Source organism: Bufo gargarizans, chromosome 6, assembly GCF_014858855.1.
Source record: "Bufo gargarizans isolate SCDJY-AF-19 chromosome 6, ASM1485885v1, whole genome shotgun sequence".
Classification (NCBI taxonomy): Eukaryota; Metazoa; Chordata; class Amphibia; order Anura; family Bufonidae; genus Bufo; species Bufo gargarizans.
The window spans coordinates 18,472,835-18,544,923 of NC_058085.1; the positions used below are offsets into that span (position 1 = coordinate 18,472,835).

General features: G+C 47.2%; 1 protein-coding gene across 1 annotated transcript; it reads left to right on the forward strand.

The window, feature by feature from the left end:
• The first annotated feature begins 11,177 nt into the window (after window positions 1-11,177).
• Window positions 11,178-40,572, forward strand: LOC122940406 (oocyte zinc finger protein XlCOF6-like). Its single transcript, XM_044297072.1, has 7 exons — window positions 11,178-11,227; window positions 11,311-11,460; window positions 11,544-11,693; window positions 11,777-11,926; window positions 12,010-12,104; window positions 34,065-34,167; window positions 38,191-40,572. Exons 1-7 carry the CDS (start codon window positions 11,194-11,196, stop codon window positions 40,041-40,043), a joined length of 2,535 nt encoding a protein of 844 aa, XP_044153007.1. The 5' UTR covers window positions 11,178-11,193; the 3' UTR covers window positions 40,044-40,572.
• Window positions 40,573-72,089: the final 31,517 nt, after the last annotated feature.

Below are 72,089 nucleotides of genomic sequence, written 5' to 3' on the forward strand. Positions count from 1 at the left end.
AAGCGCCGTGATCGGCGAGGAGCACCATGATCCCCATATCTTCTCAAACTTTTGAGGGCATTTCCTATTGCCATACATTATTCTTTGAAAAGGTAGTATCTGATTAACCAACACCTTCCACTGACCTATGGTCGGCTGCCTGTCCGCCATCCAACGAAGTGCTATTGCCTTTCTGGCCAGGAATAAGGTCTCTCTCAGAAAGGTGCATACATACAGTGTGCGGTTATCACTTTCCACTATACCCAAAAGACATAACTTGGGACAACAGGATATCACCTCTGCAGCCAAAGAAGACAAGATATGCACTACCCCCTTCCAAAAGGACTGTACATACTGACAATCCCACAGAAGATGCCAGAAATCCGCATTGATTTGAGCGCATCTGTGGCATCTAGTGTAATCTATTCTTCCCATCTTGTACAACCTGGTGGGTGTTAAGTAACTCCTGTGAAGTATAAAAAGCTGAATCAGCCTATTATTAAGGGAGGGCGAAACGTTAGACGGTGCACTCAGAGCATCTGACCACTCCTCATCAGTGAGTTGCGTTATCCGCTCCTTCCACCTGGTTTCCACTAACTGGGGCTTGGAACGTATTTTAAGATCAAGGAGGTGTGTGTATATAAGGTCTAAATCGTACCTTTCGGCCCTTGGGTCTTGAGTACACCAATCAAAGGGTATTTGGAGATGGCTCGTGTGTCTTTATGAAATTGCACATGTAGGGCATGACGCAACTGTAGAAATCTGTAAAAATGAGAACGTATATCCCCTACCTCTCCTGAAGCTGAGTGAAAGAGAATGGGATACCTTTCTCATATAGCTCCCCCAGGGTGAGTATACCTTAGTTTTCCCAAACAACTCTACCCTCACAATGTACCAAGTGTGGGAACATAGGGTTATCCCATAGTACACCATCATCAGGGAGGTCATGGAATTGGAGTTTTGCAGCCCTCCAAACCTGATGAGCCAGTCTGTGTATAGGCAGCGTTCGTCCGCTGATAGCCTGTACATTTTCCTGGACCGGCCACAGGGTGGAGAGTCTCAAATGGTGTCTCAAATAGAATTCGGAATTTGGGAGAGGTGATTGTGAGACCCAAGTGGTCAGAAATCTCAGCTGACCTGCTAAAAAGTATAAGAATAGATCGGGCAGAGCTGCCCCTCCCTGCTGCCAACCTCTCTGTAAATTAGCCAAAGCCAGCTTCCTCCTTTCTTTTCCCCACACAAAATTTGCAATTGTAGAGTGCAGGCGCTCAAAAAATATCTCGGAACTGGGGCACAGGTGTGTTCTAATAAGTATAATGCCTTGTGTAGGAGGACCATTTCGACAAGATTCAATCTGCCCATTATGAATAAAGGCAAGATAGTCCAAGTTTTAAATTTGTCTACAGCATACGATTTAATTGGAATAATGTTAAGCTGGTGGGACATTGCAGGGTCTTTGGTGATAATGAGACCCAAATACTTAAAGTGATCCTCCACCATAAGATTGTGATATACAGGGGGCCAACTCGGGGACCATAAGGACATGAGGGCTGATTTGGACCAATTAATGCGCAGGTCCGAGAAATTACCAAAGAGATTAATGAGTTCAATTGCCCTCGGTAGAGATGTCTCCACTGCATCCATAAACAAAATTAGGTCGTCCGCATACAGCCCCAATCTGTCCTCTCTATCTCCCAAGGATATCCCCTTTAAGATGGCATCTTGGCGTACCTTAATGGCTGGATGTTCTATTGCCACTGCAAATAACGGGGGATAGAGGACACCCCTGCCGGGTTCCCTGGTTTAATGGGAAGGTAGAAGATAGAGAGCCATTGATCAAAATATTAGCTGTGGGCTGACGGTATAATACATTCTAGGACCTGCAACAAGAATGGCCATTCAACTGAATCAAATGCCTTGGCCGTATCCAGTGCAGGCAAGGCCCATTGACTGCCAGCCACGCAGCCCACCTGTGCAATTACCTGGGTCCTCCTGATGTTACTACTGTGGAGCGACCCGGTATGAAGCCGTATTGGTCCTCGTGTGCAATGGAGGTGATCACCTTGTTCAACCTGTTTGCTACAATCTTGGTTAGTATTTTATAGTCAAGGTTTAATAGGGCGGTAAGATCCACATTCTAAGTTTTTTTTATTTATCAGGCTTCAAAAGTATCACAATAGAAGCGTCATACAATGAATCAGGGAGATGACCTCTTTCCAGGGAGGCAGCATACATCTCGAGCAATTGAGGTCCCAGGACACCCTCATATTTAGAATATACTTCAAGAGGTATGCCGTCTGGGCCTGGGGACTTCCCCAAATTCAGACCTTTGATGGCTGCAGTTACCTCTTCCATCGTAATCTCTTCATCAAGAAGCCCCCTGTCTAAGGGGGATAATTGAGGATGAGACACCTCCCCAAGATATGTTCGGAGTTCAAATGGGGTGTATTGGGACCGCGAGGTGTACAGTTTTCTGTAAAATTCTTTAAATCTATTCAAAATCCCACTAGGGTCCTCAACTACAACACCCCCTGCATCCTGTATGCGGATAATGGGGGGACCATAGTATTACGTCTTACAACCTGGGCCAGGACCCTTCCAGTTTTGTTACCATGCTCAAATGCCTGTTGTCTGAGGAAAAAGAGATTACGGTCACTTTTTTCCTGTAAACATTTTGTCTACCTTTTAGCATCTAATCTGTTCTCCTCAGTGGGATGAGAAACATATTTTTATGCTCGGCTGTCTTACAAAGTACGCACAACTCCTCCTCTTTAAGCCTTTCAGCTTTTTTTATGTAGGAGATAGAGGATTTTATGCAGCCTTGTTAAAAAAGCTTTCAAGGTATCCCACAGGTTGAGGGCATTACTATCCCCTTCTTTGTTCAGGTCCAGAAACATTTGCAATTGATCCGCTATGCGGTCATTCATGGTCATCAGGGAGAGCGAGAACGGGTGTATGCAAAGGCTGTGGCCTCGCGTCCCCCCGCTGGGCGGGGTCAACGTCCCCACAATAGGCGCATGATCAGACTGTTCCTGAGGCTCATACTTTACATCAGAGATCATGGAATAGGCCTGCGCATCACATAGCAAATAATCAATGCGGGACAACGCCCCCCTGGAAGGCGTGAAGCAAGAGAACTCCCTACTGGAAGGATTCCTCTCCCTCCACACGTCTAACCACCCCAGCTCCGAGATAAAGCACCTAAGCCGCGAATCACTCGTGCGAATAGTGTCTTCACAGGGAGTGGCCTGGAACCTATCCATTACCTCATTCACCACTAAATTAAAGTCCCCTTAAATACCTTAGATAACGGAAATTGAGCTGCAAAACTCGCCGCAGCTTGTAGGACAGAGGTTGGCAGGAGGAGGTATATATAAGTTGAGTATAACATAGGGAATACCATTCAAATGTGCAAACACAAAAATGTATTTGCCCTTAGGCTCAATCATTTCCTCATGTAACTCCCACCTAACCGAGCGGTGAACCAGCATAGACACCCCTCTTGAATAAGAATTACCATATGCACCACTGCACCCACTGTTTATGTAGTCTACTCTCCGTTTCAGCTGTGAGATGGGTTTTCTGGAGACATAGTATATGCGAATTATGTATGCGGACTTGTGCGAACACTGCCATACGCTTCCTGGGACCTCCCAGACCGCGTACATTCCAGGACATAATTGTTATAGACGTCATGAGTACTGGAGGGATATAAATGAAAGGAAGGGTCCAGGAAACCCATAATCACATAATTGAAAACTACCACAGCAATATATACCACATGCAATAAGTGATGCACCAATTAACATAAACCCAGTTAGACAGGTAACTCAACATGAAAGCCCAGCATACTGGGTAGTAAACATATTTAGAACACGTAACTTCAGTGGCCATGAGGATGGAAGACCTGCACAGTGTAGAGGTGGATCAAACTAGTGCAGGTGAGAGAACTGGCTCCCTAGATAAGTAAGCAACAAGGCCAGTAACCTATTTCGGCTGAGACAGTACCTGAAATATGGTCCAGTGAAATCCACGGGCCTCTCACACCCGCTGGTTGACAGGTATATCATACACATGCAAGTCCAGTATAACACCCATAGCCCTTAATGGAGATAACAAGAGGTAGGCATGACCGGTCCCAGACAACAAGATATAGCTTCCCTTGGATAGATATCACCTCATCTCTGGGGTGAATTCCGGGGTCTCACCAAGAGCCAGTCCTCGGCCTCCCTAGGATTACTGAAGAAGTGCGACTTCCCTCCATCTAGGACCCTCAAACGGGCAGGGTAGGCCATAGAATATTGCAAGTCGAGGTCTCGCAGGCGCTTCTTAATAGATGTAAATGTGGCTCTCTTCTGTAACTCCACTGAAAAACCTGGGTACAGGGATATGTTAGCAGATCCAAGGGTGATGGTTTGCTTCACTCTCGCCTTAGACAGAATGAGGTTGTGATCCCACTAATTGAGCATGCGGGTGAGAAGCGGTCTTGAAGGTGCACCAGGTGGGGGCATCCAAGCAGAAACATGGTGAGCCCTCTCCACTGCGAAGGCCGCGGAGAAGGACGCATTTGGGAACGTTGGTTTGAACCATCCTTCCAGAAATGTAGATGCCAAGTATGCTAATATTGTTTCTCCTCGAACGGTTTTCGAGGTCATCGCATTTCTGGCGCCACATCTCAACCTCACCTTCTACAGCAGATATTCTAGCTGTTCGAGGTCTGGTCGAGTCCTCCAGCTCAGACACTCTTTCCTCGGTAAGCTGGACCCGCTCCCGTAGCTGATGAACATCATGGTGCAGGAGGCCTAGGTCTACTCTGACCTCCTCTATCTTGCCTGTGAGAGACGACTGGCATCCCATGATAGCGGACATTAACTGGCTGTGGGAGGATTGCAAGGTTAGTTCCGTCTCAGTCGATGGGAGTTGCACGGATTGCCCTCTGGTTTGTGGCACACGGGGGAAAGCGGTGGTGGCGCCGCCATGTTGTGCCTCCTGACCCATAATCAGAATGTTCGGCCTCTTGGGGCTCCTGGGCACTGGTTCTCAGTGAAATATCTGGGTTACAAGCAACAAGATTAGTCAGGATCAATGTTGGGAGCCGGAGCAGCTCTCGGACACGTCCGGCCATGTCGGCAGTTGGCCATGCCCGCACCTGGCCGAGTTTGACCTGAAAAGCTGTCCTGCCCGGCCAGTAGTGTGGCATCAGAGCAGTTGTTAAGTGCAGTGGGGGCCATAGTTACCCCAAGAAGAACTTGCCTGTCCACCCAAAATGTGGAGAGACTGACCTTTGTCAAAATGAATCCGGTGAAGATCAGCCTGGATTTCCACCCACCAGTGTCTGATGCATCAGATTAGATCATCCATGCCTCCTCACCCAAACCTTGACAAAAGAGACCAGTTTCTTCTGGCTATCTGCCTCATCTTCTATTCTGATGCTGCCAACCGCCTGATGCCACACATCTGATGCCAAGTGCTCCTTCTTACACCTACCTTCATCAGCGGGAACTGGTAGTGCCACCCACCTGCCCACTCTGTCACAGGGTCACTCTGTGGTCTCTTCATGCTGCTGACATCTCCACACTATGTCACCTTGCGACTCTATGGTCTCCACTCTTCTATTTCTATTAAACGCTTGTATAAGCGTTTAATAGAACTGGTTCTGTAGACCTCTATGTGGAATCAGCTGACTACTGTGTAGAAAGAGTGCGCTTCTTCTAGACACTAACATTGACCTGTAAGGCTGAGTTCACACTTGAGTTATTTGGTCAGTTTTAGCGCTGTAAGGCCTTGTTCACACGAACGTGTCTGATCCGTGGCCGTATTCCGGCCCGCAAATTGCGGGCCACAATACACTGCCACAGTTCCGTATGCATTCCGCATCACGGATGCGGACCGATTCACTTCAATGGGTCCGCAAATCCGGAATTGCAGAACGGCCGCACGGAACGGGGACCCTCGGAAACCCTACGGAGTGCTTACATGGGGTTGCGTCCCGTACTAAAGTTAAGCAAAAAGATAGAACATGTCCTATCTTTTTGCGGAACGGGCGGATCTCGGACCCATGTTCTACGGCCGGCGATTGTGCATTGCGAAGTGTGCAGTGATTCTAGGAGCGACGCCTGCCATCTGCCTGTCATACTGACTGACAGTATTATTTCACTACCACAGCAGACTCCCTGTGTGTTACTGCACGGCACAGTGTTCTACACCACTATACAGGACAATTCACTCATCTCTACCCAGAATATGACCGGGCCAGGCGGAATTCCACTGTCTCTGATGTTGGCAGTGCAAGATCACTGGCCCCAATTCATTTAACCCCTTAAAACATCTGTTACTTATTCAAATCAGTGGAAACTGATGAGGCTGAAGTCGTTGTTTTTTATTCGTCAGTTTCTTATTTGCATCTTTTGTATTTTTGTTGTTTTTTTAATGAGGAGAATTTATCACCAGTAATAATGTTGCAGTGAGCGCCTCGAGGGAAAATCAGGTAAAAGCGGCATTAAAATACAAAAGACGGACACAAAATGGGCAGAAAAGTCTGATTTAAAGACTGAAATGAATTTGGGCACTGATCTCACACAGGTTCTGGACACAAGAACTGGCAGCAAACTGGACAGACGGACACTGTCGCTGATTTCAATAAGTAACAGATTTTTTTAAAGGGTTAAATGAATTTGGGCCAGTGATTAGCTCAAATTATGTGGGGCATCACCCTCTGTATGTTGGCAGTGTGAGATCAGGGGGCCGAAATAATTTAAATATGACACGGTTATGGGAGCGCTGTGGATGTCATGGTTATGGGGGCGCTGTGGATGTCATGGCTATGGGGGCGCTGTGGATGTCATGGCTATGGGGGCGCTGTGGATGTCATGGTTATGGGAGTGCTGTGGATGACACGGTTATGGGGGGCGCTGTGGATGTCATAGCTATGGGGGCGCTGTGGATGTCACGGCTATGGGGGCGCTGTGGATGTCACAGCTATGGGGGCGCTGTGGATGTCATGGCTATGGGGGCGCTGTGGACGTCACTGTTATGGGGGGGCGCTGTGGATGTCACGGTTATGGATGGCCGGTATGAATCCGGGTAATTCTGCTCGTAGATGATAAATATATCAATAGGCTCCAAAAAGATATAGAAATAATAATGGAGAAGAAGTGCGCAGGTCTCCGGTGTGAGGCGCTGACGAGACAGAAATCATAGAACAGCGGAAGGAAATTCACAAGTAAAGTGACTGAAATAAACAATAGTAAAATCACCAACCGATATGCCAGACATCTGTAGGGGATGTGTCCTCTCCGACGCGCGTTTCAGCTGCTGCCTTCATCTTGGGGTTGGTGCTGCTGTGTGTGAGAAGCCTTTTATATAAGTGTATAATATAATACTCACCACTTATTTATTTGGCGCATGCGCGTACAGGAAGGAAGGAAACCCGGTTCCCAATGCCAAGAGAATACACAGGAGGCAAGTGGGACAGGAAGCGGGACAGGAAGCGGGACAGGAAGCGGTGGTCTCGTGCTCACCACGCCAGCACAGGGGAGGAGGAGCCAAGCAGAGTGCAGCGCGTACGCACATAATGAGGAGTATTAATGGGCCATATTGGAGAAGGGCAGAATGACCCGGGGAAACAGGGAGAGATTCTGGAATTCCTTGGATTTCTTCATTCAATCCCTCCGGTGTCAGAGTCTGCATCCTGACCCTCCAGAAGTCCAGAAACATAGAATGTGTCGGCAGATAAGAACCATTTGGCCCATCTAGTCTGCCCAATATACTGAATACTATGAATAGCCCCTGGCCCTATCTTATATGAAGGTTGGCTTTTGCCTGTCCCATGCATGCTTAAACTCCTTGACTGTATTTGCAGCTACCACTTCTGCAGGAAGGCTATTCCATGCATCCACTACTCTCAGTAAGGTAATACTTCCTGATATTACTTTTAAACCTTTGCCCCTCTAATTTAAAACCATGTCCTCTTGTAGCAGTTTTTCTTCTTTTAAATATTCTCTCCTCTTTTACCTTGTTGATTCCCTTTATGTATTTAGCAGTTTCTATCATATCCCCTCTGTCTCGTCTTTCTTCCAAGCTATACATGTTAAGGTCCTTTAATCTTTCCTGGTAAGTTTTATCCTGCAATCCATGTACCAGTTTAGTAGCTCTTCTCTGAACTCTCTCCAAAGTATCACTATCCTTCTGGAGATATGGTCTCCAGTACTGCGCACAATACTCCAAATGAGGTCTCACTAGTGCTCTGTAGAGCAGCATGAACGCTGGGTGTATCCCATAAGGCCCCTGTGACTCATTTGTATTATTTTAGACAGCTGACTTAGAACCTCTTCCTCTGTAAAGACACATGCATCAAAAGATTTATTAGTCTTCCTTTTCTAACTGAGGTCCTTTTCCTTAATTTTCCTTTGTAAAAACTGAACAGAAGTATTCATTGAGGCAGTCAGCTAGTTCTTAGTTTTAATTTGGTAATTCCTTGTTTTAGTTTCCTTTGTTCATTTATGTATCTGAAGAATGTCTTATCGCCTTTTTTCACTGACTGAGCCAATTTCTCATCTGCCTGTGCTTTAGACGCTCTTATAACTTGTTTGGCCTCTCTCTGCCTAATCTTATAAATTTGCCTGTCATCCTCGTTTTTTTTAAAAATAATTACTAAATGCTATCTTTTTGTTTTTAATGATTTTGGTCACTTCTGCTGAGTACCACATAGGTCATCCGTATCGGATTGGCGGGGATTCGATATCTGGCACCCCCACAGGTCAGCTGTATGAGGAGAAGGCGCGCGCCATCTCCTGTCCTGCTCGCTGCTGTCATGTCTATGGCAAGCAGGAAGAGAGACGGCAGGTGCGCACAGCGTGTACCTTTTCTTCATACAGCTGATTGACTGGGGGTGCCAGATATCAGATCCCCCCGATCTGATATTGATGACCTCCGCTCGCCTATGATCTCGATGCTCTGCTGGATCCTATAGTTCTCTCGTGTGCCGGCACACTTACTTGCGTGTGTAGTAGGGATACGGGAACGCCAATTTCTGCTGTTTTAGTGTCCAGAATGGTATAAAGGATAAGTTTATTCCTCTCAAGAGGTTGGTGATGCAGTTGCACTCGATAGAAAAATACCGCAGTTACACCAGACGCATTTCCAAACTGTACGTTTTTGTTCCTCGGTGGTTGCAATATTACAAAAATGAGGGACCAATCGCTCCTTATCCGGAACCTCATTATCAGAACCTGGGCCGGACCGTGTCAGGCTGTTTTTGTAGTATTCCAGTCATTCACAATGCACACCCTGCGTTTTTTTCAGTTGTTCTATATACCAACAAATGAAACCTACAAATGATGTAGATTATAAAATCCAATATATAGAAAATACTAAACATCCAAATTGATCAACAAGTCATAAAACTGGGAATAAAAAAAATCTAGAATAAAATAGACACATGTAGTGTAATAGGGCTAATGTGGTCTTCATTCCGGGGTGTTACTTCGCTCTGCAGGTCTATCTTCTTTTTATTCTATATTATTATTTTTTTTATTCCCAGTTTTATGACTTGTTGATCAACTTATGTTTTGTATTTTAAATATATATTGGATTTTATGACATATCATGAAACTGCCTTGACCTCACACATGTTTCGATCCATATAAAAAGAGAGAACACAACATCTACACTTTATTATCTCCTCTGATGTCTCCTCTTATCTCCAGTTATTGTATTTTACATGAGATTTTGTAGGATTTCACATCGTCTCATCTTCTTTCCATTCAGGTTCCTACAATATAGGATCCGCTCAGTGGAGATCTTCTATATAAGATCCTTCTCCTGATTGACCCATCAAGGATGGACAAGGTCAAGATGGCGGAGAGTATAATAAATCTCACCCTAGAGATCCTCTTCCGGCTTACTGGAGAGGTGAGAGATTCTGATGATGTCACATTACATCATCTTCTCTATGTTACTATCAGATGGACATGACTGGAGAGGTGAGGGACTCTGGAGATGTATGGAGTTATAGTTATTACTGTGCCAGAGGGAGAAAAACAGAACTGGATCGCACATTTACAATGCTATGCTTTGATCTACTCTCTTATCAGCGCCATTTAGAAGTGTACAGCCCCCCATACTGCATGCTGTACAGGAGGCATTAGTGTATATTTTGATCAAAAGGCAGAAGCCCACTCACCACGCCAAGGTCGCCTCTTTGAGTGGGACCTACTCTGACAAAAAGGCGCAGCACAATGTGGTGACAAAGCGGCACTGCCCTAGTAGGCGGCGGGACCCAGGAGTCAAACAGCAACCCTGCTGTCGGACAATGCCACCCATGGCACTGGGTCCCACCCACCCACCAGCACAGCACCACAAAAACAAAGGCCACCACGCAGAACTGCACCATGTGAACATTTTTCTAACACAACATGTCCATTGCTATCAGGAGCTACAGGTCAATGACCACTATATGCAGACTTCTGCGATTAAAACCACCTGTGCCGAATGGGAGGAGTGCTGATACCAGTAGTAAAGACCAGTGCCATGGGTGGCATTGTCAGACAGCAGGGTTGCTGTTTGACTCCTGGGTGTTGCCGCCTACTAGGACAGTGCCGCTTTGTCACCGCATTGCGCTGCACTTTTTTGTCAGAGTAGGTCCCACTCAAAGAGGCGACCTTGGCGTGGTCAGTGGGCTTATGCCTTTTGATCAAAATGTACACTAATGCCTCTTGTACAGCATGCAGTATTGGGGGCTGTACACTTCAACATGGCGCTGCTAAGCGAGTTTGATTAGATCAAAGCATAGCATTGTGGATGTGCAATTTAGTTCTGTTTTTTCCCCTGGCATATTTATTACTGTGTCTCTCCATAACCAGGACTATACAGTAGTGAAGAAGACCTCTAGTGAGCGCTGTCAGGACCCTGTGTCTGGAGGATGGGGAAGAACCCTGAGCCCAATCATGAGGCCTCCACCTAACCCCCTGATACATGAGGAAATCAATAGAGCTAAGATCCTAGAACTCACCAACAAGATGATTGAGCTGCTGACTGGAGAGGTGACACTGCTGGGAATGCTGGGACATTATACAGGAACGCTATGAAGGGATCTGGGTGATGACTGTATCATTGTGTTGTCAGGTTCCTATAAGGTGTCAGGATGTCACCATCTATTTCTCCATGGAGGAGTGGGAGTATTTAGAAGGACACAAAGATCTGTACAAGGACGTCATGATGGAGGATCACCGGCCCCTCATATTACCAGGTAATAGACATGACTAAATACACACGTCCTCTCATTATCTGTATGTAAGGGATGGATTCAGTCACTGGATGTGTTTCCTACAGTAAAGGAAGAGATAAGAACACCGGAGAGATGTCCCAGTCCTCTTTTTCCACAGGATAATTCAGAAGAACATCACTATGTCCTACAGTATGGTCAGGTAGTTGGAGATAAGGTCATCAAGATGGAGGATCACCGGCCTTGTACATCACCAGGTAATAGACATGACTAAATACACACGTCCTCTCATTATCTGTATGTAAGGGATGGATTCAGTCACTGGATGTGTTTCCTACAGTAATGGAAGAGATAAGAACACCGGAGAGATGTCCCAGTCCTCTTCTTCCACAGGATAATTCAGAAGAACATGTCCATGTCCTACAGTATGGTCAGGTAGTTGGAGATAAGGTCATCAAGATTGAGGATCACCGGCCTTGTACATCACCAGGTAATAGACATGACTAAATACACACGTCCTCTCATTATCTGTATGTAAGGGATGGATTCAGTCACTGGATGTGTTTCCTACAGTAAAGGAAGAGATAAGAACACCGGAGAGATGTCCCAGTCCTCTTCTTCCACAGGATAATTCAGAAGAACATCACTATGTCCTACAGTATGGTCAGGTAGTTGGAGATAAGGTCATCAAGATGGAGGATCACCGGCCTTGTACATCACCAGGTAATAGACATGACTAAATACACACGTCCTCTCATTATCTGTATGTAAGGGATGGATTCAGTCACTGGATGTGTTTCCTACAGTAAAGGAAGAGATAACAACACCGGAGAGATGTCCCAGTCCTCTTCTTCTACAGGATGGTTCAGAAGAACTTTACAATGTCCCACAGGATGGTCAGGTAGATGGAGATAAGGTCTCATGAAATGTAGAAGGCTGTGAAGATCTTGTGTTCAGTCTTGTTTTATCCACCAGTATTATATGATTTATCCTTGTATAATGAGAAAGATGGAGATGGCAGGATTACAGCTGACCATAGACATTACATGGAAGAGAATGTAAACAGCGACTCTACCTATCGACCGAATGGATCAGTGTGCACACCTCTCGGTCCACCCAGACCGTATGAACAAAATAGAAAAAACTATCGATAATGAGGGACACTCCACGTTTGGGAAAAAAAAGCAGCAAGTGTTCAGTGAATATGTTAATAATACATATTTATTACATATTAATAAAGGGAGCCAATACATAAAACAATAAAAACATCCATAAATAAAACCATATAAACAATAATCGCCAGAAAATATACTTCATAAAAATCGTATTCACGAATATATAGCGATTCCCACAGTGTTCGTTTTAGCGATTCCATTTGTGAATAGTCGCAGGAGATACTTTAAAGACTTGAAATATCAGTTCCTATCTCCAGCCTAATGAAAGGCTCCAAATGATTCGCATGGAAGATCTTAGTATGTGAGGTAGTGTCACACCACACGCAGTCCAGATTAGATCCTCTAGCTTATTCGGATAATCCGATATAATAATACTCGTGAGGAAGATCTCTTACCATGTGTCGTCACCAGCTCGATAATTCAATCTAATCGAAAATTCTGCCGATCTTGCCATACGCGGCGTCCCACGTGGTATGGAGTCTCAAACGTGACATCTCACGTGACTCCTCGGCTTTGCAGCTGTAGAGTATCGGACCCTTCTCACGATCCTGCCTCTAATTCGAGACACTGGCAATAGTCCATACGAGCAAATCCACAGGACTGTATCCTTCTTCTGTCAATAAATCCTGGTTATTAGGGAACGGCTCACTGTCCCAACAGACCCAGACGCGTTTCAGGATATACACCCCTTCCTCAGTGGTGGTGACAGTGAGCACTTCACAACCTTTTATACTTCCCCAAAAGACCAGCTGTGGGTGGGACTGATCTAATTGGGACATCATGGGAATCCGGTCTGGAATCCTATTACCATTTATATCTCTGTAAGAACAATATTGATCTCCAGTCCTTGGATCAAATTCTCTTACAATAACGGATTCCATCATATATCTATTGTAAATTCAGTGTAAAATAACTAATAATAAGAACTTCATAAAATATGCTTAAAAATGTATGGCAAACACATCATTCCATATAAAAACATATAAGAACATATTGGATATAAAAGATACAAAAAACGCACATGCGGTTGCATACGTTTTTGGTGCGTTTTTCGCAAAAAAGCTATATATTGCATCTGGAAGGTCCTGACATCAAACAGGGGACAATGCCTCATCACAATTCTATACGGAACTTTTTTAAGACATAGGGCTTTTTTCAAAGTCGCATATAAGGCCTATAGAGAGTGTTAAGGGAAGGAGAGCCGGACAGGGAGGAAGGAACAGAGTGCTGATAGACAGCCAGACTCTGGACCTGTATCACCATCCGGCTCGCCCCCCATCCCTCAAAGAAATCCAAATAATTCCCATTCTGCATTGAGACCCTTAGGGATTAGGGACTCAAATTCGAAGATGCGACGGGATTCCTGTCTGGACATAGCGGCTATATGATTACCACCTCTCCAAGGTTTCTTTACCTCCAATGCAAGGAATGACAGGGAGGAGGGACCACAGTTGTGCACATCTTTAAAATGCTTAGAAAGAGAGTGTAGCACATAGCCCTTCTTAATATTGGCCACGTGCTCTGCCACCCTCTTCTTTAGTGTCCTCTTTGTCCTCCCTATATATTGTTTTCGATATCCACATTGCAATTAGATACATGACGTCGGTTGAGTCACAGGTCAGACATTCATTAATGTCCAGCCTGAACGCATTCTGAGTCGAGGTGATGCTAGTTGTTTTCCTTGCAAAATTAGTAACCTCGCAATTCCCACACCGTCCACATCTATGGAAGCCTCCAGTCGCTAACCAATTCTGACCTTTGGATGGAACCCTCCTATCCACTTTCAAGGTGGGTGCTACTTTTGCTGCCAGATTGATTGCTCTTGTATAGGTGATCCTAGGGTCTTTGGTAAGAGAGGACCCTATGATCTTATCATCCAGAAGGAGATACCAGTATTTCCTGATGATTTTCTCTACCTGTCTATAGTGTGAATGGTAGGGTAGGATCACCCTTATCACCTCATCCTGTGGGGGGTGCATTTTTGAATGAAAAAATCCTCCCTAATCATGTCTCTAAATTTTTCTAAGGCTTTCTCAACAGTCTGCACTGGACAGTGGCGTTGCGAGAGGGGTGCGGGCCGCACCAGGTGACACCAGTCTGATGGGGCGTCACCCGCCGGCCGCCGGAGTTCTCCTTGACTGATCCGATCCGTTTTGAAACAGCTCAGCTCAGTCACAGACAATGCAGAGCCGCTCACCTCACGCTGGCAGCAGGGAGGAGCCTGAGGGAGGGACGGGGAGGAGCGTAATATGATCCTAGAGTGGATGCTGCTTCTGCCAGCCCCTCCCCTCCCCGCCCACCAGCCAATCAGAGCTGAGGGGGCAAGGCAAGCACACTAGCAGAGTCACACAAGTGCAGGGAGTCAGAATAGAAATGAATCGAAAGATCCGACTTAGTTTGTGACTCATTTGATTCATTGAGTTAAGAGAGCCGTGAGTCAGAGGGTAGATTACACTGAGGCTGAGGCTGTCTGGCTGCTTTTGTTGCAGCAGTGATATGATGACAGAGTTTAGATTCCAGGTTGAATTAACCCTTTAGGTTCAAATTGGCTGTCAAAAGAGATGTCACAGTTCATGTGGGAGACCGAGTGTGTTATATCTTTTATCTTACTCTATATTGAGCCCGTGAGCCATGTGCATGAGGATGAGGGATGGCTACTGCTCGTCCCCCTACAGAATCATGGTTTCTGGGCAGCAGATGACTGTGAAGACCACGCAATCTGTTGCTCAGAAACCATGAGATTGTAAGGCTACTTTCACACTTGCGGCAGGACGGATCCGTCAGACTGTTCACCCTGTCAGATCCGTCCTGCCGTTATTTCGCCAGACCACCGTTCTGTCCCCATTGACTATAATGGGGATGGGGGTGGAGCTGATACTAGTCCTGACGTTACTGGGCCAGCGGTAAACAGTGAGAAGGCCATAGCGCTGCTGGAGCGCCGCTGCCTTAGCTGATTGGCGGGGGTCCCGGGTGTCGGACCCCTGCTGATCAGATGCTGATGATCTATCCAGAGGATAGATCATCAGTTAAAACAAAGTGCAGAACCCCTTTAATGTGGGGCAGTGTGGGGGGGGGGCATATTACTTAATGTGGGGCAGTGTGGGGGGGCATATTACTTAATGTGGGGCAGTGTGGGGGGCATATTACTTAATGTGGGGCAGTGTGGGGGGGCATATTACTTAATGTGGGGCAGTGTGGGGGGCATATTACTTAATGTGGGGCAGTGTAGGGGGGCATATTACTCAATGTGGGGCAGTGTAGGGGGCATATTACTTAATGTGGGGCAGTGTAGGGGAGCATATTACTTAATGTTGGGCAGTGTAGGGGGGCATATTACTTAATGTGGGGCAATGTGGGGGGCATATTACTTAATGTGGGGCAGTGTAAGGGGGCATATTACTTAATGTGGGGGGGGGCATATTACTTAATGTGGGGCAGTGTAGGGGGGCATATTACTTAATGTGGGGGGGGCATATTACTTAATGTGGGGCAGTGTAGGGGGGCATATTACTTAATGTGGGGCAATGTGGGGGGGGCATATTACTTAATGTGGGGCAGTGTAGGGGGGCATATTACTTAATGTGGGGGGCATATTACTTAATGTGGGGCAGTGTAGGGGGCAGTATTACTAATTATGGCACTCTAGAAGGGAATTACTAATGGTGGGATTATGAGGAGCACCATTACAATGGGGGATATATATGGCGTATGTGTCGTGGCGCCCTGCGTCCGCCGTTGAGTAGGGAACCTGTTCTCAATTTTTTTTATCAGATCCCCAGTGCATTGGGGACCACAAATTGCACGGAACGGTCATGTGCATGAGACCTTAATCGTTATATGTTAATGTCAAAGCACCACAGTGCTGAATACTGAAAAATGACCGGGACAAGAAGGGGGAACACCCCGGCCAGTAAGTGGTTAAGATTTATTTTTCTTTCAAAATGTCTGCTGGGAGGGGATGAGTGACTAAATCCTACCTGGGCACCAGTTTGTATTATAACAATATGTGTGATGCACCAGTCCCCCTGCCCTTTCATAACCTCTCTACATACAGCACATTGCATTCACTCTATTGAGATAAAGTCTGTACTATATACATAGGAGGCTATTGACTAAACTGTAAGAAGGGTGAGGGATAAATATTACACCACTGGAACACACTATATACTAGCACTTAGGGAGATGGAATCACTAGACTGAACTGGGAGCAGGGCAGAGAATAATATATACATTAGGGAGACTGAGTGCACAGCCCATGCTGCATGGTGACTGGAGGGAAGCCATCTTACAGGACTGTGTGCACAGCTCATGCTGTATGGTGACTGGAGGGGAGCCATCTTACAGGACTGTGTGCACAGCTCATGGTGACTGGAGGGAAGCCATCTTACAGGACTGTGTGCACAGCTCATGCTGTATGGTGACTGGAGGGAAGCCATCTTACAGGATTGTGTGCACAGCTCATGCTGTATGGTGACTGAAGGAAAGCCATCTTACAGGACTGTGTGCACAGCTCATGCTGCATGGTGACTGAAGGGAAGCCATCTTACAGGACTGTGTGCACAGCTCATGCTGTATGGTGACTGAAGGAAAGCCATCTTACAGGACTGTGTGCACAGCCCATGCTGCATGGTGACTGGAGGGAAGCCATCTTACAGGACTGTGTGCACAGCTCATGCTGCATGGTGACTGAAGGGAAGCCATCTTACAGGACTGTGTGCACAGCCCATGCTGCATGGTGACTGGAGGGAAGCCATCTTATAGGACTGTGTGCACAGCTCATGCTGCATGGTGACTGGAGGGAAGCCATCTTACAGGACTGTGTGCACAGCTCATGGTGACTGGAGGGAAGCCATCTTACAGGACTGTGTGCACAGCTCATGCTGCATGGTGACTGGAGGGAAGCCATCTTACAGGACTGTGTGCACAGCTCATGCTGTATGGTGACTGGAGGGAAGCCATCTTACAGGACTGTGTGCACAGCTCATGCTGCATGGTGACTGGAGGGAAGCCATCTTACAGGACTGTGTGCACAGCTCATGCTGTATGGTGACTGGAGGGAAGCCATCTTATAGGACTGTGTGCACAGCTCATGCTGTATGGTGACTGAAGGGAAGCCACCTTACAGGACTGTGTGCACAGCTCATGCTGCATGGTGACTGAAGGAAAGCCATCTTACAGGACTGTGTGCACAGCTCATGCTGCATGGTGACTGAAGGGAAGCCATCTTACAGGACTGTGTGCACAGCCCATGCTGCATGGTGACTGGAGGGAAGCCATCTTACAGGACTGTGTGCACAGCTCATGCTGCATGGTGACTGGAGGGAAGCCATCTTACAGGACTGTGTGCACAGCTCATGGTGACTGGAGGGAAGCCATCTTACAGGACTGTGTGCACAGCTCATGCTGCATGGTGACTGGAGGGAAGCCATTTTACAGGACTGTGTGCACAGCTCATGCTGTATGGTGACTGAAGGGAAGCCATCTTACAGGACTGTGTGCACAGCTCATGCTGCATGGTGACTGGAGGGAAGCCATCTTACAGGACTGTGTGCACAGCTCATGCTGTATGGTGACTGAAGGGAAGCCATCTTACAGGACTGTGTGCACAGCTCATGCTGTATGGTGACTGGAGGGAAGCCATCTTACAGGACTGTGTGCACAGCTCATGTTGTATGGTGACTGGAGGGAAGCCATCTTACAGGACTGTGTGCACAGCTCATGCTGTATGGTGACTGTAGGGAAGCCATCTTACAGGACTGTGTGCACAGCTCATGCTGTATGGTGACTGGACGGAAGCCATCTTACAGGACTGTGTGCACAGCTCATGCTGTATGGTGACTGGAGGGAAGCCATCTTACAGGACTGTGTGCACAGCCCATGCTGTATGGTGACTGGACGGAAGCCATCTTACAGGACTGTGTGCACAGCTCATGCTGTATGGTGACTGGAGGGAAGCCATCTTACAGGACTGTGTGCACAGCTGATGGTGACTGGAGGGAAGCCGTCTTACAGGACTGTGTGCACAGCTCATGCTGCATGGTGACTGGAGGGAAGCCATTTTACAGGACTGTGTGCACAGCTCATGCTGTATGGTGACTGGAGGGAAGCCATTTTACAGGACTGTGTGCACAGCTCATGCTGTATGGTGACTGGAGGGAAGCCATCTTACAGGACTGTGTGCACAGCTCATGCTGTATGGTGACTGGAGGGAAGCCATCTTACAGGACTGTGTGCACAGCTCATGCTGTATGGTGACTGAAGGGAAGCCATCTTACAGGACTGTGCACAGCTCATGCTGTATGGTGACTGAAGGGAAGCCATCTTACAGGACTGTGTGCACAGCTCATGCTGCATGGAGACTGTAGGGAAGCCATCTTACAGGACTGTGTGCACAGCTCATGCTGTATGGTGACTGGAGGGAAGCCATCTTACAGGACTGTGTGCACAGCTGATGGTGACTGGAGGGAAGCCGTCTTACAGGACTGTGTGCACAGCTCATGCTGCATGGTGACTGGAGGGAAGCCATTTTACAGGACTGTGTGCACAGCTCATGCTGTATGGTGACTGGAGGGAAGCCATTTTACAGGACTGTGTGCACAGCTCATGCTGTATGGTGACTGGAGGGAAGCCATCTTACAGGACTGTGTGCACAGCTCATGCTGCATGGTGACTGGAGGGAAGCCATTTTACAGGACTGTGTGCACAGCTCATGCTGCATGGTGACTGAAGGGAAGCCATCTTACAGGACTGTGTGCACAGCTCATGCTGCATGGTGACTGGAGGGAAGCCATCTTACAGGACTGTGTGCACAGCTCATGCTGCATGGAGACTGTAGGGAAGCCATCTTACAGGACTGTGTGCACAGCTCATGCTGTATGGTGACTGGAGGGAAGCCATCTTACAGGACTGTGTGCACAGCTCATGCTGCATGGTGACTGGAGGGAAGCCATCTTACAGGACTGAGTGCACAGCTCATGCTGTATGGTGACTGTAGGGAAGCCATCTTACAGGACTGTGTGCACAGCTCATGCTGTATGGTGACTGGAGGTAAGCCATCTTACAGGACTGTGCACAGCTCATGCTGTATGGTGACTGAAGGGAAGCCATCTTACAGGACTGTGTGCACAGCTCATGCTGTATGGTGACTGGAGGGAAGCCATCTTACAGGACTGTGTGCACAGCTCATGCTATATGGTGACTGAAGGGAAGCCATCTTACAGGACTGTGTGCACAGCTCATGCTGTATGGTGACTGAAGGGAAGCCATCTTACAGGACTGTGTGCACAGCTCATGCTGTATGGTGACTGGAGGGAAGCCATCTTACAGGACTGTGTGCACAGCTCATGCTGTATGGTGACTGGAGGGAAGCCATCTTACAGGACTGTGTTCACAGCTCATGCTGTATGGTGACTGGAGGGAAGCCACCTTATAGGACTGTGTGCACAGCTCATGCTGTATGGTGACTGGAGGGAAGCCATCTTACAGGACTGTGTGCACAGCTCATGCTGTATGGTGACTGGAGGGAAGCCATCTTACAGGACTGAGTGCACAGCTCATGCTGTATAGTGACTGGAGGGAAGCCATCTTACAGGACTGTGTGCACAGCTCATGCTGTATGGTGACTGGAGGGAAGCCATCTTACAGGACTGTGTGCACAGCTCATGCTTTATGGTGACTGGAGGGAAGCCATCTTACAGGACTGTGTGCACAGCTCATGCTGCATGGTGACTGGAGGGAAGCCATCTTACAGGACTGTGTGCACAGCTCATGCTTTATGGTGACTGGAGGGAAGCCATCTTACAGGACTGTGTGCACAGCTCATGCTGTATGGTGACTGAAGGAAAGCCATCTTACAGGACTGTGTGCACAGCTCATGCTGTATGGTGACTGGAGGGAAGCCATCTTACAGGACTGTGTGCACACCTCATGCTGCACGGTGACTGGAGGGAAGCCATTTTACAGGACTGTGTGCACAGCTCATGCTGTATGGTGACTGGAGGAAAGCCATCTTACAGGACTGTGTGCACAGCTCATGCTGTATGGTGACTGGAGGAAAGCCATCTTACAGGACTGTGTGCACAGCTCATGCTGTATGGTGACTGGAGGGAAGCCATCTTATAGGACTGTGTGCACAGCTCATGCTGTATGGTGACTGGAGGGAAGCCATCTTACAGGACTGTGTGCACAGCTCATGCTGTATGGTGACTGAAGGAAAGCCATCTTACAGGACTGTGTGCACAGCTCATGCTGTATGGTGACTGGAGGGAAGCCATCTTACAGGACTGTGTGCACAGCTCATGCTGTATGGTGACTGGAGGGAAGCCATCTTACAGGACTGTGTGCACAGCTCATGCTGCATGGTGACTGGAGGGAAGCCATCTTACAGGACTGTGTGCACAGCTCATGCTTTATGGTGACTGGAGGGAAGCCATCTTACAGGACTGTGTGCACAGCTCATGCTGTATGGTGACTGAAGGAAAGCCATCTTACAGGACTGTGTGCACACCTCATGCTGCACGGTGACTGGAGGGAAGCCATCTTACAGGACTGTGTGCACAGCTCATGCTGTATGGTGACTGTAGGAAAGCCATCTTACAGGACTGTGTGCACAGCTCATGCTGTATGGTGACTGGAGGGAAGCCATCTTACAGGACTGTGTGCACAGCTCATGCTGTATGGTGACTGGAGGGAAGCCATCTTACAGGACTGTGTGCACAGCTCATGCTGCATGGTGACTGGAGGGAAGCCATCTTACAGGACTGTGTGCACACCTCATGCTTTATGGTGAATGGAGGGAAGCCATCTTACAGGACTGTGTGCACAGCTCATGCTGTATGGTGACTGAAGGAAAGCCATCTTACAGGACTGTGTGCACACCTCATGCTGCACGGTGACTGGAAGGAAGCCATCTTACAGGACTGTGTGCACAGCTCATGCTGTATGGTGACTGGAGGGAAGCCATCTTACAGGACTGTGTGCACAGCTCATGCTGTATGGTGACTGGAGGGAAGCCATCTTACAGGACTGTGTTCACAGCTCATGCTGTATGGTGACTGGAGGGAAGCCATCTTATAGGACTGTGTGCACAGCTCATGCTGTATGGTGACTGGAGGGAAGCCATCTTACAGGACTGTGTGCACAGCTCATGCTGTATGGTGACTGGAGGGAAGCCATCTTACAGGACTGAGTGCACAGCTCATGCTGTATAGTGACTGGAGGGAAGCCATCTTACAGGACTGTGTGCACAGCTCATGCTGTATGGTGACTGGAGGGAAGCCATCTTACAGGACTGTGTGCGCAGCTCATGCTTTATGGTGACTGGAGGGAAGCCATCTTACAGGACTGTGTGCACAGCTCATGCTGCATGGTGACTGGAGGGAAGCCATCTTACAGGACTGTGTGCACAGCTCATGCTGTATGGTGACTGGAGGGAAGCCATCTTACAGGACTGTGTGCACACCTCATGCTGCACGGTGACTGGAGGGAAGCCATTTTACAGGACTGTGTGCACAGCTCATGCTGTATGGTGACTGGAGGAAAGCCATCTTACAGGACTGTGTGCACAGCTCATGCTTTATGGTGACTGGAGGGAAGCCATCTTACAGGACTGTGTGCACAGCTCATGCTGTATGGTGACTGAAGGAAAGCCATCTTACAGGACTGTGTGCACACCTCATGCTGCACGGTGACTGGAGGGAAGCCATCTTACAGGACTGTGTGCACAGCTCATGCTGTATGGTGACTGAAGGAAAGCCATCTTACAGGACTGTGTGCACAGCTCATGCTGTATGGTGACTGGAGGGAAGCCATCTTACAGGACTGTGTGCACAGCTCATGCTGTATGGTGACTGGAGGGAAGCCATCTTACAGGACTGTGTGCACAGCTCATGCTGCATGGTGACTGGAGGGAAGCCATCTTACAGGACTGTGTGCACACCTCATGCTTTATGGTGAATGGAGGGAAGCCATCTTACAGGACTGTGTGCACAGCTCATGCTGTATGGTGACTGAAGGAAAGCCATCTTACAGGACTGTGTGCACACCTCATGCTGCACGGTGACTGGAAGGAAGCCATCTTACAGGACTGTGTGCACAGCTCATGCTGTATGGTGACTGGAGGGAAGCCATCTTACAGGACTGTGTGCACAGCTCATGCTGTATGGTGACTGGAGGGAAGCCATCTTACAGGACTGTGTTCACAGCTCATGCTGTATGGTGACTGGAGGGAAGCCATCTTATAGGACTGTGTGCACAGCTCATGCTGTATGGTGACTGGAGGGAAGCCATCTTACAGGACTGTGTGCACAGCTCATGCTGTATGGTGACTGGAGGGAAGCCATCTTACAGGACTGAGTGCACAGCTCATGCTGTATAGTGACTGGAGGGAAGCCATCTTACAGGACTGTGTGCACAGCTCATGCTGTATGGTGACTGGAGGGAAGCCATCTTACAGGACTGTGTGCGCAGCTCATGCTTTATGGTGACTGGAGGGAAGCCATCTTACAGGACTGTGTGCACAGCTCATGCTGCATGGTGACTGGAGGGAAGCCATCTTACAGGACTGTGTGCACAGCTCATGCTGTATGGTGACTGGAGGGAAGCCATCTTACAGGACTGTGTGCACACCTCATGCTGCACGGTGACTGGAGGGAAGCCATTTTACAGGACTGTGTGCACAGCTCATGCTGTATGGTGACTGGAGGAAAGCCATCTTACAGGACTGTGTGCACAGCTCATGCTGTATGGTGACTGGAGGGAAGCCATCTTACAGAACTGTGTGCACAGCTCATGCTGTTGGTGACTGGAGGGAAGCCATAATACAGGACTGTGCACACCTCATGCTGCATGGTGACTGGAGGGAAGCCATCTTATAGGACTGTGTGCACAGTTCATGCTGTATGGTGACTGGAGGGAAGCCATCTTACAGGACTGTGTGCACAGCTCATGCTGTATGGTGACTGGAGGGAAGCCATCTTACAGGACTGTGTGCACAGCTCATGCTGTATGGTGACTGGAGGGAAGCCATCTTACAGGACTGTGTGCACAGCTCATGCTGTATGGTGACTGAAGGAAAGCCATCTTACAGGACTGTGTGCACAGCTCATGCTGTATGGTGACTGGAGGGAAGCCATCTTACAGGACTGTGTGCACAGCTCATGCTGTATGGTGACTGGAGGGAAGCCATCTTACAGGACTGTGTGCACAGCTCATGCTGTATGGTGACTGAAGGAAAGCCATCTTACAGGACTGTGTGCACAGCTCATGCTGTATGGTGACTGGAGGGAAGCCATCTTACAGGACTGTGTGCACAGCTCATGCTGTATGGTGACTGGAGGGAAGCCATCTTACAGGACTGTGTGCACAGCTCATGCTGCATGGTGACTGGAGGGAAGCCATCTTACAGGACTGTGTGCACACCTCATGCTTTATGGTGACTGGAGGGAAGCCATCTTACAGGACTGTGTGCACAGCTCATGCTGTATGGTGACTGAAGGAAAGCCATCTTACAGGACTGTGTGCACACCTCATGCTGCACGGTGACTGGAAGGAAGCCATCTTAAAGGACTGTGTGCACAGCTCATGCTGTATGGTGACTGGAGGAAAGCCATCTTACAGGACTGTGTGCACAGCTCATGCTGTATGGTGACTGGAGGGAAGCCATCTTACAGGACTGTGTGCACAGCTCATGCTGCATGGTGACTGGAGGGAAGCCATCTTACAGGACTGTGTGCACAGCTCATGCTGTATGGTGACTGGAGGGAAGCCATCTTACAGGACTGTGTGCACAGCTCATGCTGTATGGTGACTGGAGGGAAGCCATCTTACAGGACTGTGTGCACAGCTCATGTTGTATGGTGACTGGAGGGAAGCCATCTTACAGGACTGAGTGCACAGCTCATGCTGTATGGTGACTGAAGGAAAGCCATCTTACAGGACTGTGTGCACAGCTCATGCTGTATGGTGACTGGAGGGAAGCCATCTTACAGGACTGTGTGCACAGCTCATGCTGTATGGTGACTGGAGGGAAGCCATCTTACAGGACTGTGTTCACAGCTCATGCTGTATGGTGACTGGAGGGAAGCCATCTTATAGGACTGTGTGCACAGCTCATGCTGTATGGTGACTGGAGGGAAGCCATCTTACAGGACTGTGTGCACAGCTCATGCTGTATGGTGACTGGAGGGAAGCCATCTTACAGGACTGAGTGCACAGCTCATGCTGTATAGTGACTGGAGGGAAGCCATCTTACAGGACTGTGTGCACAGCTCATGCTGTATGGTGACTGGAGGGAAGCCATCTTACAGGACTGTGTGCGCAGCTCATGCTTTATGGTGACTGGAGGGAAGCCATCTTACAGGACTGTGTGCACAGCTCATGCTGCATGGTGACTGGAGGGAAGCCATCTTACAGGACTGTGTGCACAGCTCATGCTGTATGGTGACTGGAGGGAAGCCATCTTACAGGACTGTGTGCACACCTCATGCTGCACGGTGACTGGAGGGAAGCCATTTTACAGGACTGTGTGCACAGCTCATGCTGTATGGTGACTGGAGGAAAGCCATCTTACAGGACTGTGTGCACAGCTCATGCTTTATGGTGACTGGAGGGAAGCCATCTTACAGGACTGTGTGCACAGCTCATGCTGTATGGTGACTGAAGGAAAGCCATCTTACAGGACTGTGTGCACACCTCATGCTGCACGGTGACTGGAGGGAAGCCATCTTACAGGACTGTGTGCACAGCTCATGCTGTATGGTGACTGAAGGAAAGCCATCTTACAGGACTGTGTGCACAGCTCATGCTGTATGGTGACTGGAGGGAAGCCATCTTACAGGACTGTGTGCACAGCTCATGCTGTATGGTGACTGGAGGGAAGCCATCTTACAGGACTGTGTGCACAGCTCATGCTGCATGGTGACTGGAGGGAAGCCATCTTACAGGACTGTGTGCACACCTCATGCTTTATGGTGAATGGAGGGAAGCCATCTTACAGGACTGTGTGCACAGCTCATGCTGTATGGTGACTGAAGGAAAGCCATCTTACAGGACTGTGTGCACACCTCATGCTGCACGGTGACTGGAAGGAAGCCATCTTACAGGACTGTGTGCACAGCTCATGCTGTATGGTGACTGGAGGGAAGCCATCTTACAGGACTGTGTGCACAGCTCATGCTGTATGGTGACTGGAGGGAAGCCATCTTACAGGACTGTGTTCACAGCTCATGCTGTATGGTGACTGGAGGGAAGCCATCTTATAGGACTGTGTGCACAGCTCATGCTGTATGGTGACTGGAGGGAAGCCATCTTACAGGACTGTGTGCACAGCTCATGCTGTATGGTGACTGGAGGGAAGCCATCTTACAGGACTGAGTGCACAGCTCATGCTGTATAGTGACTGGAGGGAAGCCATCTTACAGGACTGTGTGCACAGCTCATGCTGTATGGTGACTGGAGGGAAGCCATCTTACAGGACTGTGTGCGCAGCTCATGCTTTATGGTGACTGGAGGGAAGCCATCTTACAGGACTGTGTGCACAGCTCATGCTGCATGGTGACTGGAGGGAAGCCATCTTACAGGACTGTGTGCACAGCTCATGCTGTATGGTGACTGGAGGGAAGCCATCTTACAGGACTGTGTGCACACCTCATGCTGCACGGTGACTGGAGGGAAGCCATTTTACAGGACTGTGTGCACAGCTCATGCTGTATGGTGACTGGAGGAAAGCCATCTTACAGGACTGTGTGCACAGCTCATGCTGTATGGTGACTGGAGGGAAGCCATCTTACAGAACTGTGTGCACAGCTCATGCTGTTGGTGACTGGAGGGAAGCCATAATACAGGACTGTGCACACCTCATGCTGCATGGTGACTGGAGGGAAGCCATCTTATAGGACTGTGTGCACAGTTCATGCTGTATGGTGACTGGAGGGAAGCCATCTTACAGGACTGTGTGCACAGCTCATGCTGTATGGTGACTGGAGGGAAGCCATCTTACAGGACTGTGTGCACAGCTCATGCTGTATGGTGACTGGAGGGAAGCCATCTTACAGGACTGTGTGCACAGCTCATGCTGTATGGTGACTGAAGGAAAGCCATCTTACAGGACTGTGTGCACAGCTCATGCTGTATGGTGACTGGAGGGAAGCCATCTTACAGGACTGTGTGCACAGCTCATGCTGTATGGTGACCGGAGGGAAGCCATCTTACAGGACTGTGTGCACAGCTCATGCTGTATGGTGACTGAAGGAAAGCCATCTTACAGGACTGTGTGCACAGCTCATGCTGTATGGTGACTGGAGGGAAGCCATCTTACAGGACTGTGTGCACAGCTCATGCTGTATGGTGACTGGAGGGAAGCCATCTTACAGGACTGTGTGCACAGCTCATGCTGCATGGTGACTGGAGGGAAGCCATCTTACAGGACTGTGTGCACACCTCATGCTTTATGGTGACTGGAGGGAAGCCATCTTACAGGACTGTGTGCACAGCTCATGCTGTATGGTGACTGAAGGAAAGCCATCTTACAGGACTGTGTGCACACCTCATGCTGCACGGTGACTGGAAGGAAGCCATCTTAAAGGACTGTGTGCACAGCTCATGCTGTATGGTGACTGGAGGAAAGCCATCTTACAGGACTGTGTGCACAGCTCATGCTGTATGGTGACTGGAGGGAAGCCATCTTACAGGACTGTGTGCACAGCTCATGCTGCATGGTGACTGGAGGGAAGCCATCTTACAGGACTGTGTGCACAGCTCATGCTGTATGGTGACTGGAGGGAAGCCATCTTACAGGACTGTGTGCACAGCTCATGCTGTATGGTGACTGGAGGGAAGCCATCTTACAGGACTGTGTGCACAGCTCATGTTGTATGGTGACTGGAGGGAAGCCATCTTACAGGACTGAGTGCACAGCTCATGCTGTATGGTGACTGAAGGAAAGCCATCTTACAGGACTGTGTGCACAGCTCATGCTGTATGGTGACTGGAGGGAAGCCATCTTACAGGACTGTGTGCACAGCTCATGCTGTATGGTGACTGGAGGGAAGCCATCTTACAGGACTGTGTGCACAGCTCATGCTGTATGGTGACTGGAGGGAAGCCATCTTACAGGACTGTGTGCACAGCTCATGCTGCATGGTGACTGGAGGGAAGCCATCTTACAGGACTGTGTGCACAGCTCAGGCTTTATGGTGACTGGAGGGAAGCCATCTTACAGGACTGTGTGCACAGCTCATGCTGTATGGTGACTGAAGGAAAGCCATCTTACAGGACTGTGTGCACACCTCATGCTGCACGGTGACTGGAAGGAAGCCATCTTACAGGACTGTGTGCACAGCTCATGCTGTATGGTGACTGGAGGGAAGCCATCTTACAGGACTGTGTGCACAGCTCATGCTGTATGGTGACTAGAGGGAAGCCATCTTACAGGACTGTGTTCACAGCTCATGATGTATGGTGACTGGAGGGAAGCCATCTTATAGGACTGTGTGCACAGCTCATGCTGTATGGTGACTGGAGGGAAGCCATCTTACAGGACTGTGTGCACAGCTCATGCTGTATGGTTACTGGAGGGAAGCCATCTTACAGGACTGAGTGCACAGCTCATGCTGTATAGTGACTGGAGGGAAGCCATCTTACAGGACTGTGTGCACAGCTCATGCTGTATGGTGACTGGAGGGAAGCCATCTTACAGAACTGTGTGCACAGCTCATGCTGTTGGTGACTGGAGGGAAGCCATAATACAGGACTGTGCACACCTCATGCTGCATGGTGACTGGAGGGAAGCCATCTTATAGGACTGTGTGCACAGTTCATGCTGTATGGTGACTGGAGGGAAGCCATCTTACAGGACTGTGTGCACAGCTCATGCTGTATGGTGACTGGAGGGAAGCCATCTTACAGGACTGTGTGCACAGCTCATGCTGTATGGTGACTGGAGGGAAGCCATCTTACAGGACTGTGTGCACAGCTCATGCTGTATGGTGACTGAAGGAAAGCCATCTTACAGGACTGTGTGCACAGCTCATGCTGTATGGTGACTGGAGGGAAGCCATCTTACAGGACTGTGTGCACAGCTCATGCTGTATGGTGACTGGAGGGATGCCATCTTACAGGACTGTGCATAGCTCATGCTGTATGGTGACTGAAGGAAAGCCATCTTACAGGACTGTGTGCACAGCTCATGCTGTATGGTGACTGAAGGAAAGCCATCTTACAGGACTGTGTGCACACCTCATGCTGTATGGTGACTGGAGGGAAGCCATCTTACAGGACTGTGTGCACAGCTCATGCTGTATGGTGACTGGAGGGAAGCCATCTTACAGGACTGTGTGCACAGCTCATGCTGCATGGTGACTGGAGGGAAGCCATCTTACAGGACTGTGTGCACACCTCATGCTTTATGGTGACTGGAGGGAAGCCATCTTACAGGACTGTGTGCACAGCTCATGCTGTATGGTGACTGAAGGAAAGCCATCTTACAGGACTGTGTGCACAGCTCATGCTGTATGGTGACTGGAGGGAAGCCATCTTACAGGACTGTGTGCACACCTCATGCTGCACGGTGACTGGAAGGAAGCCATCTTACAGGACTGTGTGCACAGCTCATGCTGTATGGTGACTGGAGGAAAGCCATCTTACAGGACTGTGTACACAGCTCATGCTGCATGGTGACTGGAGGGAAGCCATCTTACAGGACTGTGTGCACAGCTCATGCTGTATGGTGACTGGAGGGAAGCCATCTTACAGGACTGTGCACAGCTCATGCTGCATGGTGACTGGTGGGAAGCCATCTTACAGGACTGTGTGCACAGCTCATGGTGACTGGAGGGAAGCCATCTTACAGGACTGTGTGCACAGCTCATGGTGACTGGAGGGAAGCCATCTTACAGGACTGTGTGCACAGCTCATGCTGCATGGTGACTGGAGGGAAGCCATCTTACAGGACTGTGCACAGCTCATGCTGCATGGTGACTGGAGGGAAGCCATCTTACAGGACTGTGTGCACAGCTTATGGTGACTGGAGGGAAGCCATCTTACAGGACTGTGTGCACAGCTCATGCTGCATGGTGACTGGAGGGAAGCCATCTTATAGGACTGTGTGCACAGCTCATGCTGTATGGTGACTGGAGGGAAGCCATCTTACAGGACTGTGCACAGCTCATGCTGCATGGTGACTGGAGGGAAGCCATCTTACAGGACTGTGTGCACAGCTCATGCTGCATGGTGACTGGAGGGAAGCCATCTTACAGGACTGTGTGCACAGCTCATGGTGACTGGAGGGAAGCCATCTTACAGGACTGTGTGCACAGCTCATGGTGACTGGAGGGAAGCCATCTTACAGGACTGTGTGCACAGCTCATGCTGCATGGTGACTGGAGGGAAGCCATCTTACAGGACTGTGTGCACAGCTCATGGTGACTGGAGGGAAGCCATCTTACAGGACTGTGTGCACAGCTCATGCTGCATGGTGACTGGAGGAAAGCCATCTTACAGGACTGTGTGCACAGCTCATGCTGCATGGTGACTGGAGGGAAGCCATCTTACAGGACTGTGTGCACAGCTCATGGTGACTGGAGGGAAGCCATCTTACAGGACTGTGTGCACAGCTCATGCTGTATGGTGACTGGAGGGAAGCCATCTTACAGGACTGTGTGCACAGCTCATGCTGTATGGTGACTGGAGGGAAGCCATCTTACAGGACTGTGTGCACACCTCATGCTGCACGGTGACTGGAGGGAAGCCATCTTACAGGACTGTGTGCACAGCTCATGGTGCGCCGCTATACACAGCCAGCCGACAGCAGAATGAAGAGGATCGCGATGGTGACCAGGAGCAGGAGAGGTAAGTGTTTATTTTATTTTATTTGCACTGGGGGCTTATGGCTGACCTGGGGGACATTGGGCAGACATGAGGGGCTTATGGCTGACATGAGGGGCTAATGGGGACTTATGGCTGACATGAGGGGCTAATGGGGGGCTTATGGCTGACATCAGGGGCTAATGGGGGGCTTATGGCTGACATGAGGGTCTAATGGGGGGCTTATGGCTGACATGAGGATCTAATGGGGGGCTTATGGCTGACATGAGGGTCTAATGGGGGGCTTATGGCTGACATGAGGGGCTAATGGGGGGCTTATGGCTGACATCAGGGGCTAATGGGGGGCTTATGGCTGACATGAGGGTCTAATGGGGGGCTTATGGCTGACATGAGGATCTAATGGGGGGCTTATGGCTGACATGAGGGTCTAATGGGGGGCTTATGGCTGACATGAGGGGCTAATTGGGGGCTTGTGGCTGACATGAGGTGCTAATGGGGGGCTTATGGCTGACATGAGGGGGTAATAAGGGGCTTATGGCTGACATGAGGGTCTAATGGGGGGCTTATGGCTGACATGAGGTGCTAATGGGGGGCTTATGGCTGACGAGGGGGTAATAAGGGGCTTATGGCTGACATGAGGGGCTAATGGGGGGCTTATGGCTGACATGAGGGCCTAATGGGGGGCTTATGGCTGACATGAGGGCCTAATGGGGGGCTTATGGCTGACATGAGGGGCTAATTGGGGGCTTATGGCTGACATGAGGGGCTAATTGGGGGCTTATGGCTGACATGAGGGGCTAATGGGGGGCTTATGGCTGACATGAGGGGCTAATGGGGGGCTTATGGCTGACATGAGGTGCTAATGGGGGGCTTATGGCTGACATGAGGTGCTAATGGGGGGCTTATGGCTGACATGAGGGGGTAATAAGGGGCTTATGGCTGACATGAGGGGCTAATATATTATCTATCTATCTCTGTCTCTCTTCTCTCTCTCTCTCTCTCTCTATATATATATATATATATATATATATATATAAAAAAAAAAAAATATATATATATATATATATATATATATATACAGAAAATCACAGGGCAGCACTCCTAGCTTCAAGCAGTTCAGGTGCCAGCATTATCCCCTTGGTCCTGGGGTCCAAACACAATACAAATAAATATAACGCATCACTCCTTGGATAAAAAAGTGAACAAATTTGATATTTATTCAACACATGTATAAATATATATATAAAAAGCCGAGTGTATGTATGTGTGTATGTCCGCTAAAGGAATCTGCACGTCACATTTACAATCATGTATCCATTTTGCGATCCATATTTTTTTTGCAGTCCCATTGAGTTCTATGGATTTGAGGTCCTCATTTTGAGGACCAGAATAGGACATGTTCTGTTTTTACTGGAATTGACACACGGATGTAGAAAACACACTGAGGACGTCCCTGTGCTTTCTACATCCGTATGTCAGTTCTGCAAAAGATAAAACATGTCCTATTCTGGTCCTCATAATGCAGATTGAAAACCCCTAGAACTCAATGGGGCTGCAAAAAAAATGTGAATCGCACATGGACAGTAACCTCATTTAGTGGATCCGCGACTTGCGAACCGCAAAACAGATACGGTTCTGTGCACAAGCCCTATCACTTATACTGAGCGTCCATAACAGTGACTTCCACAGTGCCCCCAGAACAGTGATGTTCACTGTGCCCCCATAACAGTAACGTCCACAGATCCCCCATAAGTAACATTCACCGATCCCCCATAACAGTGACATCCACAGATCCCCAATAACAGTGACATCCACAGATCCCCCATAAGTGTCACCCACAGATCCCCCATATTATTGACATCCACAGATCCCCCATAACATTGACATCACCAGCACTGCCATAACAGTGAACTCCACAGGTGCCCCCATAACAGTGACATCCACAGCGCCTCCATAACAGTGACATCCACAGCGCCCCCATAACAGTGACATCCACAGCACCCCCATAACAGTGACATTCCCAGCGCCCCATAACAGTGTCATCCACAGCGCCCCCATAATATTGACATCCACAGCGACCCCCCATAAGTGTCATCCACAGCGCCCCCATAATATTGACATCCACAGCGCCCCCATAATAGTGACATCAACAGCACTGCCATAACAGTGAACTCTACTGGTGCCCCCATAACAGTGACATCCACAGTGGCCCCATAACATTGAAATCCACAGCGCCCCCATAACAGTGTCGTCAACAGCACCGCCATAACAGTGATGTCCACAGTGCCCCAATAACAGTGACATCCACATCGCCCAATAACAGTGCCATCCACAGCGCTCCTCTTGTGCCATTCTGTACCCCCTTGTGCCATCCTTTGCTCCGTTGTTTGCCACCCATTACCCCCTTGTGCCATCCAGTGCCCCTTGTGTTATCCTGTGCCGCTCCCTTCATGTGCCCCTTGTGCCCACTTGTACCATCCAGCACCCCTCTTGTGCCATCCTGTGCCCCCTGTGACATGCACAGCATAGCGATCAGCCTCTATAGCGATGTAAGCACTGTGCAGGAGTAAGTAGAGGAGTCACTGTGCAGGAGTCACTCTGAAGACGGCCAGCGGTCCCGGCGCATGTGCAGTAGTGTGCAAGAGACGGGACCGAGGGAGGCCGGCAGGAGGCTGTAATATCAGTGATGACGTTTCTTCTCCTGCCTCAGGCTGGAGAAGAAGATGCGTTGGATCGGAAGCCTCCAAAAGGCTTCAGGAGCGGTCACGTGGATAAAATCATAGGAAGGGCTGCGCTGTGGAGGGTAAGTATCGATGTAATAACCTTCCCTCCTCATGTAAAGAAGTCGGGGCTGGAGAACCCCTTTAATACAAATTTCACTGTAACTCTAACCTTGAGTCAAAAAAGGATCATACATTTGCGCCCTGCCGGAGGAAATTTGCTTAACCAATCACATAGCAAAGATTTTATTGTAACCCGTACCTGGTGTCAATTATAATATAACATAGTCTTTGATGTATGATTGTTTCGTGTACGTTACTGTTCTTGTCAATTCACATTACCAAATCAGAACTTGTAAATTGTCAATGGGCCAACAGTTCACGCAGTCACTAAACAATTCCCACTCATGTACTGTTCACAGTCTGCCCAGTGTTGAATTCCATGCATATATCAGTATACAGTTTAATTATTTATTCTTAATTATTGTGTTTAACGTGTTATAAAAAATAAAATACTTTATTAACATATTTTGTTATGGATTTATTTTAAAACCGTAAAACTAGATTAAAATGACAGTCCCTTTGACATTCAGAATCTTTAGCTATTTTATAGCGATTTTTTTCTTGTTTTTTATACACATTCCAAGTCAATTTTGCAAACATGTTTTACTAAATATATGTCTAAATGCCTTTTTAGATGTTAAAACATGATGAAAATATATTTTAAAAAATATGTCTTTGGAAAATGCATTTAGGTTACATTTTTGGAATACATTTACCAGTATATTTTAAAATAAATGTTAAGAAAAAAATTTTTTTGTTTAAAATATCTGAAAAATATGCACTTAAAATATGTATCTTTGGAAAATACATTTTAATTACAATTTTGGAATGCATTCCCAAATACATTTCACAATATATCTTGAAATGTCTTTTATATAACTTTGGAAAATATATTTTCATTTAAAAAAAAATTAAATGTATCTTAAAATATATTTGAGTCAGACAATATATTGTAAATATATGTCACCTATATAAATTATTTTGCTAAATATATTTGAAATATATTTCTCTTCCATATGGGTATAAAACCTTCCACACGGCTTCTCCAACCGCCTGATGACTTCTACAATATTTGTTTCACAGCTTGTGAATCCGGGTGAAGATCTGAACAATATTAATCCTACAGAAACATATGTCAGGGGTGATGAGCAGAGGACAGAGGACATTCCTACAGATAACCGCCCAGGTGAGTAGTGACCACTAAGTAAAGCAGAAAAGACTCACAGATTCTTCTCCTTCACTGGGTGATACAATTTTATGTTACATTTTTAGGTACTCTTTTCTGTCAGCTTTTTTCAGCATTATATTCACCGATTCAGCTAGAATTCTAATTAAATATGGTTGGAAATGTGATAGGTGATATACAGTATATATATTATATATATAGTCCATCCTCAGGAGAGGTCATTAATATCAGATCGGAGGCGGATTCAACTCCTGACAGCCTTGTCGGTCAGATGTATGGGGAGGACACAGTGCCCTGCGCGCTCTTAGGCCTCTTCCTGGCTATGCAATGTGACATTCATCGGTCATATGGCCTAGGCACAGATTAGTCCCATTCCAGTGAATGGGTCTGAGCTGCAATGCCAAGCACAGCTACTATTCAACAGACGGTTCTGTGCCCGGTAAGCTGTGAGGAGGCTTTGTATTAACTGGAGCTCCGGTGAGCACTGAGGGTTCCTCAGACAGCTGATTGGTGGGGGTGCAGGGACCGGACCTCTGCTGATCTCATATTGATGACCTATGCTGAGGAAAATCTTGGAGAACCCCTTTGATGATCTGCAAATGATAAAAAACGGAAACAAAATATGCTAAACATCTCGCTTTATTCAGTATTCAGTATGAGAGCCACGTGCATAAATACATTCACTTACACGCCTTGGCATCCTACCAATGAGGTTACTAATGATTGTCTGAGGAATGTTCTGTCATGCTGAATGCATTTGGGCAAGCAAATCGTCAAGATCTGTTGCTGGTACCTACAGTATCTCACAAAAGTCAGTCCACCCCTCACATTTTTGTAAATATTTTATTCTATCTTTTCATGGGACAACCCTGAAGACCTGACACTTTGATACGATGTAAAGTAGTCAGTGTACGGCTTGTATTACGGTGTAAATTTGGTGTGCCCTCAAAATAACTCAACACACAGCCACTAATGTCTGAACCACTGGCAACAAACGTGATTACACCCCTAAGTGAGAATGGCCAAATTGTGCCCAAAGCGTCAATATTTAGTGTGGCCACCATTATTTTCCAGCACTGCCTTAACTCTCTTGGGCATGGAGTTCACTAGAGCTTCACAGGTTGCCACTTGAATCCTCTTCCACTCCTCCATGGTGACATACGTCAATTTTGAAAAGACAACCTCTGGATATGACGCTGAGCATGTGCACTCAACTTCTTTGGTCGACCATGACGAGGCCTGTTCTGGGTCTTCTTACACCACTGTATGGTCTTGGCCAACGTGCTGCATCTCCTTTTCAGGGTGTTGGCAATCTTTTTATAGCCTAGGCCATCTTTAAGTAGAGCAACAATTCTTTTTTTCAGACCCTCAGAGATTTTTTTGCCATGAGGTGCCATGTTGAACTTCCAGTGACCAGAATGAGAGAGTGTGAGTGAGTGTGAGTGGAACCTGCCTTTTTAAACCGCTGTATGGTATTGGCCACCATGCTGCAGCTTGCAGTTGTTTATCTGGTACCCTATTGTTTCTTCTACTTCTACCTCTTTTTATATGTGCAAACTGAAGCATTGCCATGTTGTCTTAAAGAGGACCTTTCATGTTTCTTTTTTTTAGTGTAGATAATCGGAAATACCTTTCCTTGGGGAGTACCCCCGCTGATGCTGCCACCCTGCCTTTTCTTTTCAAATATTGTTACTCAGCAACAGGGAAGAGGAGACACCACGGTTTCTTAATGGGCGTCCCCTTCTCCGTGGCTGTGTCACGATCCAATCACAGCAGAGAGCATCACAGCTAGGGAGAAGGAGACGCCATTGAGAAACCCTGGCGTCTCCTCCTCCCTGTACCGATGCACAGTATTAACATACTGAGCGGAAAAACTGCAGTGGGGCACAGCGGGGCAAAGAAGCAATATTTGAAAAAAAAACTGACAGGATAGCAGCATCAGCGGGGGGTACCCCGCAAGGAAAGGTATTTATCTACACTAAAAAAAAAGAGCTTTGTAATATATGTAAATTTAGCCTGGTAAGGAGCCCAATGGGCTGTACTAACCTTTCTGGAGCCAAGCCATGCCCCCTGTGAAGGAGCCCAGCACCGCCTGTAACCAGGAATCTCCTCCTTGCTCAGAAAGTCAGATCGTATATATATATATATATATATATATATATTTATCATATATATATATATATATATATCGTATATACACACAGTACAGACCAAAAGTTTGGACACACCTTCTCATTCAAAGAGTTTTCTTTGTTTTCATGACTATGAATTACACACATGTGGAATTATATACATAACAAACAAGTGTGAAACAACTGAAAATATGTCATATTCTAGGTTCTTCAAAGTAGCCACCTTTTGCTTTGATTACTGCTTTGCACACTCTTGGCATTCTCTTGATGAGCTTCAAGAGGTAGTCCTCCCCTGAAATGGTCTTCCAACAGTCTTGAAGGAGTTCCCAGAGATGCTTAGCACTTGTTGGCCCTTTTGCCTTCACTCTGCGGTCCAGCTCGCCCCAAACCATCTCGATTGGGTTCAGGTCCGGTGACTGTGGAGGCCAGGTCATCTGGCGCAGCACCCCATCACTCTCCTTCATGGTCAAATAGCCCTTACTTTTAAAGTTTTCCCAATTTTTCGGCTGACTGACTGACTGACCTTCATTTCTTAAAGTAATGATGGCCACTCGTTTTTCTTTACTTGGCTGCTTTTTTCTTGCCATAATACAATAATTCTAACAGTCTATTCAGTAGGACTATCAGCTGTGTATCTACCTGACTTCTCCTCAATGCAACTGATGGTCCCAACCCCATTTATAAGGCAAGAAATCCCACTTATTAAACCTGACAGGGCACACCTGTGAAGTGAAAGCCATTTCAGGTGACTACCTCTTGAAGCTCATCAAGAGAATGCCAAGAGTGTGCAAAGTAGTAATCAAAGCAAAAGGTGGCTACTTTGAAGAACCTAGAATATGACATATTTTCAGTTGTTTCACACTTGTTTGTTATGTATATAATTCCACATGTGTTAATTCATAGTTTTGATGCCTTCAGTGTGAATCTACAAACAATTTTCATAGTCATGAAAAAAAAGAAAACTCTTTGAATGAGAAGGTGTGTCCAAACTTTTGGTCTGTACTGTATATCGTGTGTGTATATATATATATATATTTTATTTAGGGGGAAAAATGATTTTATATATATAAATAAAATCATTTTTCCCCCTAAATAAAACCTCACAAAGATGTGGGACAGGTATATTGCTGACATGCTAGCGCCGTTCTAGCCGTGCATGTCCGCATCTCTATAGGGTAAAAAGAGGTGACAGAATCCCTTTAAGAGGTCATACAAAAGAAAAGTCTCACCACTAAACACCAGATATTTGCCTGCTGCTGGGAAGAGCATGATGTGCTCGGTATTACTTTTTTAACTTTATTCACAGTATAGGACAGGGGTAGGCAACCTACGGCACTTCAGCTGTTGTGAAACTACAACTCCCAGCATGCATACTTGCTCTGCTCTTCTAAGAACTCACATAGAAACGAATGGAGCATGCTGGAAATTGTAGTTTCACAACAGCTGGAGTGCCGAAAGTTGCGGATCCCTGGTATAGGAGCTTCACTGATGTAAAGGGGACACTAAGGGACAGCACTACTGCAGGGGGCGCACAAAGGGGGCATATCTACTGTGTGGGGGCACTTAGGGAGCATCAGTACTTCACTAAGAGGGGATTCGTCGCCTCTTGTCCAGCGCTAGTAAATGTTTTATTTATATATCTTTTAAATGACAGATTGGGTGGGGGTTGCAGGGAAGTTGCTGAAGGTTGGAGCCAGCGTTTTCTAGTTATGCCCCTCTGTCTACTATTAGATTGTGGTCTGTTTGGCAACCACTGTTTTAGTCAATTGATACTTGAATTTTGTGCCATGCCTTGTAATTTCTGTGGTTTTTTTTTATTGGAAAAGTTATAAAACTTCAATACAATTTTAATGTTATTTATCAATAATAAAATGTGTTTTATTCTTGGCAGATGACTGTACGAGGAACTCAGAGAAACATCTGGTATCTTCAGATTTTGAAGTAGATGATTGTGGTATCACACGAGATACATTTGAAGAGCATGCCAATAAGCAAGATATACCCTCATCCAATCAAAGCAACAATGCATCATTTGATTATTTTAAACAAGTCCGATCTTCTAATTCATCACAGTCTGTAACACAGAATAAAAGTCACAGAAGAGGTGCTAAACATCAAACAGCTCATGTAAGAGGAAAGACATTTTCATGTTCAGAATGTGAAAAATGTTTTAGATTTAAATCAGCTCTTGTTATACATCAGAGAAATCACACAGGAGAGAAGCCATTTTCATGTTCAGAATGTGGGAAATGTTTTAACCATAAATCAGATCTTGATACACATCAAAGAGTTCACACAGATGTGAAGCCATTTTCATGTTCAGAATGTGGGAAATGTTTTAAACGTAAATCAGATCTTGATACACATCAGAGAGTTCACACAGGAGAGAAGCCATTTTCATGTTCAGAATGTGGAAAATGTTTTAGGATTTATGCTTATCTTGTTATACATCAGAGAAATCACACAGGAGAGAAGCCATTTTCATGTTCAGAATGTGGGAAATGTTTTAACAGTAAATCAAATCTTGATACACATCAGAGAGTTCACACAGGAGAGAAGCCATTTTTATGTTCAGAATGTGGGAAATGTTTTAAGCAGAAATCCTATCTTGTTATACATCACAGATGTCATACAGGAGAGAAGCCATTTTCATGTTCAGAATGTGGGAAATGTTTTAAACGTAAATCAGATCTTGATACACATCAGAGAGTTCACACAGGAGAGAAGCCATTTTCATGTTCAGAATGTGGGAAATGTTTTAACCGTAAATCCAATCTTGTTATGCATCAGAGAAATCACACAGGAGAGAAGCCATTTTCATGTTCAGAATGTGGGAAATGTTTTAAACGTAAATCAGATCTTGATACACATCAGAGAGTTCACACAGGAGAGAAGCCATTTTCATGTTCAGAATGTGGGAAATGTTTTAACCGTAAATCCAATCTTGTTATGCATCAGAGAAATCACACAGGAGAGAAGCTATTTTCATGTTCAGAATGTGGGAAATGTTTTAACCATAAATCAGTTTTTGTGATACATCAGAGAAATCACACAGGAGAGAAGCCATTTTCATGTTCAGAATGTGGGAAATGTTTTAAATGTAAATCAGATCTTGATACACATCAGAGAGTTCACACAGGAGAGAAGCCATTTTCATGTTCAGAATGTGGGAAATGTTTTAAGCAGAAATCCAATCTTGTTATGCATCAGAGAAATCACACAGGAGAGAAGCTATTTTCATGTTCAGAATGTGGGAAATGTTTTAACCATAAATCAGTTTTTGTGATACATCAGAGAAATCACACAGGAGAGAAGCCATTTTCATGTTCAGAATGTGGGAAATGTTTTAAACGTAAATCCTATCTTGTTATGCATCAGAGAAATCACACAGGAGAGAAGCCATTTTCATGTTCAGATTGTGGGAAATGTTTTAACCAGAAATCCTATCTTGTGATACATCAGAGAAATCACACAGGGGAGAAGCCATTTTCATGTTCAGAATGTGGGAAATGTTTTAACCATAAATCAAAACTTGTTATACATCAGAGATATCACACAGGAGAGAAGCCATTTTCATGTTCAGAATGTGGGAAATGTTTTAACCAGAAATCAGATCTTGATAAACATCGGAGAATTCACACAGGAGAGAAGCCATTTTCATGTTTAGAATGTGGGAAATGTTTTAACCAGAAATCAGCTCTTGATAAACATCGGAGAATTCACACAGGAGAGAAGCCATTTTAATGTTCAGAATGTGGGAAATGTTTTTTTTTTTTTTTTTAAAACAATTTTTATTTCGGAAAGATGAGCAATGTACAATCAATACATCACATGTATTACTGGTGCACGCAGGCATGATCGACAAAGGTAAAATTAAAGCACATTGGACACATATGAAGATATTTCCGAATTTTCCATTTTCTTTTATAGAGTCCCCCTTAGATAATAAACAGACCCACCCTCCCCCCCCCCAACTTACAATGTCATGACAATGTATCCCAGAAGTACTCTCAGGCAATTTACTTCCAAGTCATTATAGCATAAAGAACTGAACGGTGCCATATATTAACGTCCCCCACTTTTAGGCCCTAGATTACCTCTAATCCGTCTAACGTCCCCTTCAATTTCCCTTCTAGGTACCATCGTGTGTGCACGAAGGGCATGACTACCTCTGTTTTTTCTTCTATTGTCAGCGAATGCACTATAAACTTTTTCCATGTACTGAAAAATTGTTTTGCAGACCTTTCTTTGCTATGTTCCACCTCCAGTCTGTCTAAGTACATAATATATTTCATCGCCCCCATCGCCTCCTGAAGTGTGGGAACCGTGGGGTGTATCCAGTGCCTGAGTATAGAGTTCACACAGAAGTGAAGCCATTTTCATGTTCAGAATGTGGGAAATGTTTTAAGCAGAAATCCTATCTTGTTATGCATCACAGATATCACACAGGAGAGAAGCCATTTTCATGTTCAGAATGTGGGAAATGTTTTAAACGTAAATCAGATCTTGATACACATCAGAGAGTTCACACAGGGGAGAAGCCATTTTCATGTTCAGAATGTGGGAAATGTTTTAACCGTAAATCCAATCTTGTTATGCATCAGAGAAATGACACAGGAGAGAAGCTATTTTCATGTTCAGAATGTGGGAAATGTTTTAAACGTAAATCAGTTTTTGTGATACATCAGAGAAATCACACAGGAGAGAAGCCATTTTCATGTTCAGAATGTGGGAAATGTTTTAACCAGAAATCAGATCTTGATAAACATCGGAGAGTTCACACAGGAGAGAAGCCATTTTCATGTTCAGAATGTGGGAAATGTTTTAACCAGAAATCAGATCTTGATAAACATCGGAGAGTTCACACAGGAGCGAAGCCATTTTAATGTTCAGAATGTGGGAAATGTTTTTTGTTTTTTTTTAAAACAATTTTTATTTCGGAAAGATGAGCAATGTACAGTCAATACATCACATGTATTACTCGTGCACGCAGGCATGAGCGACAAAGGTAAAATTAAAGCACATTGGACATTGAAATTTCCAAATTTTCCATTTTCTTTTAAAGAGTCCCCCCCAGATAATAAACAGACCCACCCTCCACCCCCCCCCCCCCAACTGTTTCCCAACTTACAATGTCATGACAATGTATCCCAGAAGTACTCTCGGGCAATTTACTTCCAAGTCATTATAGCATAAAGAACTGAACGGTGCCATATATTAACGTCCCCCACTTTTAGGCCCTAGATTACCTCTAATCCGTCTAACGTCCCCTTCAATTTCCCTTCTAGGTACCATCGTGTGTGCACGAAGGGCATGACTACCTCTGTTTTTTCTTCTATTGTCAGCGAATGCACAATAAACTTTTTCCATGTACTGAAAAATTGTTTGCAGACCTTTCTTTACTATGTTCCACCTCCAGTCTGTCTAAGTACATAATATATTTCATCGCCTCCTGAAGTGTGGGAACCGTGGGGTGTATCCAGTGCCTGAGTATGGTCTTTGTAACTGCCAGAAGGAACAAATGGATGCCCTTAACTTGAGTTGAGTGGGATATTTTGCCTTTGTCATCTAGTGGTATGTAGTGGAAAATGCAGTGTAAAGGTGTCAACTGTGGCTTTATCCCCCATACCTGCTGGATATATTCGACGGTTTCCTCCCATAAAGGCTTTAAATTGGGGCAATGCCATACCATGTAGCAGGTTAGCTTTTTGCTGTAGGCATTTGGGGCACCATCTCAAGTAGTTCGCTGGTGCATCCCTATAGGTCAGATCAAAGGCGTACGTTGCCTTGTGTAGTATCCTAAAGTGCATCTTGTCACGGATGAACCGCGAGAAACCGCAAGATATCCGGAAATAAAACGCAGTCAAATCGATTTTTTGATTGTCGCATCTAGGAATTACAGATTCAATTCCTGATGCCCAGCAGATAACGCAATAAAAATAAATTCAATTCCTGTAATTACAAACTGTTGTCTTAATGTAATTACAGCTAGTCTCCCTAATTAACCCTACACAAAGAACTTCCTTGCTGCAGAAATCTCACAGCTAGGTGCGAACCGACACCTGACAAGAACATTTGGTCTGTCACTGATAGAGGGCCTGCAAGTCAGACTTTCTGGCACCAATGGAAAATGAATAGGTCATATGATTTTTACCCCTTTGTACGAATATCATCCATAGGATAGATATGTAAAGTATATCATTTTGTTGGTCAGGATCCACTGAGTATTCTGATATAAAACATATACCGCTGGGATAAGCCACATCCAGGTTATTAAACATCTCCGTAACCGAATATGATATAGTTCTCATGTATACACTACGTGCAGAATTATTAGGCAAATGAGTATTTTGACCACATCATCCTCTTTATGCATGTTGTCTTACTCCAAGCTGTATAGGCTCGAAAGCCTACTACCAATTAAGCATATTAGGTGATGTGCATCTCTGTAATGAGAAGGGGTGTGGTCTAATGACATCAACACCCTATATCAGGTGTGCATAATTATTAGGCAACTTCCTTTCCTTTGGCAAAATGGGTCAAAAGAAGGACTTGACAGGCTCAGAAAAGTCAAAAATAGTGAGATATCTTGCAGAGGGATAAAGCACTCTTAAAATTGCAAAGCTTCTGAAGCGTGATCATCGAACAATCAAGCGTTTCATTCAAAATAGTCAACAGGGTCGCAAGAAGCGTGTGGAAAAATCAAGGCGCAAAATAACTGCCCATGAACTGAGAAAAGTCAAGCGGGCAGCTGCCAAGATGCCACTTGCCACCAGTTTGGCCATATTTCAGAGCGGCAACATCACTGGAGTGCCCAAAAGCACAAGGTGTGCAATACTCAGAGACATGGCCAAGGTAAGAAAGGCTGAAAGACGACCACCACTGAACAAGACACACAAGCTGAAACGTCAAGACTGGGCCAAGAAATATCTCAAGACTGATTTTTCTAAGGTTTTATGGACTGATGAAATGAGATTGAGTCTTGATGGGCCAGATGGCTGGATTGGTAAAGGGCAGAGAGCTCCAGTCCGACTCAGACGCCAGCAAGGTGGAGGTGGAGTACTGGTTTGGGCTGGTATCATCAAAGATGAGCTTGTGGGGCCCTTTTGGGTTGAGGATGGAGTTAAGCTCAACTCCCAGTCCTACTGCCAGTTTCTGGAAGACACCTTCTTCAAGCAGTGGTACAGGAAGAAGTCTGCAAGGTAAGAAAAACATGATTTTCATGCAGGACAATGCTCCATCACACGCGTCCAAGTACTCCACAACGTGGCTGGCAAGAAAGGGTATAAAAGAAGAAAATCTAATGACATGGCCTCCTTGTTCACCTGATCTGAACCCCATTGAGAACCTGTGGTCCATCATCAAATGTGAGATTTACAAGGAGGGAAAACAGTACACCTCTCTGAACAGTGTCTGGGAGGCTGTGGTTGCTGCTGCACGCAATGTTGATGGTGAACAGATCAAAACACTGACAGAATCCATGGATGGCAGGCTTTTGAGTGTCCTTGCAAAGAAAGGTGGCTATATTGGTCACTGATTTGTTTTTGTTTTGTTTTTGAATGTCAGAAATGTATATTTGTGAATGTGGAGATGTTATATTGGTTTCACTGGTAAAAATAAATAATTGAAATGGGTATATATTTGTTTTTTGTTAAGTTGCCTAATAATTATGTACAGTAATAGTCACCTGCACACACAGATATCCCCCTAAAATAGCTAAAACTAAAAACAAACTAAAAACTACTTCCAAAAATATTCAGCTTTGATATTAATGAGTTTTTTGGGTTCATTGAGAACATGGTTGTTGTTCAATAATAAAATTAATCCTCAAAAATACAACTTGCCTAATAATTCTGCACTCCCTGTAGTGTCAATGAGATCGATATTTTCAGAGGATTGTAAATCTGTCATTATTAGTTGTGTGCGACGGACGTCTGCTGCGATATGAAAATGTCATATTTTTGGGATTTGAACTTCCCTCCGAATAACAGCACCAGCCCAGGGGCTGAGCCTGAGATCCCGCCCTAACAGCTGGACCCTTCATAAGGCCATGAGTGAAATCTAATGGGAGTCCTCCCTTGTGCAATATCATCTGAAGAAGCCAGCCACGAGGACCAAGGTGGGCTGGCAGACATATTTACCGGACTTTTTATTCTGGAACAAACGGACTTTCTTGGACTTTCCACAAAGGACATTCTTCTTCTGAAACTAAGTATTCCCTTTCATCTGTTTTCCCTTTTTATTTTACACTGGACTATCCTTCCCTATCATTGTTATTTTTAATAATTTCTGTATATGTTAATCATTTGTATTGTATGTATAATAAATGACGTTAAAGTCATTTTCTTCAGCCTCATACCTGCTCTGAGCACCGCAGAACGAATCCTAGCCGTTTCTGAAGAGTCGCTACCCGGATAGTTGTCGTGTTTAGTCAAGGGTTTCCCTTGCCCTGTTACAAGGGATGGTGGCAGTCTACCTACATATTGCATAGTGTATGTTTTCTGTAGTCCGCATGCTTCCTCCTAGCCTGTCTGCTGCCCAAATTCCAGCGGTTTCAGTACACCGATCGCATCCCCACAGTGGACGATCTGCGGTCTGAAACATATTGGAAGGCATTGAGCGTTCAGGCCATTAGGGAGCGTGTGATAGCAGGGGCAGCACGTGTTACAGTGCTGGCCGCGCTTTGTGACAGTGTTTGGCAGCGTTTGGGATCTGTGTTGTGCTCAAAGCATCTAGACAGGGTTGAACTAATTTAACCCTGTCAGAACCGAACAAATTTGGTGGTGTTGTGGCTGAGAGCAATACTTTTATTTAGATATACAGAGGGACGGTGTAACCCAGTACCCCTTCCCAAAACCTTGTTTTCTTTATCTATCTTTTATTTGGCGTGAAAATGTCCGTGGATTACAAGAAAATGAATGTATCAGATCTGGAAAATCTGTGTCAAATTCGACGCATTGAAATCGGCCGCAAGACAAGGGCCGACCTTATAAAAGACTTGTTCAGATGGGATACCCAGCAACTGCGGGGGCTGGATGTGTCCACTGCGGAGGGCGCAAACCCATCTGTCTTAAGTCCGGGGGAACCGGAGACTGCAACTCCTGACGACAGTGAGAGGGAACATCCTGCGGGCCCTGTTACACCCTCTGCGTGGGAGGATGTCAGTACGGACCCTGGTGTCAGAGTTTCTCCAAGTACTCGCCTGGAACCAGCCAGTACGGGACTGTCCACTTGTGCTGATCCTACAATGCAGCAGGCATTACAAAGGCTGATGGACACTGACCCAATGAAGTACCTGCAGTACATGGCGGAGGAGCGACAAGCCGCTGCTGCAGAACGTCAAGCTGAGCGGGAGCGCCAGCATGAACTGGACATGGCCAGGGTGCAACAGTCCAGCCGGAGTTCGTCGCCCAACTTTCCTGCAGAAGGAGCAGCATCACACGTGAGTGCAAAATTTAAATTTGCTCCCATTGAAAAGGACACTGACATAGACTTGTTTTTGCGATCCTTTGAGAAAGCCTGCCGTCAGTACCGTCTGTCCCAAGACCAGTGGCCCAGACACCTGACACCCTTGCTGCGCTACCAAGCGCTTGATGCTTTTGCGGACTTGCCTATGGAACAAGATAATGATTATACTGCAATCAAAAATGCCATCATTGCCAAGTATCAGATGACCCCTGAGGTCTATTGTAAAAAGTTTAGGTCCTTGCAGAAGAAGCATACGGACTCTTATCCGGATGTGGTCAGCAGTTTACTCACCACATTCTGCCAGTGGACTCTAGGCCTCACAAATGGGTCTTATAACATCTTAGAGGACTTAATGGTACTAGACCAGTTTCTGTGTATTTGCCCTGCTGATGTAAGACAATTTGTGCTGGAAAGGAAGCCTGCCTCAGCAACCGCTGCTGCTGAGCTCGCCGAGACCTTTGTGACGACCCGTGTGCCCGATACGCGCAGATCTGCACCATCTAGCTGGAGAGGAGGTCAGCTGAATACACGGGCAGACCCTCCTGCGCCTGTGAGCCGTCAACCACAGAGGACACCAAGTGCAGCTGCTGCTTCCAGACCTGGGCTGCAGGAAGGGGTCACCTGTCACTACTGCCACAGAACCGGACACATGAAGTTCAACTGTCCTGAGCGGAGGCAGACGTCATCAGCACCAACACCTGGACCACCTGTACCTCGCCCAAGGCAGACACAGCCAGCCAGCGGACCACAGCCAGGAACTACATCAAATGCCTTTTTCGCCGGTGGGCAAGAGATCCACCCCATCTCTAGCAATCACCAGCTTGTTACGGTGAATGACCAGCTTGTCACCGGTTTCCGAGACACCGGAGCGGATGTCACTCTGGTGCAAGCGCACCTTGTCCCACGAGCGGACATCATTCCGGATAAATATCTTACCCTCACTGGAGTGGGGGGCACGCTTTCTCACATTCCCTAGGCCCTGGTGTCCCTCGACTGGGGGGTGGGGGTTCAAGAGAAGGTGGTTGGGATTCTGGACCAGCTACCGGTCCCTGTTTTGTTGGGGACTGACTTGGGCAAGCTTGTGTCCTATTATGAACCTGCCACAAACCCCTCGGAATCCCTGGAAGGAGTCGGACACCCTGCCCACACCCAGGTACTTTGCCCACGGGGCCAAGAGCAAGGGGGAGGGGGATTAAAGGTGCCCAGTCCAGGGGTACCCGAGGTTAATGTAAAACCTGTTATGCATCATGTACCTGTTAATGTCACCTCTGCAGGGGAAGATGATCAAAATGCCAAAATGTGCCATTCTGAAATTGTACCTGTTTTAGCAGTGACTTGCAGCCGCGCTGCTCAGAACTTGAACTCAGAACAGGTGGAGGAGGTTCTGGCCTTCTCCCCCTCCTCTGACCACAGGGATTGTAACTTTCAGCTGCAGATCTCATATGCCACAGGGCAGCTGGCTGAAACAGATAGTGCTGCCTTCGTGCAAGCGCTACAGACCGACCCTAGCCTCGAGACACTCAGAAGACAGGCTTCTGAGCCTCTCGCAGACGGGGCGGCCTTCAAGGTGTATTGGGATGGTGGGAAGTTGTACAGTGAGCCAGTACAACACACCGAAGGTGAATCAAGTATGAGTACCAGGTTGCTTGTGGTACCTAGTGCATTCCGGGGTCATGTACTCAAGTCCGCACATGACATCCCCCTGGCAGGGCACTTAGGAATTCGCAGGACACTTGATCGTATTCGGGGACAGTTCTACTGGCCTTGGATGCGGATAGAGTTGATGAACTACTGCCGCTCATGTACTGTTTGCCAAAAGGTAAAAAGGGCTGGGAATCCCCGCAGGGCCCCGTTGTGTCCACTGCCAATCATAAGCAAACCATTTCACAGAGTGGCAGTTGACATAATTGGACCACTGCCAACTTCCAGCAGCAGTGGCAAAAGGTACATCCTGACGGTAGTGGATTTCGCCACACGCTACCCAGACGCCGTGGCGCTCTCCTTCCTGAGAGCAAACAAGGTAGCGGATGCACTACTTACCATTTTCTCCCGAGTAGGGTTCCCGGCGGAGATGCTCTCGGATCAGGGACCCCAATTTATGTCTGACCTCATGGAGGCTCTGTATGCAAAGATACAGATGACGCACATTGCCTCCAGCCCATACCACCCGCAGACCAATGGCCTCTGTGAACGATTTAACGGGGCGTTGAAGCAAATGCTGTCAACGTTCACCGAATCGCAGGGAGTTATACCTGCCTCCTCTGTTGTTTGCCTACCGAGAAGTGCCGCAGGAGTCCACCGGGTTCTCCCCGTTTGAACTCTTGTATGGCAGGAATGTCCGAGGACCCCTACAATTGATGCGGGAGACGTGGGAAGGCAAGGGTGACCCCACAGATGTCTCCGTGGTCGATTATGTCCTCCAGTTCAGGGAAAAAATGGAGCCACTCACTGCGATGGTGACAGAATACATGGCCCAGGCTCAGGCCAAGCAAAAGAGGTGGTACGACCGCACTGCTGGAGAGCGGTCATTCGAGATAGGGGACAAGGTGTATGCCATGCTACCCATAAGGCAGAACAAGTTACAGGCCGCTTGGGAGGGACCATAGTGCAGCAGTTAAACCCCCTGATGTACTTAGTGAACATGGGAGGTAGGAAACAGAAGAGCTTCCATGTCAACATGCTGAAGGCCCACCACGACCGCACCCAGTATGTGCTGCCAGTGTGCAGCCGGTTAGAGCAGGAAGAGGCAGACCCTCTTCTAGATTTGCTGGCTGACATTCAGGAGTCGGACTGCGACATAAATGTCAACCCGCAACTCTCTCCGTCCCAGAACGAGCAGTTACAGGAGGTGTTGGGCCCGTACCGCCACACTTTCTCCAGTATTCCAGGGCGGACCAGTCTGACAGTTCACCGGGTAGATACCGGAACCCATCCCCCCATCAAGCAATCTGCTTATCGGGTCCCTCCAGAGGTGCAAGCCGACATGCAGAGAGAGGTGAGGGAGATGTTAGAGCTAGGGGTTGTTCAAAAGTCCTGTAGTGCATGGGCAGCGCCGGTTGTCCTGGTCCCCAAAAAGGACAAGACGACTCGGTTCTGCGTGGACTATAGGAAGTTGAACGCCATCACCACTACAGACGCCTACCCCATGCCTCGCATCGACGAGTTGCTAGACAAGCTGGCGGCCGCCAGCTATCTATCAATCATGGATCTGAGCCCACCTGGTGTTCAGCCCCACCTGGGAAGAACATCTCAAACACCTGTCCCAGGTACTAGAGAGGCTGTCCGTGGCCAATTTGACAATTAAGCCAAGTAAGTGTCAAATCGGCATGACGGAGGCGCAGTACCTAGGTCACCGGGTGGGAGGTCACACCCTGAAACCTGACACGGGAAAGGTGGACGCCATCCTGGCATGGCCTCGGCCTATCACGAAGAAACAGGTCCAGGCATTTCTGGGGACCGCTGGCTACTATAGGAAGTTTGTTCCAGCCTATAGTACCCTCGCAAAGCCCCTAACAGATGCCACTAGGAAGAAGGAACCAAAAAACGTTAGTTGGACACTTGAGTGCGAGAACGCCTTCCAGGCCTTGAAGCAGGCGCTAGCTAGTGCCCCTGTGCTCCAGGCCCCAGACTTCAGTCGACGGTTTATTGTACAAACCGATGCCTCAGACTACGGTCTCGGTGCAGTCCTCAGCCAGGTGGATGAAAAGGGGGACGAACACCCTATTCTGTACCTGAGCCGAAAGCTCCTGCCCCGAGAGGTCGCCTATTCCACCACTGAAAAGGAGTGTCTAGCGATTGTGTGGGCTCTACAGAAGCTACAGTCATATCTGTACGGCTGCTCCTTCACGATCGTTACTGACCATAACTCCCTCAGTTGGCTTAACCGCACCGCAGGGACCAATGGCAAGCTCTTACGATGGAGCCTGTCTCTGCAACAGTACGACTTTACTATCCAACACAAGGCAGGTAGCCGACACCAAAATGCAGACGGGCTATCCCGTTGCGATGGGGGAGCCAGACCGGTCAGCACAGGTTAGCGGCAACGCCACACGTCTTGGTGACGGATGTCTAGCCGTAGTCCCAGGGGGAGGTGTCACGGATGAACCGCGAGAAACCACAAGATATCCGGAAATAAAACGCAGTCAATCGATTTTTTGATTGTCGCATCTAGGAATTACAGATTCAATTCCTGATGCCCAGCAGATAACGCAATAAAAATAAATTCAATTCCTGTAATTACAGCTAGTCTCCCTAATTAACCCTACACAAAGAACTTCCTTGCTGCAGAAATCTCACAGCTAGGTGCGAACCGACACCTGACAAGAACATTTGGTCTGTCACTGATAGAGGGCCTGCAAGTCAGACTTTCTGGCACCAATGGAAAATGAATAGGTCATATGATTTTGACCCCTTTGTACGAATATCATCCATAGGATAGATATGTAAAGTATATCATTTTGTCGGTCAGGATCCACTGAGTATTCTGATATAAAACATAAACCGCTGGGATAAGCCACATCCAGGTTATTAAACATCTCCGTAACCGAATATGATATAGTTCTCATGTATAGTGTCAATGAGATCGATATTTTCAGAGGATTGTAAATCTGTCATTATTAGTTGTGTGCGACGGACGTGTGCTGCGATATGAAAATGTCATATTTTTGGGATTTGAACTTCCCTCCGAATAACAGCACCAGCCTGAGATCCCGCCCTAACAGCTGGACCCTTCATAAGGCCATGAGTGAAATCTAATGGGAGTCCTCCCTTGTGCAATATCATCTGAAGAAGCCAGCCACGAGGACCAAGGTGGGCTGGCAGCCATATTTACCGGACTTTTTATTCTGGAACAAACGGACTTTCTTGGACTTTCCACAAAGGACATTCTTCTTCTGAAACTAAGTATTCCCTTTCATCTGTTTTCCCTTTTTATTTTACACTGGACTATCCAGGGGCGTACACAGAAATCATTGGGCCCCATAGCAAGAATTTAGATTGGGCCCCCATGCCCGTTCCTAGTCCCTCCTACTATGCGCCCTGGCTCCTCTCACTACCCTCCCTAACTTCTCCCCTGCCCCACCTCATGCAGAAGTATTTTGTTCTACAAAATGGCAGTACTCATGCCGGAACCCAACAGACCCATTAGGGTACTTTCACACTTGCGGCAGGACGGATCCGACAGGCTGTTCACCATGTCAGATCCATCCTGTGGCTATTTCGCCGTGCCGCCGGACCGCCGCTCCGTCCCCATTGACTATATGGTGCACGGCGAAAGTCGCCAGACTAAAAAGTCAGACATGCAGTACCTTTTAGTCCGGCGGCTTTCGCCGTGCACCGCCATATTGCGCCAGAGCTCCGCCCCCGTTATAGCCAATGGGGACGGAGCGGCGGTCGCGCAAAATAGCCGCAGGACGGATCCAACATGGTGAACAGCCTGTCAGATCCGTCCTGCCGCAAGTGTGAGAGTAGCCTTATAGAGAATGGGATCTGATAGGTCCCGGCGGTGTTCAGCATATATTGACAAGAATCTGGGGCGTTACATGATGTAATAGCACCCAACTTTCCTGCTGTCCAGCATTGCACATGCGCATAGACATGAGAAAAGTTTGAGGAAGCGAGTGCCCCCCTTCCCATATCCTCTGTGTCATGCAGGACAGCTGGGAGACAGTGACATTACTCGCTATCCTGCATGACACATGTGCAGAGACAGGAGTCTCTGGGAAAGCTGGGTGAACCCCTCCCCCCTGCCTTTCCATGTTCTTATTATCTGCATTTATGCCTTGCAGGATAGCAGGAAATCTGAGGGACATCACATGATGTAATAGCACCCAGCTTTTCTGCTGCCCTGCATGGCACATGTGGAGAGACATGAGAATAGTCTGAGAAAGCTGAGTGACACTACTCCCACATCCGCTCATATCTTCTCCTGCCTCTGCACTTGTGCCATGCAGGACATCAGGAAAGCTGAGTCACATTACATAATAGCACCCAGCTTTCCTCCTGTTCTGAATGGCATATGTGCAGAGGAATAGCCTGGGAAAGCTGAGTGATCCCCCCCCCCCCTGCACTGTCCTCACCTACAAGTGGTCACTTACTTCATTACTGGTGGGGCAGTGGCAATCCAGAGAGGAATCAGGCGGGAGGCGGAGCTAAAAGGTGGGCCTAGCAGACGGGAGACAGTTGGGAAGATAGACGGGGCGGGGCCTCTCTTCCACTGCGGGCCCCTCTTCCTCACGGGCCCTATAGCAGCTGCGTGGTCTGCCTATATGGGTACGCCACTGGGACTATCCTTCCCTATCGTTGTTATTTTTAATAATTTCTGTATATGTTAATCATTTGTATTGTATGTATAATAAATGACGTTAAAGTCATTTTCTTCAGCCTCATACCTGCTCTGAGCACCGCAGAACGAATCCTAGCCGTTTCTGAAGAGTCGCTACCCGGATAGTTGTCGTGTTTAGTCAAGGGTTTCCCTTGCCCTGTTACAAGGGATGGTGGCAGTCTACCTACATATTGCGTAGTGTATGTTTTCTGTAGTCCGCACGCTTCCTCCTAGCCTGTCTGCTGCCCAAATTCCAGCGGTTTCAGTTCACCGATCGCATCCCCACAGTGGACGATCTGCGGTCTGAAACATATTGGAAGGCATTGAGCGTTCAGGCCACTAGGGGGCGTGTGATAGCAGGGGCAGCACGTGTTACAGTGCTGGCCGCGCTTTGTGACACATCTCCCTCCACGTTTCGCTGGCTATCGCCTGTCTCACTCTCTCCATCCCTTCTCTCAACATGGAAGTGACTGTGTCGCCCCCTAATTCCTCCTCCCACCTCTTATATACTGTCTCACCTAATGGAGTAGATAGAATGTTCTGCATTCTCCTATAGAGATCCGATAACGAGAAGTCCTGAGTTCCCACCAGGGCTCCGAACCAAGTTAATCTCTATTTAGATTAAACAGCGGGCCATGTGAGGAGTTCAGTACCCCCGTCGCTCAATAGGTGCTGTAATGTAAGTATTCCTTTACTCTTCCACAGCTGGAATAGGCTTGAACGCCTGCCTTCCTGGAATGCAGGGAGAGTCCATAATGGCATATATGAAGTAATATACATGGGTAGTTTATACAACTTTCGTATATTCCGCCATGCGGCCAGGGTATCCCTCAGCACTACGTAGTTCTTAAGCGGCATAGGAAGGTCTCTCACTCTAGTGTGTAAAAGAGCTATTAAATCCCAAGGTGCTACCAATTCACTTTCCAGGGGGGTATTAGAAAAATGCAAGGTCCCTTTCAACCAGTCCCTAGCGTGCCTAAACAAGAAGCTAAATTATATCTTCTGATGGACGGCATCTGAAGTCCACCCTTCCATTTGGTGAGGCACAGTTTGTCATATGCGATTCTAGGTCGCTTGCCCTGCCAAAGGAAACGCACAAATGCTCGCTGGATCCTATTAACGTCGATATGCGTTAACAAAAGGGGTATCGTCTGGATAGGATAGAGTAGTCTTATAAAACTCACCATTTTCAAGAGGTGAGCTCTGCCAAAGAGTGAAAGGGGTAATTTGGCCCATTTTTCCAGCTCCCCCTCTATCTTTCTAATTAAGGGATCATAATTTAGCTTATATAGAGAAGATGGGCTCCGTCCTATTTTAATGCCCAGATAGGTCAAATAGTGTGGTACCACTTCCACTCCACATAAGTTTTGTTGTAGTTGAGTTTGAGGTCCCCTCTTATCTAGGTATAACAATTGGCTCTTGGTAACATTTATTTTATATCCCGTGGTCCCCCCAAAATATTCAAAAGTGTCTAGGATCTTTTGAAGGTGAAGGTGCGGGGAATCTATAAATAAAAGTATATCGTCAGCAAAGCAAATTAATTTAAGTTCTTTGCTTCCTATCCGGATCCCTTTAAAGATGTCAGTTTGGATCAGGTGTTGCACTAGTGGTTCCAGGGCCAGATTAAAAAGAAGGGGGGATAGAGGGCAGCCCTGCCTCGTCCCTCTGCCAAGCCGAAAAGAGCTCGACAAAAAGCCAGGTGTGCTGACCTGAGCTTGTGAGGCTTGGTATATACTCTCTACCAACGTTTTAAAAGTTCCCTCTATACCAAAGGCAGTCATGGATCTCCATAGCCAGTTCCAGTTTACAGTGTCAAATGCCTTTTCCGCATCGACAGATAACAAGACAGGGCTCCCTCCAAGGTGCTTAGGGCTATGATGGATATAATCCTGTGCAACCAAGACCGATCGGATATTTGTCACCGCCGCCCTACCTTTTATAAATCTTACTTGGTGTGTCCCTATAAGATGTGGCATATATTGCGCCAATCTATTAGTTAGCAGCTTGGTCAATATTTTAAGGTCCTGATTTATCAAGGAGATTGGCCGGTATGAGGCAGGCTGTTCTACATCTTTGCCTGGCTTAGGGATAAGTTTGATATGTGCTAAGTTTCCAGACGGCATGATACCCCGTCCTTCCAGGCAGTTATTGAACAATGAAGTTAGAAAGGGGGTAATTTCCTCTTTGAGTCCTTTATAAAAGTCCACTTCGAACCCATCTGGGCCCGGGGCTTTCCCATTTGTAAGTGATTTTATAGTAGCTTTGACCTCATCTTCCGTAATCTGCGCGTTAAGATGGGTTCGCATTTCTTCTGTAAGGCACGGGAGTGAGGTCTTAGATAATAGTTCCTCAGCTCTGTTGCCATCATATTCTGTTTGACCGTACAAGGTAGGATAAAATTGCCCAAAACAATCCACTATTCCCTTTGGGTCTGAAATCCTATTTCCTGATGTGCTTACTATGCGTCTAATATTGGCGCTAGGTTCCCAAGGCTTAGCTAAGTTGGATAACATCTTTCCTGCCTTGTTTCCAAATTTAAATAAATCTGCCGTCTTATGGTCCATGTTCAGTCTTGAACTCTGTTCCACATAAAAATCATAATTGTGTTTAGCTGTGACCCATTGAGTTTTATTAAGTTCTGTTGGGTTGGCTAGGAAGGCTGTGTATTTACTCCGTACCTCTCCTGTCGCTATGCCCAATTTTTTAGCCAGTTTTTTCTTTTTAGCCGCGGTGTACGATATTATTCGCCCCCTAATTACCACTGTGGCCGTGTCCCAAAATAGAGTGTGGTTGTCTTGGTGCTCCCCATTGGTAGTTACAAAATCCCACAACCACCCCTTTAATTGAAGGAGAAATTCCTCATCCGTGGCCAAATAGCTAGGCATGCGCCATATGTAGTCTGTACCTCTAGGTGTATTCTCCAATAGAGATAATGACACCGGGGCATGGTCGGATATTAACATATCTAGTATCTCTGCTCTCTGTACTCTCCCCGTCAGTCTTGGTGAGACTAGTGCATAGTCTATTCTAGACCAAGACTGATGAGCGGAAGAGAAATGGGTAAACTCCTGTTCCGTTGGGTTCAAATGCCTCCATATATCTATCAGGGTCATGGACTGCAAAAAGGGCTCAAGCGTCATTCTCTGCACGGTTGTTCCCCGTCGCTGTAAATTTGTAGCAATCCCCCTCCTGCAGTCCTCCTAGATATTATGGACTACGTTCAGGTCTCCCATCAGTATCGTGTTTCCTAGACCCTCCTGCAGGACTTTCAATTCCAGCTCAGAAAAAAAACTGGGTTGCAAAGAGTTGGGTCCGTATACATTAAACAGTGTCAGCCTGCCTACATCCGTATCCAGAACAATTTTCAGTAGTCTGCCCCTATCATCTCTGTCAGTCGATAAAACATCACATTTAAGCTTCTTGTGTATTAAGATCATCACCCCCACTTTCCTCCCGTCTGAAGGGGAACCGTAGATTTGTCCCACCCACATGCGTTGCATGCGCCAAAAATCAGCCTCCCCGGGTGTGTTTCCTGAATCAAGGCTATATCGGCATGTAATTTCTTGAGGTGGCGCAAGACCATAATCCTTTTATGAGGGGATCTCAACTGGATAAATGATATCGGAAAAGAGGTGCCTGTGGGAGGCTGATTCTCGATAGGTGGTAATTCAGAAGGCCCGTGAGTGGTATTGTAAGTCATGACATCATATAAAACCGCTAACACATTCCCTCCCCCCCCCCCCAACATTCCCCCCGTGAACATATGAACATATTCTTCTCTGAAAGACTTGTGAGTGTTCAACCAGCAAGTCAATACTTCATTGGACTTCCCTTTTTTCGCCTCGACCTGGGCTGGATCGCTGCAGTTCCTCTGCCCAGAGTCCTTCTTCTCCAACATTATCCTCAGCTAACGCCCTTCCCTCCCCGGACATGAACATATACATGGAAATAAACTTGACAACCTCTCCCCCTCCACTAAACATACTCAGCACATGTAAATTATTTCTTATATAGTCCTTTCCGCACGTGAGCCGCTCGCTCCATTATAACTTTCTGCAGTCACTGTTCTCCATGATTCTCATACGATACCGTGCAGTTATGCCCATTCCGGGCTGGAGCCAGGATCTCCCCTTCGTCTCGGAGACACTGCAGGCGACACTGATGACCGCTTGTTACGTCTATTCTCCAAGTGGCTTCCTCGTGGCGGTGTGTTTGTTCCACTAAGCAACTCCATAATTAGATCCCTTGGTGAATCGCAGTTTTCCAAGGCGTCCGCATCCATGGTTGTCCACTCTGCCATCTTTCCTGAAAATTCTCAGTATCGCCGGGTAAATCAGCGCAAATTTTATCTTCTTGTGGACTAGCTGGGTACATATTTGGGAGAAAGCTCTCCTCTTCTTGGAAACGTCCATGGAATAGTCCCCAAAGATTAAGATCTGGTGACCACGCAATTTAAGCGGCTGTTTTAGCCGTCTATATTTGTGCAGTATGGCCTCCTTATCCGTATATTTGAGGTATTTCACTATTGTCGTTCTGGGCCTCCTCGGTGGTTCGCCCTCCATGTTGTCTTGCGGCGGTCCAATTCTGTGTGCCCTCTCGACCGTTGCCGGGGTCCGAAGGCCCAGCGCTTGTGGCAGTTCGTCAGAGCATATGCGGGCTAACTGGTGTGCTGGAATATTTTCCGGCAGGCCAAGAATACGCAGGTTGCTTCTGCGGGACCTGTTCTCTAAGTCCTCGACTTTGTCCCGGAGCGCCCTTTTAGAATGTAAGATTTCCCTGAGCTGGGTATGAGCTTTGTCCAGCTCGTCTTCCATAATGCCCATTCTTTGCTCCAGGTCTTGTACCTGCGCTGTATGTTGGGTCACCGTGGCTTGCAGCTGCTGTAAGGAAGTTGCTATGGTGGCTTCCAGGGTGGCCTTTATGTCCGGCGCCAGCAATTTTGCCACCGCTATGGCCATTTCTTTACAGGAGGATTCCAGACCTCCAATCTGTTGCTCGCCGTCCGGCTGTGTATGTGGTAGTTCTTCCGTCTCTCGTGATTGGGAGGGATGAGAAGACGAGTGAGTCGTCCTCTTCTTAGCGTCGGCCATCTTGCCCCTCTGGAGCTCCGACAGATCACGCGGCGGGAGAGGTGAACTGGCCAGCGGGGTGCCACTGCGCACCACAAATTTCTCCATCAACCTCCCGTTAGCTCGGGGGAGGTAAATAATCGGGGTGGTGAAGCCCCGGGTCTCGACAGGACTCATCTCAGGTTAATTTAAATATGTAATCTTTTTTTTACACAATCGTTTTTTTTACACAATCAAAGCACACAGAGCTATGGGGAGGGGGTATTATGGATGTGCTACCGGCCACCTAGCAACCCATGTCCACAGCTCTATACACAAAATCCCAGTGACAGGTTCCCCTTAAATCACACTTTTCTGCCCATTTTGTGCCTGCCTTTTGTATTTTAATGCCACTTTCATCTGATTTCCCCTCGGGACGCTCACTGCAACTTCTCAATAAGAAACCAACTTCAGCCTAGTGTCCTGTATTTATATATCCTTGGGGGGGGGTGGGGGGGGGGGTGATCGTCTTCTTGAAGTGCCACTCATTTTTATCCAGTCATGTTTTTAGTGATTTTTAGAAAAGTATGAATTTTTCTGTTTTGGTCGTTCCAATCCACTACTCCACTCCATGAGCCCTACAAAACCCTGCAAAGCCCTGGAATAGTGTCGGGGCATGAGATGACCTATTCCTCCACCAGATGGATGAACAGGAGTCTCCCTCAGGCCTAGATACAAACAACAGGGAAATATAACAAACAAAATACATATAGGGAAGACAAGACTTTGCTTCAAGGAGAACAACAGCAGCACCAGGAACTCATCAGAGATCCAAACAACTAGCTAGCTTGAAGTCCAGGGAAATAAACTATGGACAGCACCCCTGAGAGGGAGAGGTGGCACTAAATAGGCAAGGTCAGATGACCAAACATACAACACCTGAAGCAAGGGGTGTGGCCATTACCAAAACAACAAAACCCTAATTGATCCACAAGTAAGATTAACGTGTTGCCAGTCTTTCTGATCTACTCACACCTGTTATAGGAATGTTCACGACAGATCTCCTGGATAGGTCTTCTATATAAACCCCCTTTTTCCATTCCAAGTCTCTCAGATCTCCTGGATATGTCTTCTATATAACGCCCCCTGCTCCAGTCCACATCTCTGAGATCTCCTGGATATGTTTTCTATATAACGCCCCCTCCTCCAGTCCACATCAGTGAGATCTCCTGGATATGTCTTCTATATAATGCCATCAGTTCCAGTCCCCGTCTTTGAGATCTCCTGGATATATTTTCTGTATAAGGCCCCCTGTTCCACTCCACGTCTCTGTGATCTCCTATATATGTCTTCTATGTAACGCCCCCTGCTCCAGTCCACGTCTCTGACATCTCCCGGATATGTCATCTGTGTAACACTCCCTCCTCCAGTCCATGTCTCTGAGATCTCCTGGTTATGTCTTCTATATAAACTCCCCTGCTCCAGTCCAAGTCTGTGAGATCTCCTATGTCTTCTGTATAAACCCCCTTTTTCCAGTCCAAGTCTCTCAGATCTCCTGGATATGTCTCCTATATAACCTCCCCTGCTCCAGTCCATGTCTCTGACATCTCCTGGATATGTCTTCTATGTAATACCCACTGTTCCAGTCCAGATCTCTGATATCTCCTGGATATGTCTTCTATATAACACCCCTGCTCGAGTCCACTTCTCGGAGATCTCCTACACATATCTTCTATATAACCTCCCCGTCAATATAGGTAGGTAAGCGGGGAAATAACCAAACATGGGAAAACAAACAGAATAAACGACTAGGCCCAAAAGCTAGGGAGAAAAGGGTCACCTCCTAGTGATCCCGACAAAGCTTTCCCTAAGCTGCTGTGTCCATGTGCATACCGTTAGGGTGAATATGCACATGCCCTCGTGCCTAAACCTAAACACCCTGGGCAAACCCTAAGCAGCAGGGAAAAGGTAAGAGGCAACCTGTTTCTTCGAACCAGGAGGAAGCAAGCGTCTCTCTAGAGGCCTAGATAAAACACACAAAGGGAAATGAAGGAGAGGACTTATCTTGAGCAGAGCTGTAGCAGATGATCCGCCACAAATCAAAAGCTCCCAGGAAAGAACTTTAACCTGCATAGGCCACTGGGGGAATGATGGATAAATATCCTCACTAACAATGAAACCCAGTACACCTGAGGGAAGGTGGATCCAGCTCAAACCCAAATCAAAACAAAGAAAGAAGTCAGACATGTGCAGCCAGTCTGACAGATCTCCGCACATTCACAGGGCAAGGCGTGACAGTACCCCCCTTCTACGGGTGACCTCCGGACACCCCGGACCAAGTTTATCTGGGTGGGCCCTGTGAAAAGTCCTCACCAGGCGGCTAGCACTGACATCAGCAGCCGGAACCCACATTCTTTCTTCGGGACCGTATCCCTTCCAGTGCACCAGGTACTGGAGGGATCCCCAAAGAACACGTGAGTTGAGAATCTTAGAGAGATTTCAAACTCCAAATTGCCATCCACTAGGACAGGAGGAGGTGGCAATGGAGATGGTTCCACATATTTCTTTAATAAAGACCTGTGAAACACATCATGGATCCTCCAGGTCTGCGGAAGATCCAGACGAAACGCCACCGGATTGACAATCGCAGAGATTTTGCAAGGGCCAATAAATCTTGGACACAATTTCCAAGATGGTACCTTCAGCTTAATGTTTCTAGTGGACAACCACACAGAATCACCCACACACAGGTCTGGACCAGTCATACGTCTCCTGTCAGCCATTCGTTTATATCTTTCACCCATCTTTTCCAAATTAACTTGGATCTTCCGCCAGCTAGATGACAAGGCGGAAGAGAATATCTCCTCTTCTGGCATCCCAGAAGATCCAGTCCCAGAAAAAGTACCAAACTGTGGGTGAAAACCATATGCGCCAAAAAATGGCGACTTATCAGTGGACTCCTGTCTACGGTTATTCAAGGCAAATTCGGCTAGAGACAAGAACAAGGACCAGTCATCCTGGTTCTCGGCAACAAAACACCTCAAATAGGTCTCCAGGTTTTGGTTAGTGCGCTCTGTCTGACTATTCGACTGGGAATGAAAGACAGTTGAATTCCCAGACGAGAGCAGAATGCTCTCCAAAACCTGGAAAGAAAATTGCGTCCCCCTAGCAGACACCACATCAGAGGGAATTCCATGCAGTTTCACAATGTTATCGATAAAAACCTGAGCGAGAGTTTTGGCATTGGGCAAGCTAGGTAACAGTACAAAGTGGGCCATCTTACTGAAGCGGTCCACTAACACCAAATTCCCAGTTTTCCTAGAGGAACTCGGTAAATCGGTAATAAAGTCCATGGACAAATGTGTCCAGGGACCAGACGGGATGGATAAAGGAAGAAGGGATCCTGAAGGCCGAGTGTGAGCCACCTTCGAGCGTGCACAGGTCTCACAAGCTGTCACATAACCCTCCACACCCTTGCGCAACCCTAGCCACCAGAATCTCCAGGAAATAAGATCTATGGATTTGCTTCCAGGATGTCCCGCAAGGACCGTATGATGATGTTTTTTGAACATCTTGTATCGCAGTTCAGCAGGAACAAACAACTTGTCTGGAGGACAAGAATCAGGAGCCTCCTCCTGGGCCCCCAACACCTCCATCTCCAACTTGGGGTACAGAGCAGAAACCACCACTCCATCATTCAAAATCGGACCGGGATCCTTCGAATCACTCCCCCCAGGAAAACTACGTGACAACGCATCTGCCTTGATGTTTTTAACCCCAGGGTGAAAGGGGACCACAAAACTGAACCTAGAAAAAAACCATGACCATCTAGCCTGTCTAGGATTCAGGCGCTGTCACTGCCAGCTCTCTGAGAATGTCTGGCAGACGTTCTTCTGTACCTCTTGCATCCTTCTCCCAGCTGTCACCTATTCACACTAATTGCCTCCCTTTATATTCCCTCCCATACTGCCTCACTTTGCAGTTTATACTACTTCCTGGATTGAAGTGATCACTGCTGGAGACTTCTGTTACTGCTTGTTCAGATAAGTCCTTTCTTGTGTTTCTTTGCTGGCTTGATTCTAGGTGACCCTGACTCCCTCCGTATTAAGTGCAGGGAGCCGGTGGTCGTGTCCCCTCACTATTATAGGGTTTTCAGGTGTCACGCAGTATAGGTACGAGGGCATGCAATCATCTACCTCCGAGATCCTTGTATGTGCGTAGCAGTCAGGGTGAGCTCTTAGGGTTTTACAGGGGTCACCTTTATGCTCCTTAGTTTGGGATCAAGCCAGTCATATGTTTATCCGTAACTTCCAGCTATCTGCAATATCATCCGTGACATTATAAACCGCCATTACCGTCTTAAGCATGGATCCGGTTTCAGCCTTGATTGACCGCATGCAGGGTCTTTCACTGGAGGTAGCAGATCTCCGTAAAACTGTGTCTCAGTTTTAGGTGACCGTTTCTGCTTGCGTTCATGGAGTTTGGTCAGAGCCTAAGATCTCGCTTCCGGAAGTGTTCTCCGGGGGTAGTGAGAATTTTGTTCGCTTTAGAGAGGCTTGCAAACTCTATTTTCGCCTACTTCCCCATTCCTCTGGTGATGAGGAGCAGAGGGTGGGGATCTGTAACGGGGTGCCGAAGGCGCACTCGGTCTCCCATCAGCCGCAGACCTGCTGCTTAGCTTCAGGAGCGAGGATCTGTGTTTGACCTCGTTCCCAGGGCGGCTTTGGTCTGCCTTGAGCGCTGAGCTGAACACTCGGTGCTCGACTGGTCGGTCTGTCAGTCATGTGACGCTGGCCACGTCACATGACCCTTACTCCCCACTATAAATACAGGCAACCTGCTGGCCACAGGTTGCCTGTTAATTTCTAGGTTCCTGGCTATTTGTTGGACGACTGAATACTCACCTGATCCTGTTCCCTGACGATCCTTTGCCTGCTCCTCCTGTACTGCGCATCCATCCTGGCATTGTGACCTCGGCTCCCACCTGACTACTCTTTGCGGACTCCTCTGGTACTTCTCTACTCTCCTGGTATTTGACCCCGGCTTCTCCTGACCATTCTTTGCTTAGCCCTTTGTACTGACCCGGTCCGTTCACGTTCCGTATTTTGTCTTGTCGGTCTTCCCTGCACACATCCTAAGTAAGGGACTGTCGTCCAGTTGTCCCCTGTCATAAGGACTCGTGAGGCAAGTAGGCAGGGCCAGGGGTGAGGGTGGAGCGCAGTGGTCACTATCCTTTTCCCTGTGTGTGTGTGGACGTGACCGTTACTGATTAACAGGCCCTATAACCACTGTATCATGAATCCTCTTATTACCCTGACTGACCATGTCTCTAACCTGACACAGATGGTGCAGGAACTAGGAGAGAAACTCTGTTGTTTTGAGTTAGGGCAAGGTTCTTCCACTCCTCAGTCCTCCAGTCCACATTTTGAGCCCCAGATCAAGCTCCCAGAACCCTTTTCTGGAGACCGGAAGAGGTTTCTCTCCTTTAAGGAGAGTTGCAAACTCTACTTCCTTTTGCGCCCCGTGTCCTTCGGTCCCGAGAGCCAACGCATGGGGATTATCATTTCTCTACTACAGGGTGATCCCCAGGACTGGGCATTCTCGTTACCTCCTGGGGCCAGTTGTCTAACTTCTGTGGAGGTTTTTTTTCAGGCCCTGGGTGCCCTCTATGACGAACCAGGCAGGGCCCTGGTAGCTGAGATAGCTCTTAGAGCACTGGTTCAGGGCCATCTCCCTGCGGAGGAGTATTGCACCCAATTCAGACAGTGGTGTGTCCCCTCAGGATGGAATGAACCAGCCCTGAAGAGTCAGTTTAGGTCTGGTCTGTCTGATAATTTAAAAGATCTTTTAGTCAGTTTTTAAATTCCAGAGACCTTAGAGGAGATGATGGCCCTAGTTGTCCGACGAGTTAGAGAGAGACGACAAGAACGACAGTTCTGTTCTTAGATGGTAGTCCAGCCAGAGGCCTTTTCCAGGGACAACACTGAGGTCTCCACCGAGGAACCCATGCAGGTTGGCATGACCCGGGGTAATCTTCGTCGCAGACGCGGAGAGTGCTTCTACTGTGGAGATCCTGGCCATTGGATCAACAAGTGTCCTAAGAGGGTCCTCTCTGACAAGTCTCCTAAGGCAAGACAACCTGAAGACCAGGTACACCCTGATTTTTCTAAATGTAAGCTTTTGGTACCCATAACAATTTCTCTGGGGGTTAATAAGTGGCCGGGTAAGGCTTTTATTAATTCCGGTTCAGCGGCCAGCTTTATTGACTTTGAATATGATAGTAAATTGGGTATTCCAATGTTTGCTTTACCTACACCTATCCATGTCGTGGCTATTGATGCTACTCCCCTGATTGGTGGTACGGTGAGGTCATGTACCTCTGAAATTTCTCTAACCATGGGTGTGTGCCACTCTGAGAGATGTTCTCTTTTAGTCCTGGAGAACCTACCGGTTGAGGTGGTACTAGGGTTGCCTTGGCTCCGTTTACATAACCCCACAATAGATTGGTCCAAAGGAGAGTTGGTGAAATGGGGACCTAAGTGTGACTTATGCTTGTCCATGGTCCAGGCTGGGGTTTCAGTAAGGTCTAATACATTACCCTCAGTTATTAAGGAATATGCTGATGTATTCTCATCCCCTACTCCAGAGGTTCTACCCCCCGCCATAGACCTTATGATTGCGCCATAGAGGGTGCCAAATTTCCTAAAGGGCGAATTTATATTCTTTCTAAGCCCGAACGCAAGGCTATGGAAGATTATATTAAGGAGAGCCTTGCTAAAGGGCACATTAGACCTTCAGTCTCTCCTATGGGAGCAGGGTTTTTCTTTGTTAAGAAGGATGGTGGTCTTAGGGCTTGTATTGATTACCGGAGATTAAATAAAATCACTGTCCAAAATAGATACTCTCTCCCATTGATTCCGGATTTATTTAACCAGGTTCTGGGGGAAACCTGGTTTTCCAAGATTGACCTGAAAGGGGCATACAATCTAATCCGAATCAAGGAGGGAGACGAATGGAAGACAGCGTTCAATACTCCGATAGGACACTTTGAATATCAGGTGATGCCTTTTGGACTCAGCAATGCCCCAGCTGTGTTCCAAAACTTAATGAACGATATTCTTAGGGAGTTCTTAGGTAAATGTATTATTGTCTATCTCGACGACATTTTGATATTCTCTCCTGATTTCGAATCTCATGTGTCTCATGTCAAACAAGTATTAGAGGTGTTGAGGGAGAACCAGCTATCCGCTAAGCAAGAGAAATGTGTCTTTGGTGTACAGGAGATACTGTTTCTAGGGCATGTTCTGACTCCTCACGCCTTTAAAGGGAATTTGTCACCTATTTTGAGCCTATAAAACAGTTAACATAGCAATGTGCAATAAAGTACCTTCATTCCTGCATGTGTCCTCTTTCTTTTATTCAACTTTTCATTCAGATGAAAAAGCGATTTTTCTGATATGCAAATTAAGTCTCAAGGTGCCCAGAGGGGCGTTATTACTCTGCTCAAGTGCCCAGTAATGCCCCCCTGCAGTGCCCAGCCCTCCTTTCTTCCAAGCCCAGCACGCCTCCTAAGAAATAAATGGAAGAAAGGCGGGCTGGGCACTGCAGGGGGGCGTTACTGGGCACTAGAGCAGAGTAATAACGCCCCTCTGGGCACCTTGAGACTTAATTTGCATATCAGAAAAATCGCTTTTTCATCTGAATGAAAAGTTGAATAAAAGAAAGAGGACACATGCAGGAATGAAGGTACTTTATTGCACATTGCTATGTTAACTGTTTTATAGGCTCAAAATAGGTGACAGATTACCTTTAAGATGGATCCTGGTAAGGTTTTGGCAATTAAGGAATGGGTAAGGCCTTCATCCTTAAAGGCCTTACAACGGTTTTTGGATTTCGCTAATTACTATCGTAAATTTATCATGATTTTTTCTGTAATTGCTAAACCATTGACCGACCTTACTAAGAAAGGGGCGGATTTAGGGAATTGGTCTACCAAGGCCATTTCTTCATTTGAAGCATTAAAAAAGGCATTTAGTAGCACTACCATTCTGATCCAGCCTGATCAGGAGAGACCCTTTATTGTGGAGGTTGATGCGTCCGAGGACGGCGCAGGAGCAGTCCTTTCACAAGGTCCTGCTAGCCTCACTAACCTGAGACCGTGTGCCTTCTTCTCCAGGAAATTCTCTCCCATGGAGAGAAACTACGACATAGGGAATAGGGAGCTGCTGGCTATTAAATGAGCATTTGAGGAGTGGAGGCATTTTTTGGAGGGGGCAAGGCATCGGGTAACTGTTGTCACTGACCATAAAAACCTAATGTTTCTCGAGTCTGCAAAGAGGTTGAATCCCTGACAAGCCCGATGGGCTCCGTTTTTTACCCGTTTTGATTTCTCCATTACGTTCAGGCCGGGAAGTATAAATGTGAAGGCAGACGCATTATCTCGGAGCTTCCATGCTTTTCAACCCACTGAGGCACCGCCTGAATCCATCCTACCAGCAAACATCTTCTTAGCGGCTCTAACCAAGGATATCTCGGCTCGCATTAAGTCTGAACAACATCTGGCACCGGCATCCACCCCAACAGATAAGTTGTTTGTTCCCGTACAATTTTGTCTCCAGCTGTTGGGGGAGTGTCACGATTCTGCCTTTTGTGGACATCCGGGTTTTGAGGGCACTAAGGATCTGGTTTCTAGATCTTATTGGTGGCCCACTCTGACCAGGGATGTCAAGTCCTACGTGTCAGCCTGTGAGGTTTGTGCCAGGTCTAAGACACCTAGGACTCGCCCTGCTGGTAACCTACGACCCCTACCAATTCCCAGTAGACCCTGGTCCCATATCTCGATGGACTTTATAACTGACCTACCGCTGGTGGAGGGTAAGACTGTTGTTTGGGTAGCGGTTGATAGGTTTAGCAAGATGGTTCATTTCATTCCCGTCTAAACTTCCGAATGCTAAAACTCTGGCGTCTATTTTTGTGAGAGAGATTGTTCGTTTACATGGCATCCTGGAAAATATTGTTTCTGACAGGGGTGTGCAGTTTGTGTCCAAATTCTGGAGGGCTTTCTGTCAGAGATGTAAAATGTCATTGTCTTTTTCTCCCGCCTACCATCCTGAGAGTAATGGGCAGACTGAACGCCTTAATCAGTCTGTGGAACAATTCGTGAGGATGTATGTTGCTGATGACCAGAAATTATGGGTCAAATTCCTTCCGTTGGCTGAATTTGCTTTAAATAACAGTGTCAATTCTTCTGCTGGGGTCTCCCCTTTCTTTTGTAACCAAGGTTTTCATCCCCGTTTTCATTCTGGGTCGTCCGTCTCCTCCTCTAACCCTGAAGCGGATAAACTCTCCTCCGAACTGTGCACAGTTTGGGCCCGGGTTCAATCGAACCTAGAAAAGGCTCAAAGTTCTCAAAAACTCAAGGCCGATAGGAGAAGTTCAAGGGGGGTGAACTTTCAGGTTGGGGAAAAAGTATGATTGTCCTCCAAGAATCTATCTCTCAAGGTAGCTTCTAGAAAATGTGCTCCTCGTTTTATTGGACCATATAAGATCACGGAGGTAATTAACCCGGTATCATTTAGGTTGGAGCTGCCCGAGTCATTCTACATTCATAATGTGTTCCATAAATCACTACTTAAAAAATATTTAGAAAACGGTAGTACCATCGAAAGCCTCGCCTTTGCCGGTTATTGTTAATGATGCTGTTGAGTATGTGGTGTCTAAAATAGTGGATGTCAGGAAGGTGCGTAATTCCTTGCAGTACCTGATTCACTGGAAGGGGTATGGACCTGAAGAGAGATCTTGGGTACCTGCCAGGGAGGTTCATGCTCCTAGACTTGTTCGAAAATTTCATTTAGAACACCCTGAAAGGCCATCGCCTGAAGTCTTGGGTCCGGTGGCCCCTCGTAAAAGGGGGGGGGGTACTGTAACGGGGTGCCGAAAGCGCACTCGGTCTCCCATCAGCCGCAGACCTGCTGCTTAGCTTCGGGAGCGAAGACTCCGCTGTAGTAACTGAACATTACACATACACAGCTCTGCTACATGGACATGACAGAGACTCAGCTGTAGTAACTGAACATTACACATACACAGCTCTACTACATGGACATGACAAAGACTCCGCTGTAGTAACTGAACATCACACATACACAGCTCTGCTACATGGACATGACAGAGACTCCGCTGTAGTAACTGAACATTACACATACACAGCTCTGCTACATGGATATGACAGAGACTCAGCTGTAGTAACTGAACATTACACATACACAGCTTTGCTACATGGACATGACAAAGACTCCGCTGTAGTAACTGAACATTACACATACACAGCTCTGCTGCACACACCCATACAACTCTAGGGAAAGGCATATTACACATAAAGGGCTTGCTTGCAAATACATACAGCTCAGCTATACATCCATTACACACATACAGCTCAACTACATAAACATTACACCGGTACAGTCATCCATATAAACATTACAGCTCTACAGCTCTGCTACATACAGACTGGAATTACAAACTGCACAGCAGAGCCCTGTCCTGCATACACAGAGCAGATAGACCTGGTCATGTGATTTACATGACTCCTCCCACACATGGTCATGACATCACCACAGGTCCTTTATTTTCTCCTGCAGCACAGCCTGGAGCCTAACTCCTCCCATATTTGGTCATATGGTCATCACATCATCACAGGTCCTGTTCCTTCTCACGTAGCATAATTTGGAGTCTGACTCCTCCCACATTTGGTCGCATGGTCATCACAGGTCCTGTACTTTCTCCTGTAGCACAGCCTGGAGCCTGACTCCTCCCACATTTGGTCACATGGTCATGACATCATCACAGGTCCTTTACTTCCTCCTGCGGCACAGCCTGGTGCCTGACTCCTCCCACACATGATCACATAGTCCCGACATCATCACAGGTCCTGAGCCGTACAGCTCGGGACAAAGGCTGGAAGAGGCTGCATCGCATGGCTGCCAAGGAGGTAACAGGTAAGTATAAGTGTTTATTTTTTATTTTTTTATATATACAATACTTTTACTGGCACATTGTGGGGGCTATTAGTGGCACATAATAGGAGGGGGGGCTGTTATTACTGGCACATAATAGGACGGGGGGCTGTTATTACTGGCACATAATGGAGGGGGGGGCTGTTATTACTGGCACATAATGGAGGGGGCTGTTATTGCTGGCACATAATAGGAGGGGGGGCTGTTATTACTGGCACATAATAGGACGGGGGCTGTTATTACTGGCACATAATAGGACGGGGGCTGTTATTACTGGCACATAATAGGACGGGGGGCTGTTGTTACTGGCACATAATAGGACGGGGGGCTGTTATTACTGGCACATAATGGAGGGAGGCTATTATTACTGGCACATAATGGAGGGGGGGGGGCTGTTATTACTGGCACATAATGGAGGGGGCTGTTATTACTGGCACATAATAGGAGGGGGCTGTTATTACTGGCACATAATAGGAGGGGGGCTGTTATTACTGGCACATAATGGGAAGGGGGATCTTATTACTGGCACATAACAGGTGGGGGGCTGTTATTACTGGCACATAATAGGAGGGGGGCTGTTATTACTGGCACATAATAGGAGGGGGGCTGTTATTACTGGCACATAATAGGAGGGGGCTGTTATTACTGGCACATAATAGGAGGGGGGCTGTTATTACTGGCACATAATAGGAGGGGGGGCTATTACTGGCACATAATGGGAGGGGGGCTCTTATTACTGGCACATAATGGGAGGGGGGCTCTTATTACTGGCACATAATAGAAGGGGGGGCTGTTATTACTGGCACATAATAGGAGGGGGGGCTGTTATTACTGGCACATAATAGGACGGGGGGCTGTTATTACTGGCACATAATAGGAGGGGGGGCTGTTATTACTGGCACATAATGGAGGGGGGGCTGTTATTACTGGCACATAATGGAGGGGGGGCTGTTATTACTGGTACATAATGGAGGGGGGGCTGTTATTACTGGCACATAATGGGGAGGCTGTTATTACTGGCACATAATGGGGGGCTGTTATTACTGGCACACAATGGGCGGGCTGTTATTACTGGCACACAATGGGGGGCTGTTATTACTGGCACACAATGGGGGCTGTTATTACTGGCACATAATGGGGGGCTGTTATTACTGGCACACAATGGGGGCTGTTATTACTGGCACATTATTCTGGGCACGATAGTGGCATCTACTAAGGCCACAAAGAAGGTATATTTTGTATGGGGGGGCTCTGTACAGTAGAATTTTATACTGGGACACATTATGGTGGGTACTATGGGAGTCATCTACGGGGGGGCACTAAGAAGGGGTATTTTATACTTGCAAATTATGGGGGACACTCAGGGCATCTACTGGGGCATTTTATACTGGTACATTATGGGGGGCACTAGAAGGAAGGGGGAGACGAGCACTATGGGGGCACTATCGGGACATTACCTCAACTGCGGGGATTACAAGAGGGTATTTTTTGCACTGTCACATTATAAGGAGAATTATTACTACTGGGGGGGCATTATGGTGGGCTTTATTACTCCCCCATGATATGACCCCCTAGTAGCAGCACCGGCCTCTCCCTGCTCTGCTGTCCCTCTGCCCCTTCTCCAAATACTTATTATGAAATCTTTCTCATTAGGATAAAACACCTCATCAGCTCCGCCGAGCCCCCGGCCAAAGTGTGGAAGTGGTGTCCGAGATCCCCAAGGGCCAAGCCAAGTAACTGTAAGTGTTCATGTGAAATATGTTTGTTATACACATATAGCATTCACTGTGCCCCACAATATACAGTATACTGTGCCCCACAATACAGTATACTGTGCCCCACAATATACAGTATACCGCTACACTGTATACTGTGTGTAGAGGTATACTGTATATTGTGGGGCACAGTGTAGAGGTATACTGTAGATTGTGTGGCACAGTGTAGAGGTATACTGTATATTGTGGGGCACAGTGTAGCGGTATACTGTATATTGTGAGGCACAGTGTAGAGGTATACTGTATATTGTGTGGCACAGTGTAGAGGTATACTGTATATTGTGTGGCACAGTGTAGAGGTATACTGTATATTGTGGGGCACAGTGTAGCGGTATACTGTATATTGTGTGGCACAGTGTAGCGGTATACTGTATATTGTGTGGCACAGTGTAGAGGTATACTGTATATTGTGGGGCACAGTGTATACCACTACACTGTGCCGCACAATATACAGTATACCTCTACACTGTGCCGCACAATATACAGTATACCTCTACACTGTGCCGCACAATATACAGTATACCTCTACACTGTGCCCCACAATATACAGTATACCTCTACACTGTGCCCCACAATATACAGTATACCTCTACACTGTGCCCCACAATATACAGTACACCTCTACACTGTGCCATACAGTATACCTCTACACTGTGCCCCGCAATATACAGTATACCTCTACACTGTGCCCCACAATATACAGTATACCGCTACACTGTGCCCCACAATATACAGTATACCGCTACACTGTGCCGCACACTATACCGCTACACTGTTCCGCACACTATACAGTATACCTCTACACTGTGCCGCACAATATACAGTATACCTCTACACTGTGCCCCACAATATACAGTATACCTCTACACTGTGCCACACTATATACAGTATACCTCTACACTGTGCCCCACAATATACAGTATACCTCTACACTGTGCCCCACAATATACAGTATACCTCTACACTGTGCCCCACAATATACAGTATACCTCTACACTGTGCCCCACAATATACAGTATACCTCTACACTGTGCCCCACAATATACAGTATACCGCTACACTGTGCCACACACTATACAGTATGCCGCTACACTGTGCCACACACTATACAGTATACCTCTACACTGTGCCGCACAATGTACTGTATACCTCTACACTGTGCCCCACAATGTACTGTATACCTCTACACTGTGCCCCACAATGTACAGTATACCGCTACACTGTGCCACACGATATACAGTATACCGCTACACTGTGCCACACGATATACAGTATACCGCTACACTGTGCCCCACGATATACAGTATACTCTACACTGTGCCCCACAATATAGAGTATACTCTACACTGTGCCACACAATATACGGTATACCTCTACACTGTGCCCCACAATATACAGTATACCGCTACACTGTGCCACACAATGTACAGTATACCGCTACACTGTGCCCCACAATGTACTGTATACTGCTACACTGTGCCACACAATATACAGTATACCGCTACACTGTGCCCCACAATGTACTGTATACCGCTACACTGTGCCCCTCAATATACAGTATACCGCTACTGTGCCCCACAATGTACAGTATACCGCTACACTGTGCCCCACAATGTACTGTATACCTCTACACTGTGCCCCACAGTGTACAGTATACCGCTACACTGTGCCCCACAGTGTACAGTATACCGCTACACTGTGCCCCACAATGTACTGTATACCGCTACACTGTGCCCCACAATGTACTGTATACCGCTACACTGTGCCCCACAATGTACAGTATACCGCTACACTGTGCCCCACAATGTACAGTATACCGCTACACTGTGCCCCACAATGTACAGTATACCGCTACACTGTGCCCCACAATGTACAGTATACCGCTACACTGTGCCCCACAATGTACAGTATACCGCTACACTGTGCCCCACAATGTACAGTATACCGCTACACTGTGCCCCACAATGTACAGTATACCGCTACACTGTGCCCCACAATGTACAGTATACCGCTACACTGTGCCCCACAATGTACAGTATACCGCTACACTGTGCCCCACAATGTACAGTATACCGCTACACTGTGCCCCACAATGTACAGTATACTGCTACACTGTATAGCGGTATCACTAAGACCCTTCCTTTGTCTCAGTCTGACTGGGG

Coding starts and splice junctions, on each gene's coding strand:
- LOC122940406 (XM_044297072.1), top strand. CDS start 11,194: ATGATGGAGGATCACCGGCCCCTCATATTACCAG. Junction 11,228..11,310: donor CCGGCCCCTCATATTACCAG/GTAATAGACATG, acceptor TGTTTCCTACAG/TAAAGGAAGAGATAAGAACA. Junction 11,694..11,776: donor CCGGCCTTGTACATCACCAG/GTAATAGACATG, acceptor TGTTTCCTACAG/TAAAGGAAGAGATAAGAACA.